General features: G+C 35.3%; 1 pseudogene; it reads left to right on the top strand.

The window, feature by feature from the left end:
- Positions 1-31386: 31386 nt before the first annotated feature.
- Positions 31387-34011, top strand: LOC126956150 (poly(rC)-binding protein 2-like; annotated as a pseudogene).
- Positions 34012-72089: the final 38078 nt, after the last annotated feature.

Here is a 72089-nt window from a genome sequence, read left to right on the forward strand (position 1 = left end):
GTGAACAAATAGCAAATAAAAGATCATCACTCTTTTACATAATCATTTTTTTCCTGAGACTGCACACACATTGTGGTCTGCCTTAACCACAGAAAATTGACATTTTCTATATCCTCAGGTCAGTGTGACATTAACTGGAGCATCACATTCTGCTAGTATCTCTTTCCCTTATTATTTTTATGCATCTTATGCTATTTTTAAAGTCATGCTGTTGAACATGTCATGACTGAATATGAGTGAATCAAAATATCAACCTTTTAATATGAATAAAAATGTCAAATTGGAGATCAGCTCGTGTTGGTTGAATCTCATAACAGAGAACACAGCCTATGTCCAGTTAATGCTAGAATATCCTATCAATCAGATTTCCTTATAAAAGTACAGGCATAGTGGTACTGATGAAGTCTAAATAAATTCAGGAAAACATAAATGTTTTCGGTTAATTTTGAGAAGGAAGTAAAGTTTCAAATGTATAAGATCCACTGTCAACTTAAATATGATATATGAAAAAAATCATAACTGTATCTTCCTAGGTAATTTATCTGTCAGATCTAGATTTTTAGCTTGTAGTTTGGATGGAACAAATCTAGGGGAAAGATAATATTCATTCTCACTTTTTTGTTATTGGGTTTTATATTTGCTGTCCTTATTGAGCAGTGTTCATAGCCAAGTTACTTAAATTTTCAGTAACCCATTCTAAAAAGTGACCACAGATGAAAGGAGACCTCTCGGCATCCATCTTTTATAAGTTTTAATCTGAAAAGTTGATGAGGAAAAGCACTGATAGCCAGATACCCCCAGAGTCCATGGTCCTTGACACAACATATTTAGAGCATCAAACTCAGGTGCATGCAAACCAGATTCTAATTATCTTGGTCTGCTAGACAAAAATATCCTTTTCTTCATTTTGGGCTAACCTTCATTTTACCATTCAACTGAAAATAATAATATTTAATGTGAGCTATATAAAGAATTATTTTGCCTTTACAGCATCCTGTGCTCTAAGCAATGTCAATTCATACTTTTTTTATTTGGGCGAGTCACTTTCTCTTTGAGCCTGTGGAAGAACACCAGCAGAGGGAAGGGTACTTAGTAGAGTCGCAGTATATAAATCGCTCTGCTGAGAGCATTACAAAGGCTCTGTTGTGCTATCACACAGCAGAGCCAATAATATACAATATGAAAAATCCCTGCCAAGTGCACAGAGAATACAGACAATGTTTGCCATTTCTCGGATCGGCTGTTTGTTATGTGTTGTAAGAGTTTACAGCGATAGAGTTAGAAAAGTCCCACACCCCAGTCTTTCTACTGTAATAATAACAACCCCAACAACATAAACACACACACATACATACACTCTTAAAGACATCAGAACATCAACAAAAAAACAGTGGGTGGTAGTGGGATTTAAACACAAACAATTCTATAGAAACAGAAATGGCATTTTCACAAAGCACCAAAGCCTTGTATAACCACTTCCTTAAAGATGTTCTCTATATTTTCTGAAAGCACATCAACTCAACCATTTATAAACAAATTAGGATGTCAGAATTTTTAAAGAAAAATCATATCTTGAGATACATGTCTAATTTAAAATACTAAAACAAAGCCATTCATTCTCCATGAAAAGTTAGTGTCGTCTTTTCTGAAGATAGACTCAAAAATCAGCATGACTGATTTTTGTTTTCAAAATATGACTCAAGGAAATAAGATACTATGAAGCAATATATCAGATTTTTTTCGACTTCATCTCCTATATTTGAAGATGTGTTTATATCTATATGGCAGACAAATACATGAATATGTTTTCTAAGCATTCTTGATTTTAACTGTTATGACCAAGCATTTTCTACATTTTAGTTCAAAAATTATTAAAAGGGATTATATTTTTATTATAACAGCCTAAAACAACAGTGCAATTATAGCTTTTAAAATTTCTCTTGCCTTCTTTCTCAAATCTCTGTTTTCCTTTCTATGAACCATCCCTCCTTTTTTTCACCACCAGTTTTCTTAGACACTTCTTCCTCTTGTGCTTCTTTCTGTTTTTCCAGTTATTTCAAATTTCATTTGTAATCCTGGTTGTGCTTCTATCTTTATTTTACATATTCCTACATCTGGGTTCCTCTCTTCTTTCTGATTTCTACTTCTGTTCTCTTCTTTTCTGTTTCTGTTTTCTCTTTTTTTCCTTTTCTTTCTGTTTTATGCTATAAATCCCCCTTTTTATTTATTTCTCTATCTCTTGGAAGCTGAATACAGCAGTAAAAAAAAAAAATTTTATGATGCCTGGTAAATTTTCTCAGATTGTAGAGAACGCAATGTTTAAGCTGTATCATTCCAATATATGTAAAGTTCTTTTAGTGGAATCTAATCATATTTTATAGCCCAGTTCAAAACTCACCTCTACTATGAATACTTTTTCTTCTTTCTTAGGAAAAAACATTTGTTCTCTTATTTGCCTCCAAATAACTGTGTATACATTCCTATTTTAGAACTTACCGTGTTATAGAAGGTTGTTCACATATTCACCTGGTCTAGTAAAGCATAAATAACCTGCCTGAAAGATATGCAGCTTATGTATCTTTTTAACCCCTTTACCCAAAATGATACCCTAAAGCCAGTATGTCTTCAAAAAACACAAGTTCAAAAACAAATGTACACAGATTGTGGTAAGTGCTGCTTGCTATTTACCAGAGACTTTGCTTAATCTATGAAATTTCAGATTCCTGACTTATAATTGTAAATAATTTCTTCATGGGGTGGTGAAACAATGCATTTAAAGCCCTTAGCACAGTGGCTAGCACATAGTAATTGCTTAATTCATGTTTGCTGTTAGCTCCTTTGGGAAGATGGACCTTTTCTGATCTCAACGGTTTTGAGGTACTTATAATTTATCTTAAAATTAAACTGTTGGAATTTCCCAAACACTTCTTTTTGCCAACATCATCCTGCAAATATGCTACTGGATGTCTCGTTAAATGATATATAGATTCCCTAAAGGTGAAGTTGAAGACTTGAAACTTTTCCGTAATGGGCATCACTAGGGAGTAGGAACTCCAGATGGTTCATGGCAGAGCCAGCTGTCCAGGGAGCATTGTTTGATGAGTGCTGTGGCCCACAGAGAACAGCAAAAAGGTAGGAGTCCATCTGAAAGTGTGTCTCAGTGAGCTAGGGTAAGCTTACATGCACATCAAATATAGGATTCACTATTTGATCCATTGATGGGTCATTTGTTATTATACCATTCAATATATTATTGTATGATTGTAAATTCTACTACATTAAAACACTAGCCAACTCTTGTTTGTTTGTTTTTTATATATCATGCTGTTCTTGAGAAACCTATTTTCTTTTTAATGCACTTAATGAAAATAAATCCCAATAAATCTGAATATAAATTATACCAAGAACATGAACTTGAGTCTTGGTGCTCTATCTGAAGTAAATATATCTATGCAACAAATGATTCTTTGCACATTGCTCCTGATAGTCCACTGTTTGTACTATGAATAGAAATGGGAGAAAATTTCAGGGGGTTTTCAGCTGGAAATTAGGACATTTTACTTTCATTTCTTGTCTCACATACTCAATTACCTTTTCAAAAATGTTCCTACATCCTCAGATTTCTGAAATTGCCTAAAAGAAAATAATTCAAGTTTATTTCTCCCTACAATTGCCCTAAACATATAAGCCTTTGTTTAGACAGTACCCAAATCTATTATTTTCCACTCATCTTTGTCTGTTTCTCTACTTTGTACTTGTATTATTATGCTTTTGCCCTGAAAGATACCACTCTGCACTTAAGTCAATTGAAACTCATCCTGATTTGTTTTATAAAACATATTTCCTATTTTCTCAATATTTTTATTTTCACTATTACTTTTCTCAACTAATCAGCCCTTATAATAGCTCGGATGTATGTATTTCTAGTATATGTGAAATAAATACTTGGCTCATTTTCTTTTCTCTGATTGTACCACTTTCAGAAATACAAAGCATTGCCCCTTATTTTCTTGTGGGTCTCTACATGGCCTTACTTCCTGGCCATCCTTCCCTCCCTAGCCAGCCTAAAACCCTTGGTCAATGACTTAAACCTCTCTCTTATGCTTATACTTCCTGTGCCCACATCCTACCAACACTTACACCTGATATGATTAAGCATCTACTGTCTTCATTTCTGCATGCTGAGCAGTGCTGGAGAAAAATCACAAAATAATGATTCTTGGTGCTTTTACAAATATATGGCTTCTGATTTTAACAGGGCCTTCCAGGTTGATTGGTAATTGTAATGTCATTTTTAAATACCTTTTTCATTTCTAGAGTATCTGCTCCAAAATTTGTTATTCCCTTGAAACCCAGTATTAAATGTTTACTCACTCCCAGTATATGTCTCTTGTTTTGTAGGGAAAACAAAGATCATCTAAAATTCATTTCCTCAACTTTCTGCCTCTTACCATTTTTTTTAAAAAATGATTTATCCTCAAACATTATACTTCATCCCATACTGATGCAAGGAAAAAAAGATGGCCCTATGCCTGTTCAGGAATAGAACTTTGCCTCCACACTAGATCAGTTGTTTTGCTCCGTGATCAAATTTTTACTGATTGATATCGTAAAAAATAAAATAGGACTTTTTCATCAAGCGTTCACTATCAAGAATTACCTTATTCTGAAAGATACCTTACTACTTTTATTGACATTGAATATCTTCTTTTATATATTAGAGAAAAGATGTCATGAAATTGATTTCTTTAATGTCTTTCCTTTGAAATTGATTCTTTCAATTATCTTCCATTTGAAAAAGTAAGAGAAAGAAGAAAACTAGACACATAAAAACATTTCCTGCTTGCCCACTGTCTACTTAAAAAAATTCTGTTACTTGTTAGAGTCACACTTCCTAAGGAATAATATACGTTCACTGTCTCAATTTGCAGTTTCAATTTACTTCTTAACCACTAACATTTGACTTCTGTTCACCAAAATTGCTTTTGTTAAGGTCAGTAATCACCTTCTAATCACCAAGACCAAGGGACACTTTTAAGTCTTCATTTTTCTTGATCCTAAAGATACCCTTGGCACTATTTACTATTCCCACATCTTTGAAAGATTTTTATCCCCTAATTTTGGTAATGCAACATTCTCTTGGTTCTTTTTGCACTTGAGATCTTCCTGATATACAAAGCTCTTAAGCTTCAGTGTTCTTCAATGTTCCCTTCTTCTTCAATTTCTAGTTTCCCATTATTCACTCTCTGTGTAATCTCATTCCTAACCCTGACAACTTCAGATACTGTGTATCTCCTGACACATCTATTTATACAACTACAAATCTCTGTTATTAACTTTCCACTACGTACTTTTACCCAGATATGCTGCTAACTTCCAGCTAAATGTGCTCAAGCTACAAATCCTCTTTTATTCTTATGTGTTTTCTCCCTTCATACATTATATCAAAATGATACTACCCTCAGACTAGTTGCCTAAGTCAGAAACCTGCTTCTCCCTTTCTTTCACTTTCCTGCAAGTCAGTTACCTAAAGTAATTTGCAAATTATTTCAGGCTTCTCCATCCAAACTAGCACCACTTTAATTAGTTTCCTCTTGATTTCTTGCCATGATGGAAGTAATATCATTCTAACTCCAATATATCTTTCAAAATGCACTTCGAGCGAACCTGCTAAAACTGTCATGGTTCCTAGAATCTACAGGATAAGTCCATTCTCTGAATCATGCTTTTCAAAGCTCCCTCCAGTCATATTTCCCAGCACTCTTCTATATCTTTCTGGCCTTGCCTTACTAGACTTTTTAGTCCTCCACTTGTGGTTTCATGCTTTCCTTTTCTTAGAATGCCTTTCTCTTTCTACCGAATTCTTCAACATTCAACTAATAGTTTTCTCTGAGAATATAGATACAACTGGAAGTTCTCTCTGGGGAGACTTCTTTAGTCTCTCTTCAAGTATGTGAAACCTAGCCTGTTAAAGGATTGCTTACTTACCTTTGTTCAGGACAAAGTTATGAGCTTCATGATTGAATATAAGAAGTTTGTTATTTTCATCTGGTCTGGAGCCTGGTTTAGAGCAACCACTTAATAGACGTGCACTGGTAAATAGCATTCTCCTTTCTCAGCATTGAGCTTAATTTCTCTTCTTGGTTTAAACAGAGTACTAGATTCCCCAGTTGATCCCTAAGAGTTTTGTAAGTCTTTTGGTCATGAACGTTATACCTAGGTTGCTAATGGCAATGTTGAGCTTTTCCCTTTAAAAACAATATTAGGCTTCACTCACAAAATCATTGGGGGCAAGCTGAAGCCTATTCACGGAAAAATAAATTAACAATGGAAACAGTGGTATATATTTGGCTGAAGCTGTTGAAAATGTATGACACTATTTAGAACAGTCCATTTATAAGCTGATGTTGGCAACACCCCAAATATCCATATTACTAATAATATGTTTGGTAGACAGTTGGTAACTGGTTTGCAAACTTAATTGGAAAAAGCTTTTTGAAATTAAGGGCTTTTCATGTCAAAGGAAGAACTTAATGAAACTAAATTATTTTCCTCAAATATTCTGTCTTCCTATTAAGAAAAGAGTGAGTGGCAATGAAAACCCAATTAATTCAAAAATAGTCTTTTTATTCTGAGATTTTAGAATTGTAACCACATTCTATTAGACTAGTTACAGATCTAAATTCATTTTCTCATGGAAGGGTCTAGGGAAAAAGTATAAAATACGCGACTTTTATCTTTAGTAGTGTCATAAGTCCCCATTGCAGTGTCCCTCCCCTCTCTCAAGATTCCCCTCCTCATAAAATGCCCCACGTCTTCAGGCACCCAGACTATATTTCTGAAGGTAGACTAAATGGTACAGGGACCAGAGTGATAAGAGTAATCAAAGGTTGAAGGGACATTTTTTTCATTAGAATTTCTATTTAAATATGGGACTCTAAGGCCAAAAACCTTTAGGATCCAAAGGAATTATACTCAGATATGTATTTTAGACTCTGACTAGAAACTGGTGGAAATGTTTTTGCTTGGGGGACCGGGGTGAGAAAAGAAAACTATTTAATTCTGCCTGAATTATAACATCCACTCATGAGACCAGACGTAGTGCCAATTTCCTGGAAAACATATCAGAGCTGCTCTAAAGATGGTCCTTTAGCTTACCTTTTAAAAATTACTTATGTATTGTTTTTCAAGATAGAGTAAATTAGTATTAAATGATGTGCTGCTGAGCACAAAAAAAAATAACATTGAGCAACTAAGAAACAAGCAAATAGAACTCATGAGGTGACAAGCAAGGGATCAGAGAACACATAACAAAAGTTTTAAAGATTTTTCAATAGAAAAAGGAAAAAAAAAGAAAGAAAGTTCTGAAGAATGGTTTGACTCCAAGAGATGTCAATTGGTGCTTACCTGAACACACACTTGGGTTGAGGGGTACAGCTGACAGGGGGGCATGAATAACTTTTGAACACATCAATACAAGTTACTTTAAGCCATAAGCCCCACTCATTGCTGCCTCAACTCACAAAATAAAAAATCAAAGATAACATTTAAAGTAAGATAAATGATAAAGAGGCAGTATTTTGAATCTATCATCGACTGTTTCCTACGCTTGTAAGCCACAGATTTTGGAGTGGGAGTACAATTATTAGATGATTTTTACGTTTCTCTTCATTGAGCTGAGGATCAATAGCATATGAACTGAAGGGAGAGTTTTGCCAGAGTTAGAGAGTTTTAATAAGTATCAACTTGCTAAGCCCTGGTGGAAATTTGAATTGCTATTTACAGATGTATAATGTAAAAAGAAAACAAATGCTATTCTTTAGAATTGTATTTGAATGTTGGACACTCATTAATACATTTTGGATTAATTCAAAATATTTAAATAATAGACCTTTATATTGTATTCTCATGAAGTAATTTTTAAGGCAGATCTATGTCCTGTTGTAACCCCTATCTTCAGCAAAATGTCTAGCATGTAGGGGACTCAATAAATATTTCTTACATAAATGGTGAAATCCATAAGTTGCATTGATTTACGCTGCTAATAATAATAAGGGTTAAATACTTACTGAGTGATTACTATATACTAGACATCAGAACTAGCACTTAGAACAGTGGTTTCCTTTGTAACATCTTTCTTACTCCTTCCGGCAACACCATGAGGTAATTGCAATCATGATTTCCAGATTAAAAATAAGGTAAATGAGATACTAACAGATGAAGTAATTTGTCCAACTAGTGAGTGACAAAGTCATACACAGGCAGACTGATTCAAAATTCCTGTGCTTAGTCACCATGTCACATACTTTCTGAATTTTCTAGTGTCTTTTTTTGACACTCTTATTCACTTTATAAGCTTTTGATGAGTGACTTTTAAATGATAAACGTTGTTATAAATACTGAGGTTATGAGAATTAACCAAACACAAAAGTCTGTGCTTTCATTAACCTTATTACATTGGAGAGAGAAATGGAGAAGAGACACAAAATAAATAAGTAGATTAAAAGAAGGTTAAAGCAGAATAAAGAGGACATAGTGTGACAATACAGTTTGCTATTTTAGATAAGGAGCCAAGTAAAGCCATTCAGTTAAGGTGGCATTTGATGAAAAACCTGAAGAAAGGAGGAAGCAATTTACACAAATATGTCAGGGGAAATTGTCATAGCCAGGGGACAGCAGCAAGTGCAAAAGCACTGGGGCAGAATAGCAGTTGGCATCTTCAGAGAAGACGCAAAAAGCAGTTGCCAAATCAATGAGAAAGAAGGCAAGAAGAAGAGACTGAGAACAAACCATGCCAGAAGGAGGCCGAAGACCTTTTGGAACATAAAACAAAGACTTTGGATTTTATTCTGAGTAGGTTAGGGAGCCATTGAGGGCTTTGAGGAAATGATTTTTAAAAACAAACACATAGAGACATAACTATTGATGTTATACAGACAATAGACCATTCATTACGGATTACATAGAAATATGAAAAAAATCTCCAGAAAGATTATAAAATTAAAAATTTTATTTATATAACTCTGTGTCTGTCAGGCCTAATATTCTAAGCCAAGATAAACACCATAGTATGATTCAATGTTTAAAATTGTACCAAGCAGGTAAAACTGAAAAATGAGGTTTAATAATATTAATAGATACAAAGTGGTAAACCAGTGAAGAACACCATGGAAAACAAAAACAAAAACCTCAGTAAGGTTGCTACCTTATTGCAATATATACAATATAGCACAAGGTGGATATGATTAAGGAAAGACATATTAGAAATTCTAAATTGCTGAAAATATTCTATTTCCTTGCAGATAATTGGTACATGAGTGTTCATTTCATCATTTTCTTATTTGAGTCTATGGTATACTTTTCACTATTATTTTTTTAAGAATGGCTGGTAGCAAGACGAGAACAGGGAAAGTATAAATAATCTTTAAAGAATCTTCTGAAGAAGAGAGAGTGTTAAGAAGAGAACATAAAGTCAAAACAATTTGTGTAAGATCAAAGAGACTGTTTTAATACCACTAAACAGTATTTAGAAGACAGAACATGATTACAGATCCAAGGACAGAGTAACAAACAGAAGCAGATGGAAGAAGGGCAGAAATCAAGATAAATTTGCATGTATTCTTTTTTCTTATCTATTAATTGACAAAATTTCTTTCACATAGATATGTGTGTTGAAATGCCTAAGGAGATAATCAAACCATTTTTGGAAGGAAAGTATAGACTAAACTCAAATGCTCAGGTACTTTGTGATATATTTTTTATTTCTCCTTTTTAAAATCTTTATTACAAACACTTTCAAAAATTACTAGAGTAGACAGAATAAATATAATGAACCTCCACATATTCATTATCCAGATTGAACAATTATAAACAAATGGCAATTTTATTTCATCTACACTCCCATTTACTTCTTCCTCTCCCGTGTTATTTTAAAGCAAATCCTGGATAGCATCTCGTTTAATCCATAAACATTTCCAAATGCATCTCAAAAACATACGTACCCTTTAAAAACGTATCTGCAATGCCATCACCACACCTTAATACATTAAAAGTATAGATCAGCTAAATCTTTGACATTGATAAGACCCCATCAGCTCTCAGCCACCAAATCTGCAGATTTTCCCAAATGTATCCTATTCTCTCCAACTTGACCTTTTTCAAAATGGACGAATGTGTACTTCCAGTTCTCCCATTTGTGTTCTGAGCCACAAGTTATTCAAGTTAACATGTATTCCAGGTAATCAGTAGTTCTAGACTCATTTATCTATTAGAACTTTATTACAGTAATAATAAAATAGAATTTAATAGAAAGGGTTAAAGAAAAATTGTAAAGAAAATAAATATTTAGAAATATCTAAGTCTTCTCTAAAAAATTTATAGTAGAGATGAAATTTTGAGTGTTCATTGTGTACTCAGTGCATGCAGAAAAAGAACTCAGTACATGCACAGAGAAGCATGTCAAAATCATTCAGTTTGTTCCCAGGGCTCTGACACCAGCTGACTTAGATTAAATAGCAGTGAGCTGGAAAAGCATTCTGGGTATTGGAATGCAAATGAATTCACCAAGCATTTCTTCCTATGGCTTTGGAATTCCCACAACCACAAATACATGAAACATATATTTTTTAATTGCATTTTAAGCAAGTAAATACAATGCTAAAACTGTCCTTTTCATGGACCAGAAATGATCCCAATGGACATAAAAATATTTTCTAAGAGGAACAAAAGTAATTTTTAAAAGATGGGTTTATTTTTAAAGTGTTTTTAAAGGTACATGGGAGCACACACATCAAGCATAATCATTCATCCACAATTGCAGCCTCAACACATTGTAATGGTTTTCTCTGAATTAAGCTATTTCTATTTAGGTATTGTTAAGGAAGACCATAATTGGCATGTGTACAAAGAAGCTGAAGATCAATGATTGTTTGGACAGTGAAAAAACATGTTCATAAAGCCTCTGGAACATCGGTTTGGCTTTTCAAATAAGTACTATCTCAGTCATTTAATTGTATGAGAAACTAACAGTGCTCAGAAGCAATAACTGATTTGGAAAAAAGAAGAAAGAGAAAAAATTCCAGCACAAAAATTTACATAGAGAATTTTACAATATATTTATATTTGACACCTTGACTGTCAACTCCTGTTACCCCAAAGAGAATGAATTATAGTAAAGTCATCTCAGTAAAGTTATGGCTCAGGTGAAATATTACAGCAGCAGTGCTTTAGTAATGTGACACAGCTTCTTGATTTTTCTTAGTATTTAACTCCACCTCCTTCACACTCTCCCCTGCCCTTAAATAAAGTAGTATTCATTCTAAAATTATAAACTGAAATGCAGAATGCAAGCCTTTCTTTTTCCTGTGTAAGCCAAGATCTCTTTGCAGTATACCCCTGCAGGGGACCTAACAGGGAATTTCCAAAAACATTAATGTATTCAGAAGAAATGTCAAAATAAAGAAAGCCTGTAAACATTGTCTGTGGGAAGCTTTTTTGTGCCCTTCCCGAATGCAAAATGAACTCTCATTTTCCCACAGAAGTAGGATCTGTTTCTGCCATCTAGTGACAATCAGGCCAATGGGTGCTTAGGAAAGAAACACATTTTCTAAATAGGTTTAACAAATCAATCCAAAACAACTAGGGTTTTATACATATACACAGTTACAAAGGCAGGCACACACACACACACACACACACACACACACACACACCCCTTTAGAAAGGAGTCTTTAACAGGGTACCCAGGGTGTAAGGGTGTCCAGATGTTCCTGGTTTATCTTTGAAATAAGAAAGTAAATAGATAACCATACTTATTACATGCACAATGCTTTTAACTTTGTCAAATCACTTTCCAATGCTAATTTTTTCATCACAGGAGTCCAAGAGGCAGTTTGAGCACTAATTGGGAGTGTGAGTTCTAGAATTCAAAGCTTACTTGTTTCCATATTTGAAATCTTGTTAATGACCCGTCCAAGTATGGGATTCAGCTCTCCTGATTACTAGACTTTTGTTAACTGGCTATATCTCATATATATCCATATATTACATAAGGTTGCATGACTGCATTATGATGAAAGCAAGAAGATGAAAATTTAGCTTTCTTTCCAAAGTTCTAATTATCGAACTTTACAAAAAATACGAATATCTGTAAGCAGACTGGCCATCAGAGAAATGCAAATCAAAACCACAATGAGATACCATCTCACACCAGTTAGAATGGCGATCATTAAAAAGTCAGGAAACAACAGGTGCTGGAGAGGATGTGGAGAAATAGGAACACTTTTACACTGTTGAACTGTAAACTAGTTCAACCATTATGGAAAACAGTATGGCAATTCCTCAAGGATCTAGAACTAGATGTACCATATGACCCAGCCATCCCATTACTGGGTATATACCCAAAGGATTATAAATTATGCTGCTATAAAGACACATGCACACGTATGTTTATTGCAGCACTATTCACAATAGCAAAGACTTGGAATCAACCCAAATGTCCATCAGTGACAGACTGGATTAAGAAAATGTGGCACATATACACCATGGAATACTATGCAGCCATAAAAAAGGATGAGTTTGTGTCCTTTGTAGGGACATGGATGCAGCTGGAAACCATCATTCTTAGCAAACTATCACAAGAACAGAAAACCAAACACCGCATGTTCTCACTCATAGGTGGGAACTGAACAATGAGATCACTTGGACTCAGGAAGGGGAACATCACACACGGGGCCTATCATGGGGAGGGGGTAGGGGGGAGGGATTGCACTGGGAGTTATACCTGATGTAAATGACGAGTTGATGGGTGCAGCACACCAACATGGCACAAGTATACATATGTAACAAACCTGCACGTTATGCACATGTACCCTACAACTTAAAGTATAATAATAATAAATAAATTAAAAAAAATAAAAAATAAAAAAAAAAGTAAAAGGAAACAGGAAAAAAAAAAAAAAAAGAATGATTTGATGGCGAAGACACCTGTAGTTATGGAAGCTGAGGCGAGAGGCTCATGATCTGGAGGACAACTTACTACCTTTTAGAGATTTTGGTTCCCCAGCCAACCTCAAAATTTGAGATTGAAGGATTGAGGAAAAAGGAAATAAAAGCAGTATGTTATTGCTTGCTTGTTTTCCTACAGTATTGCTCATTTTTCTCCTCACTTTTACCTAGCAAATAAAACATAACCTCTTTATTTAGGTCAAACTTTTCCAGGTCAAAGAAGATAGGAAAATTCTAGGAAGGGAGAGAGGGCTTTTTATAAGAATACGTAAATGGTAAATGTAAATTCCACCCACAAACACAGGAGAGCAGGCTGAATATTTAGGCATAGGTGCAGGCCAGTGGAAGGGCCCTGTGGAAATATTTTTCTTCTCTCTACAATTTATTTTTCTGATACAGGATCACACTCTGTTGCCCAGGCTGGAGTGCAGTGGTACGAACATGGCTCACTGCGGCCTCAACCTCCTGGACCCAAGTGATCCTCCTGCCTCAGCCTCCCCAGTAGTTGAAATCACAGGCACACACCATCACATCAAGCTAATTTTTAAATTTTACGTAGAGATGGGATCTCGCCATGTTGCCCAGGCTAGTCTCAAATTCCTAGGCTTATGTGATCCTCTTGCCTCGGCTTCCCAAAGTGCTGCAATTACAGGAATGAGCCACCATGCCCGGCCACCTCTCTCCACCTTTTATATTTACATATATCTGCTTCCAAGACAATGTTCTCCTGATTTGTATCCTACGTCTATGGCTGCTCATTTTCATATTCTTTACATAGTTTCTCTTATCTCCCCAACCCTTCCATGTTGGAATCCCAGAAATGCATTCTTTGAACCTTTTACTCTTTTCTATCTATCCTTACTCGTACAGGGATCTTGTCCAGCCTCATTGCCTTCAGTACTATCTTCAATACTATGCAGTAACAATTCACAAATTTGTACCTACAGCCAAAAAAATTTCCCTAAACTCTAGATTGGTATCTCTAACTATCTCATTGAGTTCCCCATCTGAAAATATAAATGGCACCTCAAAACTAATACAGTCAAAATTGAGTTTCTTAATATTTCCACCAAAACTTATGTTCCCCTTCCCATTTCCAATGGGAATTCCATCTTTCTGGTTGTCCAAACTGTTCATGTTGTTCATGATGATATGAATTAACCCTATCAGTGTAGCTGGGCCTAAGACTACAGCTGGATTTTCGAGTTAAAGTAGCCAATAACTTCGTGTCATTTGCCACACTAAAAAAGGTCTTTACAACTATCCCTCTATATGCTTAGCCAACGTCTCTTCATCATTTTGATTGCAGACGGGAAGTTTTATCCTTTGAAAAGCATTATTTGATCTCACAAGATTGGGTCAGGCATCCTTCTCACATGATGTCAGACATATACTTGCATACTGATGCTGTGTTGTAGTGCAGATAAATTGTTTAATTACTTAATTGCAAAATCTGAAAGCATAGGCTACATATGTGTTCTTAAGCATTGGCTATCTTGTGAAAAGTACATGTTAAAAATTCAATTAATTTTGTTTCATTTTTCAATAATTATGAATCTTAAATTCAACTTTTTAATCTAGCTATGTATTAATTTAAATGCCTAAGGTGGGCTGGGCACAGTGGCCTGTAATCCCAGCACTTTGGTAGGCCGAGGCAGGCTGATCACCTGAGGTCAGGAGTTCAAGACCAGCCTGGCCAACATGGCAAAACCCTGTCTCTACTAAAAATACAAAAATTAGCTAGGCATGGTGGCGGGCGGTTGTAATCCCAGCTATTTGGGAGGCTGAGGCAGAAGAATCGCTTGAACTGGGGAGGTGGAGGTTGCAGTGAGCTGAGATTGTGCCACTGCACATCAGCCTGGGAGACAGAGCAACATGTCGTGTAAAAAAAAAAAAAAAAAAAAAAAAAACCTAGGGTCACAAGTAACAAAAAATAACTCAAATGTTTTAAACAATAAAAAAATCATTTTATATAACAAGAAGTCTCTAGCAGCACTACAATTCCAGGATCAGTAAAATCAGAAGTTTAGCCATCTCATGTAATCCCAGCACTTTGGGAGGCCGAGGTGGGTGGATCACGAAGTCAGGAGTTAAAGACTAGCATGACCAACATAGTAAAACCCTGTCTCTGCTAAAAATACAAAAATTAGCCGGGCATGGTGGTGCATGTCTGTAATCTCAGCTACTCAGGAGGCTGAGGCAGGGGAATCACTTGAACCCGGGAGGCAGAAGTTGCAGTAAGCCAAAATGGCACCATTGCACTCCAGCCTGGGCGACAGAGTAAGACTCTGTCTCAAAAAAAAGTTTAGCCATCTCATCAAATATTTCAGTGTGTTAGATTTGTCCTCAAAATGATACACTCATAGTCATAAAGTGACTTCAGTAGATTGAGGCATCATATCCAAACATGACAACATTTACAGGAAGATAGACATTATCTCTTTCTTAAGTCTCTTTTTAAGACTGATGGAGCAAGGGAACGTTTTTCAGAAGTGCCCCCAGACTATCTTTCATATATCAATGGCCAGAATTGCCCATTCCTAAACTAATTCCTGGTGAGAAGGAATAGAAACACTTTGCCTTGGAGTAATCATTCAGAGTTACCATGTCATAACCTTTAAGTCTGATTTGTCTCAATCTGACCAAATGTGTAATAGTGAAATATCTTTCCAAGATCCATAGCTGGAAGTTAAATTACTGAGCTCATCAACTCCAACTCTCAGTGGCTTACATGAATTTATATAAGTAAGCAGCTCGGCCGGGCGCGGTGGCTCAAGCCTGTAATCCCAGCACTTTGGGAGGCCGAGACGGGCGGATCACGAGGTCAGGAGATCGAGACCTTCCTGGCTAACACGGTGAAACCCCGTCTCTACTAAAAAATACAAAAAACTAGCCGGGCGAGGTGGCGGGCGCCTGTAGTCCCAGCTACTCGGGAGGCTGAGGCAGGAGAATGGTCTAAACCCGGGAGGCGGAGCTTGCAGTGAGCTGAGATCCGGCCACTGCACCCCAGCCTGGGCGACAGAGCAAGACTCTGTCTCAAAAAAAAAAAAAAAAAAAAAGTAAGCAACTCAGTTTACTAAGGTGATAGCTCTCCTATCCCCATTGCTCCATGCTCTGAAATGTGAATGACTGATATACATGACTGACTCTGTTTCCAAGTATAACTGCTAGCATACTATTTTACATTTTTTTAAAATTTTACTTTAAATTCTGGGATACATGTGCAGAATGTGCAGGTTTGTTACACAGGTATCATGTGTCATAGTGGTTTGCTGTACCTATCAACCCCTCATCTAGGTTTTAAGCCTCTCTTGAATTAGGTATTTGTCCTAATGCTCTCCCTTCCCCTTACCTCCTAACCCCTGACAGACCCCCGTGTGTGATGTTCCCCTCCGTATGTCCATGTGTTCTCATTGTTCAACTTAGAACCTATCCAAATGTCCATCAATGATAGACTGGATAAAGAAAATGTGGCACATATATACCATGGAATACTATGCAGCCATAAAAAACAATGAGTTCATGTACTTTGACATGGATGAAGCTGGAAGCCATCATTCTCAGCAAACTAACACAGGAACAGAAAATACAAACACCACACGTTCTCACTCATAAGTGGGAGTTGAACTACTAGCATTTTTCTGGTCTGTTTCTACCTACAGAATTTCAGTGTTTGGGACTTCCATGCTGGAAAGCATGTGCCAATTCCTCTGCAATCTGCTCAGATCCCTCTTGATAGATGCTATCTTGGTATAGAAGCAGAGAGGTGGCAGATAGGAGAACAGTACTCTGCCTACCTTTCAGATTAACGCCTGCATGGTAGAAGATGACAACCAAGGGGCTCAAATAGAGAGAGGATTGTGTTTCAATAAATTTAAAATAAAATAGAGAATTAAATAGAACTCAGTAAATTGATTTACTTTGGCTGTATGAGGGAAATTATTAGCTTTTCTCCCATGATGGAATAAATATCATAAAGTCAATTAAACATCTAAGATTCCAAAGGAGGCATACTCATCTACAACATTTTTCAAGCCTCAATGGGCAAAGCTACTCAAATTGGGGGTAATGGACATTCCTGATATCAATAATGGCCTCCCTCTTTATATCCTAAAGCCATCTTTCTCTCTACTCTCAAGTTCACTTAAAATATTTCACAAGGATTTCCTATACAGATGACTAGCAGTTTTTGAACACACGCTATGTATAAAGTACTAGGTCACACAAGTTATGTTATTTAATTCACATAACCATGTGACATGGGCATGCATACTTTCATTTTACTGATGGAAACTGAGGCTGAGAAAAATGGAGTTTTTGTACAAGGTTACCAAGTAATTGGCTGAGCCAAGCTAGGAACCTATATCGATCAACCTTATACAAACTCTCATTGGGTAAAAAATGGAATTTTACGGAATTAAAAAAAAATTTATTTCATATGTAATTCCAAAATTGGGTCTCCTACTTACAGAATCTTTGCCAACTCCTAGTGTATAGGATCAAAGTGTTATAAAGACAGCTGAAGTGTGTTCAGTAACTGTTATCAGTCAGGCATAACAGTTTATGCTGTGGTAATAAACAACAACAGAAAGTTTCTTACTTGTTCCCTTGGAAATAATACCAAGCATCTGAGCTCACATGTCATTATTCGGAGTAATTCTGATGCCCTTGCCTACTTTAAGGGAATGAAAAGTCATAATCCTTTTCGCATGTCCACATGAAGCAGAGATCCAGAAGTATCGGTGAACATTAGGGATGTCTATGAATTAACCACTTGGATAATCTGTGCTTTTTATTTCTTTGAAGGTGGATTCACAGAGTTGAGGAGCAACCTCTGTCTAATAACATGGAAAACAGAAACTTATTTGGCCATCTTTGCATAGCTAGTTCCATCTTCCTACATCATATATTACATTTGTGGGTGCTGCATTTAAATAAGGTCTGAAATGGGTCTTTCTACATTTATACTCCAAATGAAATCTGTTGTCAAAAGTCAAAAATAGAAACCTTTGAGAAAAATAGATATACTTAGCCTAGAAAGAATAATTTTATCATAAAAGAACTTCCCAAATAAAAGAGGCAGATACATTTATTTATCTTTATTCCTCACTTTTCTTTAAAACACTTTATCTACTTAATCAAAAGAAATGTGCACATGCTGTATCATGCTAAATAATACAAACACATTAAAATGTTATTAGACAACACTTCCCCAGCTCTGCTACCTCTGAGTTATCCAATGTTAAAATTTTAGTGTGCATTATTTGAGATATGCCTCTATGCTTATAATAATATGGAGGGATTTTTTCTCTTAACAAAAATTGGTTCATGTGATACCCATTTTTCTACAACTGCTCTTTTCTATATCAAGTGCATATTTTCGGATCAGGATATATTTATTTAACTCATTCATACTAATAGCTACAAAATATTCCCAGTTAAAATTGTACCTTAACTTCTGCAACCATGTACCATTCATCTATTTGCAGATATCCAGATTATGTCCAGGTTTTTGCCATTATAACCAATGGTAAAATAAATCCCATTGTATATGTTTTATGTATTAGCACTTTTTTACAAAAATTCTTTAAAATGAAGAGGCTAAGTCAAAAGATACATGTATATGTTAAAATTAAATAATGTCATGTTATTTTCCAAGTGTTTACTATACTCACATACATCATTTATTGTTGATATGGTTTGGCTCTTTGTCTTTACTCAAATCTCAAGTGAAATTCTAATCCCCACACGTTGAAAGAGGGGCCTGGTGGGAGGTGATTGGATCATGTGGGAGGATTTCCCACGTGCTATTCTCATGATAGTGGGTGAGTTCTCATGAGATCTGATGGTTTAAAAGTGTGACAGTTCCCCCCTCGTGCTCTCTCTCTTTCTCCTTCCACTTTGTGAAGAAGGCTCTTGCTTCTCCTTCACCTTACACCATGATTGTAAGCTTCCTGAGGCCTCCTCAGCCATGTGGAACTGTGAAAAAATTAAACTTATTTTCTTTATAAATTACAGTCTCAGGTAATTATTCATAGCAGTGTGAAAATGAAAATGGGCTAATATGATTGTCTATCTCTATCTCAGAGGCATAAATGGTAGGTGTGTTTCTTTTCTATCTCTATAAAATTTATGGCACCTAAAGATTTGCTTGTAACTTTTATTTTTGTTCATTAAACATACATATAAGTTATCTCAAGAAGTAATTTAAGGAGGGAAAATGGAGAGAACAGATAATAAAGAGATAAGGGGTAACTAAATTTTTAGGCATTCTACTTCACTAACTAGAATATACATGAAATCTTGAAAATTTCTTTTTTACTTGACCAACTAAGTATAGTTCAAAGATCCCCACCTCATGACAAGGTACATGACCCAAGAGAATACTCATTATTTCTTCAGAGGTTGACACACATTCAAACAAAGGATACTTGTGGTAATCTATTCTGTCTACACGGACCCGATTAACCTAGAATAAGATAAAGTATCCTATTTTAAAAGAAATTCTGCATTTATAAATTGCAAAAAACATTTTATCTCCTAAAATATATATAATTGGATCTCAATATAATTTCAGAAGTAAAACAAAGAGAAAATCAAAATCAGAATTGTACGCCATGGAAGTTAGCATGCAGAATATCACGGCCAGAAGGATAAATAAAATTAAGGACATTTAAGAACTGACACCACAAAACATAATCAGAGGAAGGAAGTGTTTTCCCCCTTTATTTTTCTATGCCATCATCATCAATGGTCAATTACAACAATTCATTAGAGCACTACAGTAATGAGAGTTAATTGGTAGATTTCACTTTTGTGTGGCTAGTGAACTATGGTCTGTTATGTGATCACAGGCTTTGACCCAATCGCATGTATATCTCGTTATGTTTTCCAGGGTCTGAAGATGCTTGAGGACAATGAACAGGTAGAATAATTAAAATCCACCACCCAACGTGGAGAAATGATGTAATTATTATTAAAAAAGCATGTGTTACTAAGAAAAATTAAGCAGCAACATATTCTGATATGCTGAAGAATAGCAAGTTAAACATGATAAAATTCCTAGCTTAAATGATTAAAAGTACAAAATCAACCTTCTAAAGTTTTATGTCATTTTTACATACCATTGTATTTTAAAATCCAGCCAAACAAATTATCTTCAACATTATTATGAAACTACATATTGTATATTCCATTCCTAGTCTTAGACAGGACTTCCCAGAAACAGACTCTAACATAAGCTACATATGCAAGTGATTTATTAAGAAAGACTTCCTTCTAGGAGAAACCTAGAAGGGAGTCAGGGATGCAGAGTATAGAAACAAGAAACAGTTAAGTAATGGAAGATTTCATGCAAGCTCCCACAGAGGGTAACTTCAGACTGATCTTGCAAGGAAATTCTGGGATGTAAGTTTATCATAAGATTGTCCTCTCTGAATGTAAGAAAGCTGGGATTTCATGAGTCAGTCAATCATTGGCTTATGTGCTCCTAAGAAACTCCAGTAACTTGAGGGCAATCCTCTGAAGAGAATTGTAAGTGCATGCTGTTAGATGCGAAAACACATGAAAAGTGAGAAAATAGTGTGCAGGGATTGTAAATGGGATCTGCAGGGGTCTGAGTAGAACACTGGCAGTGCTTGCTGCAATCTCAAATATTTTTTAACATCACCCAGAAAATTTCAAAACCAAGCATTCCCTGTATCAGTCTCTTTAAATTGGGTTATGCTGTAGTTTAAAAAAAAAAAAAAAAAAATCCCTCAATGGCTTAAAATAAAGGAAGTTAATTTTTGTTCAGGATACAATTAGAGGTCAGCGGGGGTAGGGGCTGAGGAGCTCTGATCAATGAACTGATTCAAGGATCGAGGTTCTGACAGTGAGCCATCATCTTAAATGTTATCAACTACTGCCCCAGAGAGTATAACTCTAGAAGATTCTGCACTGGTAAGGCTCCAAATTGACACACGTTACTTTTGCTAGGAATTCATTGAGTCGAACTAGTTTCATGTCCCCCTTCCTGCAAGCACAGCAGGACCTGAAAGTGATGTAACAGCATGGGCCTGAACAGTGAAAAATTGGAAATACTGAACAAGTTAATAACTAACACAATACCTGATGAATTCAATATCCAAACCACCACTTTTGAATAAGTCAGTGTTATAAATAAGTAAAAATTTTACTTCAATTTTTAAGTTGAAACTAAATTTTTTAATTATATAATTAATTATAAAAATTAAAAATTTTCAAATTGAATTTATAAAGTCAAAAAACATACAGATGGCTCAAAAAGATCAAATAATTTCTGCATTATGTTTGGTGGAGTTGATTTCTGTTAACTTAAATCACAAATTGGTAAGTAGTAGACTGGAGATCATATTGAAATAGAGAATGTTAGATAATAAAATGTAAAATGTAGATATCTTTTTAAAAAACTTACGTTAAGAAGAATAGGAAGAAAATAGCAGAAGAGCTAGAAGAAAAGGTATATATTTTTCTAGAATAAAACCAAAATATCCCAAAATCCCCCCGTCAGCAATGGTGGACCAGGAAGAAGCACAACAGTAGAAGACAACTTGGTATTTTGCATGGATGAAAGTTCACCAAAACTACTACAGTATATGTTGTTATTATTAAGCATATACATACATATAGCTCAAATGATCAGCTATATGTATCATCATATATATGGTGGCCAGTTTGGAAATCTACAGCTCAACATTAACTTAATGCAATATAAAACGATATAAGAACAAATACTGGGGACTGGATTTCCAAGGCAATATTGAAGAAGATGGTACCATGTTGAATAGAGGAAAATGTATTATTTTGTAGAAGAGTTACATTTAGAGGTAGATAAATTATTCAATAAGAAACATGATTATGTGATGGTAAGATTAGACTAGAAATATTTAAGTATATTTAGAAATCAAGTGTTTGTTTAATCAACTGATTGTCAGTTAATGGACAAAATTTATTCGCCATCTACTATGTTAGGTAATATAATCTTAAATTTCCTATTACTTGATATCAGTCAAAATCTCTGTACAGAGAAAAAATATTTACAGAGAGTTATCAAAAATATGTAGTCCATTCATACTAGAATTTAGATCTATGGTGACATATGTTTTTTGAAGGAAAGTCTGTGTAATTGAAAAAAAACTAGCAAATTGCTTTTTATCCTCATTCAAAATAAAAATATGCCAATATTACATCTCATGGGAAAAATGCATATTCTTATATTTTAGATTATTTATTAAAATAGTGTTACTGAGAATATTAGCACTTAATAGTCTACCTTTATATGTAAGTTAATTATCTATATATGTAACTCTTCTACAAAGTAATACATTTTCCTGTATTCAACATGATACTCTCTTTTTCAATACTGCCTTGGAAATCCAATACTAAAATATTTATTGTGGCAGTATTGAGATAATTTACGAATTTCTCATCTTTTACATTGCATAGTGCATTAGACTTCATTCCTTGATCCAGCAAATATTTATTAAGTGCTTATTATTAACCAATGTGTATTAATTTATCTTGTTCCACCAAGGTTAGTATCATTATCCCTCTTTTATAGGTGAAGTTATTTGCCTATATTAAAACAGTTAATTTCAGAGTTTGTAGGAAAGCAACATGTATCAGCACCTATTGTGTGCCCTTGCATCTCACTAGCAACCCTGGAGTCACAGAGATGAGTAAATAATAATCTCCACTCTTCTCTACCTAAGCCTTTCTTATCCACGGTTGTAGGATTTTCTTAATAAAACCAGTGAGAGAATGGAGAATCTTGTACTTAGGAGCAATGATGCCATCAGTTTCCAAGAAGGATCAGACAAATGTAAGCTGAAATGAAGTTCTATTTTGAAGTAGCTGAAGTTGAAGCTTTGGGACCATTTGCAGAGATGTTGCTCCTCACTTCTTCTGCAGAATTTCAGAGATTCTGAAATCTCTCCTTGTACCAGCTGGACCATCAAAGGGTGCTATGACTGGATCACATATTATAAATACTACCTTCCCACAAAAATACCTTTTATTAGATTGTACCATGGCAAGATAGCATTTCCCAATATTTAGAATTTTGGGAAATATTTAGAAACTCCTTACTCTGTGATACATGTTTTCAATTTTTCTTTCTTCCAACATAAAAATGTATAAAAATTTGTTTCCTAACCTTGGTTTCATGAATAGTTAATATGCATCTTCGAAGCAACTCATTTCCTTATACCTTGGAGATATTGATTACATTTCCCACTTTTGACTGGTTTCTAAAAAGCTTAAAGTTGAATTTGTGGTCTACCTTTAGCACGTGTATAGAACTTCAGGGCAAATATTTTATGTACCAACCTCAAGCTGGCTGGATTTTACCTTTTTAATTTTTACTCTCCCTTTCCTTTGACTTTCTCACACATTTAAAATTCATTTTGTCTTGCATGCAGGTTTATAAGTTCTAATAAACTATTTTTGTTAAAACTCAAAATCATGGTAAATAAGTAACTTAAAACAACACTCTGGAATTTATTTTCAAGGAAACATTATTTAGAGCTAATAAAATTTTTTGTTGAAAAGGTTGGAAACAGCAGTAGCAATACAATTCTTGGATAAGTCATTGGAAATAAGATAATTTTGAGAAATGCTGTTGATAAGATAAGAAATATATAAGTGACAGTTTCAGAGATATAAATCATAGATATAGGCTGAAAAACAGCACAGACAGCATTTATGGTTTTACAAGCTGAGCTGTTGGTAGAACCAGTTTTCAACCTTTTCTTGCTCCCATGCTGGGGAACATGGCTATTGATTGTGTATGAAACAAGCACACTGGAAAACTTGAAAAGTAGAATATATCTATAATTATATAAGGTGCCAATGGAAGATACAGACACTCTGCACCTAATGACTATAGATTTATTTACAAGGAGAGACATAACCTGAAAGATCCTCCAAACACGTTTATCCCAAACCCTGTGAAATGAGGCTAAGAATCTAATAACAACAGCCAAACATAAAGGTCATGACTTTGGACTTAACTGTAAGTTCTTGAATGATTATATTTATATATTTATATTTATATATGTCATATAATATATGAATATATACTATGTTATAATATATACATATATGATATATATTAGATTTTTTATATTTATGTAAAATATAATCATTCAAGAAGGCTGACAATAATTAAGCCCATTGACTTTCATTTACTGCTGACGTGGTATGCTTCCATTAATCACTAAGTGGGTTGCAGAAATATCTCCCACACCTGTTGACTTTCATTCTAAAATCTAGAGGTCTCAATCACAAATAAACTATCTATGTATTTTAAAAATTCACTTGGAAAGGAGAGCTATTACTATTAACACATCAGAAATAATATTGTGTACCTGAACACACAGAGAAATTGCCTACTTTTGACCTAAGATGGTTGGCATGATGTTTAACCAGTGTAAAACATGAAGGATATAGACATTTACCCAGAATAGTTAACATGTTAAAGAAATTTGTTTTCCATTTTTATAAGGTATTAGTTCATAGCCGTAATAATCCCTTTGACAAGCAACCATGTCTGGGAATTATCATGGCATCTAATCCAGGTGCTGAGCTTCCTGGAGAGAATCCATCAGAGTCATTCTTATAAACCTCCTATAGCCAGGACAAGTAGGGAAGGGATGAAATGCCTGTGATTCGAAGTCCAATGGCCTGAGCTGAAATCCTTTTGTGGAGAAACAGGATTCTTAATAGGATTAATTTCGATAATGTATGTAATGAACATAGCAACTGAATAAAAGCATTTGATAATTTGCTTTTATTTATCGCTGTGAGAAATTTTAACCTTAATAATCTGCTTATATCTTGTCCATTAAAACTTAATTTAACTTAACTAACATAAAGTATCCCTTAACATGATTTATTAAAGATTTTTATCTTAGATCCTTTGTAGCTCACTTAGATTTAAAATAAAATAAGAATTAAGACCATGTCTTCATCAAATATTTTTAAGCAAGCATGTTCATAGATCAATTGTGAAATTAAAGACAAAAAAGATTAATAGCAAATAAACGTCTGACATCTTTTATAACTATTCTTTATTGAAAATTCTATCATTCAATTCATAAAAGGGGTTTTAGAAAACCACTTTCTCAAGTTAAACATGATCAGATGGGAGGTTTTACTTACATTAATAAATTGAATGAACAGTTTTAATTAAAAACGCATGCTATTTTCAAAATAATGCTGAAGAGTAGATTTCTCATCAATTGTAACTGCCAGATGGAAGATTTTTGTAAGCTGTTTTTAATATTTCACTTTCATGAACACATCACTTAAATATGCCTACTACCAATCTCAAGTACAAATGGTATTCAGAGCATTAAAGTAATGCAATAACTTAAGTACTTTTTTGTAATTTTTGTTTATAGACTTTAAATATAAAGCATGAAATTCAATAATTGAATTAGCACAGCTCTTTATCAAATTGCTCTAAGTAAATTTCCACTGTAAGCACATTGACGAAGAATTACAATGTACCTGGTTAATAAGTTAAAGTTGTGCTGAGATGATAATTTGACAAGTGTCATGAATGACCACAGTGAGAAAAAATAATGTGCATTTTCCATAAGATGTTTATTTATATTAAGTTTTATAAAATTAAGTTGTGCTGATATTTATAATTGAATATGTTAGCATTAGTATAATAGAGGGTGGGAGAGTATCACTTATTTGCAACATTTTATATCTGTCTAAAAATAACATTTTGCTTTTTACAAAAGAATTTTGACATTCATCATTTTATCTAATTCTCAAAATATCCTAGTGATGTAAGGAAGCTATTACTCCATTTAATAAGTGAGAAAACTGGGAAACAGAGATTTAAGGCTTTGCCCAAGACAAAACACTAATTAAGTAATCTAGGTCTAGAGTCTCTCATCATGGTGTTCAGTTTTCACCACTTATCCCACGTTTATGGAGAGTCAAAAGGGCTGAATTTCACTGATTCCCCAGTTAAATGTGAAAAGAATTAGAACCTAGAAGGAAAAAATGAGAAGAACTCATGTTTTACTTTCCTTAAAGTTCTTCACAAAGCCATAGCATGTGATTATTTTTGCTTCCTTCCTCATCAGGAGGAAAAATAAGCAGCAAGAACACTAGTTTCAAAGTGATCCATAAAATATCCGTAACAGGATCTTTAGGGGCCAGTATCATTTCACATCAGATTAATAATTAGATGCCTTGCTTATCTATAGCTCAGGACTGGGCTGCGTACCTTTTACTTTATTTTGGCTTCATTATTAGCTGTGCTTTCACTTTTGCAAAGAAAGTTGTTTTAAAATTTCTTAGTGAGATTCAAGCAAGGGTTTGAGAGTTTGCAGAATGAGTTATACAGCATTCCCTACCTATCCATGATTTTTCTTTCTGTGGTTTCAGTTACCCACAGTCAACCTCAGTCCAAAAATACTAAAGTATTTTAAAAGACAGAGAGAGAGACCACATTCACATAATTTTCAATGCAACAGATTGTTAAAATTGCTTTATTTTATTATGAGTTACTAATCTCTTACTGTGCCTAATTTATAAATTAAACTTTATCATAGGTACGTATATACAGGAAAAATTATGGTATATATAGGGTTTGGTACTAATCACAGTTTCAGGCATCCACTGAGGGTTTTGGAACATAACCTGTGCAGATAAGGAAGGACTCCTATACTACAGATTTTAGAGTTTAGCAGCCACAGTGAAGAACAGGATCAGGAGATCAGGGTATAATACGCAAACACAATTAGGAAAGAAGTCACTTAGAGATGGGAACATCTTCAAAAACATGGATATATGTCTAGAAGGAAGGTCTGAATCTATAAGTTCAGATCAAAAGCAAAAATATGGCATATGAATTTCTTTCTCTCTGCTCAGACCAAGGATAAATTTTAAAATTCTTGACGGCAATCCCAGAGAAGACCAGAGAGAACTAATGCAGTGAAACAGGCAGTCAATCAGCATCAACAATGTCAAACTTCAAATATCATTTCAATACTTCTAAGGCAAAGTTTCTATGCCAGACACTCTGCTGATCATTCTCATGTATGTTATTTTATCAATTTAATATCCTTATGGGGTAAATAACAATGTTTTCATTTTACAAATGAGGAAACCAAGATCCAATTACTTGAAATAATTTTTCCAGGTAATAAAAGGTATAAGCAGGATAATTCCAAGGTTTTTGAAAATCAGTGTATTTATGCTGAACTTCTGGATGTATCTCCACAGAACAGACTTTAATATGAGAGCCATGAGCACATTCTGCAAAAATGATGCAAACTCCTTTTTGAGAACATGGATGTAACCTGTGCCAAGGATTACAGTGTCCCAAGTGTATCTGGAAAGTATATCCGTTTCTCTCTGAAAAGATAGCTATGGTATCTCTCCCTCATTCCATTCATAACATAAAAAAACTAACTTGAAATTGATGGTCTTCATTCTGATTCAAAAGGACAACTTGATTACTGCCTGGTGACTTACGCTCCAGGACTATTACAATGTGAAATACTTTTTTGTCAAGTCTTTGCAAAGCATTCTCACAGTAAATATACTCAAAATTTTCATACTTTTTTTATAGTGAAGACACCTCCTATTGTGACTACTGCAATTAGTAGCTTGATCTCAGACTGGGCAAGTGTTTATAGGCAGTTGTTGTACCAGGATTCTGTGAAGAGAGAAATTAAGAAGAACTTTATTAATTGCCTCACCATTTTGTTCCCAGCTGTCTTTTACAGGCAATGACAGAAGAATAAGAAAGGTAATTTTCCTGGTGAAAGTCGGTAAATTGCCTTTTCATTGAGAGAAAAGTTAGGGATGAAATTATCAAAGAGTGCAGTGACTGTGAAAGGTCTCAGGCTAAGGCATAGCTTATATAAAGTTTGCTAAATTACCTTGCAAGGATAATGAGTCCACGCATTAGAAAGTAGTAGTTTCATTTGGGAAGCCCAGCTCCTGTGAGTCTGGAGGGCTGATTCCGTGAGTACCTTCACAGATGGTAATATAAATATCCTAAGGTTAAGGTTTGTCTTGGAAGCTAGAGTAGAATTGATTCTCAAGTTGATTACATTTTTCCAGAAAAAGCAAAAGCAAGATGGTGATGTTATGGGAAAACTTAGAAAAATTTGATGCAGAGGGCAAAAGAGTGACATCTGATTAAAATGAGTCTTCACTTCATTACTTAAGGAGATTAAAGTCAAAGTATACCACTACTGTGCAACATTCTCCTACAGCAAAAACTTCACATGGTTAGGATATCTGACACAAACTACTAACTGTTCACAAGCCCTCCTTTCTTCCTTCTGGGTATACCAGTAGACTATATTCCTCAGTCTCCCCTGCTGTTAGGTGGGGTTGTGTGATGCTTCGCAATAAGGCATATAAAAAATCCGCAGGCAATCCCCTATGCTGTCATTATTTTCCCTGGCCTGGCAGCCAGAGGCAGAGGATACACTGGAGGAATTCTGGATCCTAGGAATCCTAGAAATGGCAGAGTCACTAAGTCAAAGGAATTTGAGTTCCCTCAACCCATACTTAACTGAGACAGAAGCAAGAAATAGAGCTCTTAGTGATTTAAACCACCGTAATTTGGGATGCATTTGTTTTGCATATAGCAACCCCTGACCTGACCAATACAGCAAAAAAGTATTACTTTTATCACCCTACGACTGTAGTTTTCAATGCTCCCAACTTCCTTAATGTCCACATCTCTTATGTTTTAGGAAACAAACTTTGTATGCTTTCTCAGATTCTCTTGACCACCTTTTCTGCTCTCTCTTTTCTGGTCAAGTCTGCATTCATATTATGATCACTGGTTTACCTTTGGACTTCGATGAAATAGTCCATAATACAAGGGATCTCTCTGAATGGCACTGACAAGCCAGGTTATACAAGCCGTCAGTGTAGGGGTAAAACACTCTGCATTAGATTTGACCAATAGGTAACTTGAGATGGGAGAAAGCTGGGAACACACATTTCTCCTCCTTTCCCTCTCCTAGGAATGACTCATTTTTATCACACTTCCGAAGAAGTTCTATGTGTTGTGTGAACACATGCACTATGCATCTGGCAGTATCTCTTAGTGACTCATCATGCAATGGTGACCAGTGTTGTAACATAAGGCATTAAATTTCTCTTCAACTTCCTCGCTTTGCTTCTGTTTTTCATTTATACTTCAGTGGGCTTAAATCTTCTAAATAAAATAATAGCATCTTAATCCTTACCTCAGGCTCTGCTTTTTAAAGAATCGGGCTAAATCATCTTATTTGCATCATTATTAGTTCAGTATCTAGTCTCTTATGTTCTTGTCCTCCACCAGGCCCCTACCTGACAAATCCTTGTCCAAGATCCTATACAAAGTTTTAGACAACAGTAATTATAATCTCATGCACAATGGCACAAAAGCCCTAAATATGGGAATACTGAATTTCTGACATGAAAGTTTTATAGAGAATCCTAATGATCATCAGGATCACTGCAAAGAAGTGCAAGACCTGTTCTCTGTCTTTATAAAGCCCTGTTTAACAGGCTACAAATTAGTAAAAAAGATCACTGGACACAGTGAGACGTGTGTTATAACACAGGTTTATGTGTCAGATTTTATGGATGGCAAGCTGGATAGATTGTGATAGGAGTCTTTCCCATGTCTCTAAAATCACATTAATAGATAACTAAACAGAAATCCCAGGTAGATTTTTTTAAGGCAAATATCATAATTAGACATTTGAGCTACATGCATTATTTAATTACTGTTCTTATTGGTCTCTTTCCTATCTGTTTACTTTTACTAAGCATACAGTCCTCATCTGACTAGGCAAACCCTTTGAAGTTCAAACACTTACCATCATTTCTGCCTTAGGGAAGTTTTAAAATGAGTTATCTTTTCTTAGCATGTAGTTGAACACAAGAAAAAATTAAAAGAGCCTAGAATGAGGTATTAGCTCTATAATTTCATTATGTTGTTTAAATTCCCTAAAGATCAGAAATAACTATATTCAAAATTTAAAGGAGACATATTTCAAAGTCAAAAATTGTCCCTGTGGATTTTACTGGGAGCATTGGTTCTCTTTCACCAGTTCAGATGACTGAAAAGAAAATAATGCATCTGTGAGGTTTCTTCTTTATCAGGCCATCTTCTGATCATTTTACATATATTTTTCACTGAATTATTATCATTGTCTCATAATGTAGGTTGCATTATCCCTATTGTCTGGAGAGAAAACAGGCTCAAAAGATTAAACTTTGTGTAAAATCACATAACAAATCAGTCATTGGGACATACTTCAAACTCAGATTTTTATATCTAAGTTCACCTAGAACATTAAAAAATACATATATTAACAATTGTAGGCTAAAATACTTCTGAAAATCCAAAAGTACCTGCAGTAGTTTGTTAAAGTGTACTCTTGTAATAAATAGGGTAACACAAAATATACAAAATAATATTGTATTAAATTATACCCTTCTGATCATTCAACTTTTTGAAAACAAATGAAGTGAGGCATAGATTTCTCAGTAAAAAAAACTCTGGCATGCTTAATAAAGTAACCAATGTTATCTCAATGAACACAAAATATAAGAACATTCTTCTTTCAGTGGGCATTTGGCAACTTGTAAGGGAAATCAGGCAGCTGGGTCACTGTATAGTAAAGTATTTAAAATTCAAATATATTCGCTTCACATCATACCCTGAAACAAATTCCAGATGTGTTAAAAAGTAGATTTTACTGAAAATTAAGTCAAAGAAAAAAAATTATATTGAATATTTATCAAACCTCCAACAAAGAAATGATTTTCAGTTCTTTGAATATGTAAAAAATGCACAAAGGAAAATATCAGTAAATAGTACCTTAACATTTAAAATGTGAATATAAAAAAATTTAAAAGTTAAACTGAGAAATTTTCCAACAAATGTAGTATTGGTTTAATGACTTGATTTTATTTTTATGCATGTGAAAGATGCATGTGAAACATTCAAACTTCTGATAGAAAAGTCACTAATAATATGACAGATACATGGATAAGGGTTTAAACAGATAATTGACATTTAAAGGAAACAGAATTATCAAATACAGATTTGAGAATGTAAGAACTTTCTTGTAACCAGAAAATGTAGATTAAAGCAAGTACCATTTGACATATGGAACTACAAAAATAAATAAGTAAATAAATACCTAACATGCTGGTGAAAGTACAGTGAACTTACTATCCCATTCATTCTTGATGACAACATAAATGAGTATAATTCTTCTAGAAAGCAATTTGACAAATACCTTGTCAAAGGCAGTCCCAGTCCTTGGAATTTAGCCTAATGAAATCAGTCAAAATACTGAAAAAGTTACGTATATGAAGGTATAGCATTACACTACGAACAATTTGAAGCACCCCAATGTCTACTAGTGGGGGAAGGTTTTAGTATATTATCACTGGTCCACTAGATAAAATTTATGACTGTGTTTAGAATATTAATTGTAACTACTGTTAAAGAATAAAGACAGGCCAGGTGCGGTGGCTCACGCCTGTAATCCCAGCACTTTGGGAGGCCGAGGTGGACGGAACAACTGAGGTCAGGAGTCAAGACCCACCTGGCCAACATGGTGAAACCCTGTCTCTACTAAAAAAGATACAAAAATTAGCCGGGTGTGATGGGGAACTCCTGTAATCCCAGCTACTCGGGAGGCTGAGGCAGAAGAATTGCTTGAACCCGAGAGGCGGAATTTGCAGTGAGCAGAGATGGCACCACTGCACTCCAGCCTGGGTGACAGAACGAGACTCTGTCTCAAAAAGAAATAAAAAAGAATGAAGACAATTATAATACTTAAACTTAGTATTTATTGATGCAACAAATATGGATATGTTTGTTATAAGTATACATTTTAAATTGTTTCCAAATAACTGGAGTGGATAACATTAAAATCCTAATAACAGTTAAATTTTGAATTCACTTTTAACATTTGTCCTATTTTATTTTTAAAATATTTTCTGGGGCGGGCTTCTTTCTCTCTCTGTCTCTGTCTCTCTCTCTCTGTGTGTGTGTGTGTGTGTGTGTGTGTGTGTGTGTGTGTGTATACATATATATATATGTATTTTGTTTGTTTTGTTTTGTTTTTTGAGACAAAGTCTCACTCTATTACCCAGGTTGGAGTGCAGTGGTGCGACCTCGGCTCGCTGCAACCACTGCCTCTGGATTCAAGCAATTCTCCTGCCTCAGCCTCCTGAGTAGCTGGGATTACAGGCATGTGCCACCACACCCGGCTAATTTTTTTATTTTTAGTAGAGACAGGGTTTCGCTATGTTGGCCAGGCTGGTCTTGAACTCCTGGCCTCAAGTGATTCACCCACCTCGGCCTCCCAAAGTGCTGGGATTACAAGGGTAAGCCACCATGCCCAGCCTACATGTATATATTTTTAAAGAGGTTACATATCAAGACTGTGTTCGAACTGATATGCCAAATGTTGGGATAAGAAATAGCATGATCAAGATGAATAGGTGACAAACAATAAAAGTCAAAACATAAACACTAGGCAGGACATGGTGGTTCATACCTATAATCCCAGCACTTTGTGAGGCCAAGGCAGATGGATCTCCTGAGGTCAGGAGTTCAAGACTAGCCTGGCTAACATCGTGAAACCCCATCTCTACTAAAAACACAAAATTAGGGCTGGGCGCGGTGGGTCACGTCTGTAATCCCAGCACTTTGAGAGGCCGAGGCAGACAGATCACTTGAGTCCAGGAGTTCGAGACCAGCCTGGCCAACATGGTGGAAACCCATCTCTACTAAAACTACAAAAAATAGCCGGGCATGGTGGCACACGCCTTTCTAATCCCAGCTACTCAGGAGGCTGAGGCAGTAGAATCATTTGAACCTGGAGGCAGAGGTTGCAGTGAGCTGAGATCATGCTACTGCACTCCAACCTGGACAATGGAGTGAGACATTGTCTCAAAAAAAAAAAAAAAAGATAGCTGGGCACGGTGGTGGTTTATCAGGTAAACACAGCATTGTGATGCATGCAGTCACAGTTAAGTAATATCTAATAATATAGATAATTTATGTTAAATTCACTTATACCATCTAGTGTCATATAGGGTAATGCCCCCAACTTTGCAAATGGATGTTTTTCAATAAAGAAATTAGAAAATTGTCCTGAGAGAGTTATCACTTTGGCTGGACTCACTAATGCCATCTTCAAAGGCTTCCTATGATAATTGACAAACTGGAAGAGGATATCAGCAGCTGTATAACCAATAGCACAGGTGCCAGTAGACCCTTGGTCATCCTAATCAGTGTGACCCTCTTATTGGAAAAGGTGGTTGCAAAATCAAGGAAATATGAGAGAGTGTAGAGGCTCAGGTGCAGCTGACAGAGGATATGCTCCCAACTCAACTGAGTGGGCCATCACTATTGCTAACATTCTGCAATCCATAATTGAGTGTGTCAAACAGACTTGCATAGTCATGCTGGAGTCTCTCCCAGTACCCCAGGAAGGGCATGACTATCCCTTACCAGCCCAAGCCATTATTGAGTTCTCTGGTCATCTTTGCAGGTGGTAAGGACAGGTATATCACAAGCAGCAACAGCGCAAGCTTTCCCCACACTACCCTGTCCATGTGCTTCAATGCTTATCTGGAGGGATCACCTCTAGAGTTGACTAAGCTGCACCAGTGGGCAATGCAACAGGCTTATTTTCCCATGATTCATGGCGACACTGGATTCAGTGCAGGTTTGAATGCATCTGCTCCAACTACTTCTCATGAACTCACCATTCCAAATCATTTGATTGGCTGAATAATTTCAGACATCAAGGCACCCAAATCAAGGAGATCCCTCCGAAATGTGGGGTGCAGATCAAAATTTTGAACCCAGTGGAAGGATCTACTGATAGCAGGAGATCTGCTGCCAGCATTAGTCTAGTTCAATATCTAATAAATGTCAGGCTTTCCTCTGAGACAGGTGGCATGCGGAGCAGCTAAAATAATGTAGATTCATCCATAATATCTTTCTGCTGTTCACCACCATTCATGATCCATCTGTTCTGAACACTCAGTGATTCCAGTTTTTAATAGTTTGTAAATTTTCTATTTCTACACTTTATTATCCACTCATGATTTTTAATTAAAGCCTTTTAATTCCTTTAAAAAATAGAAAATTAATTTAGCGAGAGAGAGAGAGGATAGATATAGACAGACAGAACAACAGACAGAAAAATAAATGTCTCCTGTGCCTCAGCATTTTGTATACAGAGTTCCACCCCTCTACATGATAATAACAATGTTTCTTGGCACTAAGTTACTGGAAACAGCTCTCCAACAATAAATCTGCACATCACCTGGTTCTCAGTATGCACGCAGCATGTGCAAGTCGAATTGATTTGAACCTGTTGATATGAGTTGATAAACCTCATAAACACAAGAGCTATAAAAATGACTGATACTGACTTTTGAAAAGTTCACTTTTCTTTACATACTAACCAAATATTTTCTATACTCAAATGATATCTTTGAAACCTGGGAGTCATCTGAGGTAGTACGGAGCTTTGCTCTTCCCTCTCACTTCCCTCCTCCTATTGCCATTAGGACAATACACTAATCACCACCATTTACTGAACCTTGTGCTTCCTATTCGCCAAGCACTTGGCATCTGCTATTTTATTTATCTCTTCACGACAAGCTCGTGAGGTCTAGACAATGATTCCTGGAGGGCTATGCATGACTCTTGAAAACACACTAGCAGCAGTCCTTCCTTCTATTTGCTCATAGGACTCATTGGGCCACCACTCAGAAACACACTATGGAAGAAAAAAATTAAGGATTTATGGTCTGTACTGTGATCTTCTCACACAGGTGATCTCAGAAAAGGTGCAAAACCAGACATAAGGAGTAAATTGTTGCAGCAGAAAGGAAATAAGCCTAAAAGTTATCTATTCCTACTTCTATTGTTTAGTTTGGGTGATCTTAGTTAAAGTCATTTAAACTCTTCAACTCTTCAAGTCTCAGGGACCTCATATTCATACACCAAAATGACCACCATTTTAATCAAAGCTTTTTTTTTATAACTGTAACAGAAGTCATATCAGACATTCTTAAGCAAAAGTAAATTTGCCAGAATTATACAGGGATGTTGTTAGGAGCATAGCTGCATTTTTTCAGGATTTTGAATCCAAAACTGGAATGTTATCAGGAACCTAAATAGTTCCTTTTGGGGGGCAGAACTCCAACACCCGCCAGAAGGCATAGATTTAACCCCTAATTTCACCACTTAATTGTCTCATCCCTTAAACACTTCGGAATTTTATAGTAGGGCTTACCACAGTGAATGGCCCTAAGCAGGCACTCAATAAATGGAGGCTCCTTTATCGTTATTCTGTCATCAAGAAAAATTTGATAATAAACAATGATATACTTAGCCCCACAGAGTGGTAAGATCATCTTTCATAAATCATTAGGTATGCGGAAGCAGTATAGAGAAATTAAGGTTTTAGGCTGTAGAGTCAGTGTGCTTGTATTACAATTCCAAACCTACTACCTATTAGTTGTGTGACCTTAAGAAAGTAAATACTGATTATGATAATAAGAGCATCTGTTTAAGTGGTGAAGATTAAATGAGGTAACATATAACATTTAGTTTGGATCCTGATGGTTACTGAATTTTCAATAAGTATTAGCTACAAAGTTACTATTTTTAAAAAAATCTATAAAAATAACAAATTTTAAATAAACCAGAGAAATGGAAAACTTGAAGGAATCAAAAAGCTATTTTAGAACTACCACAACACAGTGGTGCATAAGGGGAAAACACAGTCTACCTTGGCCCCCACTTGACTCTTGCTGTCTTGAGTCTTCCCTTTTCTTCCTTTGAAAGTCATCAGGAATAAAGAAATGACTAAGGTGACATAATTTAGATGGCTTCCTGTACATTCTAGTGCAGCATCAGCACCACTTGGGAACTTATTAGAAATGCAAATTCTCAGGCTGTTTCTTAGACTTACTGTACCAGAAGCTCTTTGGAGGGGTAGGGGTGCAGCCCACTGTGTTTCAACAGGCCCTCCTGGTGACTCTCAGAACCACAGAACAGAAGACTCTGGCTATGAATTAGAATCACCTATTGAGCTTTAAAAAATATTGATGTGCCTACCAGGGCCCTATCCTAAAACAATTGAATTAAAAATCACTGAGGATAGGGCCAGGACATTAATATAAGTATTTTTAAAATATGACAAAAGTTTCCCTCTATAGCCAGAAAAAGAATCATTGCAATTATTCTTTCCACACAACCATAATGCAAGTGGTTCAGCCGTCACCACCCAGGTTGTCTCTGAAGAGCATTCAGAATTGGTTCTAAGCTCCTCCAGTCCTCACATTATGGATGCTTTAATACTTTAAGATCCCTCTTTCCCTACCTCAGGTTAACACTCCTTCATGTACATCTAATCCCATAAGGAAACCACTTCTTAGATCCTTTATTCTTACTGATAAAAATCTCAGTCAACCCGGAAGAATATTTTTAAGTGAAATTTTATACGTTAGACAAATGAAATTTCAAACATTAGCCAAATGAAGTATGGGGCAGGGAAGTGGGGAGTCCTTGTCACTATTTCTTTATAAATTACCCAGCCTCTTTCCTCGGCTACAATGAATTACAAAGCATTGATTATTACATTGTATTGAGTGGCATACCTTAATGAATACTAACTCGTTTCAGTGCTTTTTGACAACCTACCGAATTAACTTAACTGACTGTATTATTATGAGATCAGCTACTCAGCAGCAGCAAAGGTGCTAATTGGTGCATTTAGTAGCAGTGAAAACCTAACCTACAAAGATATTTGGAGGTAGAAAAATGGGAGCGCATTGATAATATAAACTAGAATGATTAGATTTCTGTCTATTACGTAGTGCGACAAAAATAAAGCCATTTTAATAGAATCATGTCAAAGGACCTATGTCTCCTGCTTTGAAAACAAATGTGTTGGCTTCCTGTCAACATTTTCAGGGCTTAGCAGCAGGAGGTCATTACCCTTGGACAATGCTCAGTTACACAGACATTATCTCCAATTAACAGGTTTTAACTATAACAATTTCTCTTTTATTGAAAAAGGTTTTTTTTTTTAAATAAAAAACTACAAAAGTGAATCCATAATCTTGTCTCCTTGACTGGGATTAGGATGATTACATGTACCCTTAGACACATACACACACATGCACACATCTGAGTCAATAGAGTAGTTTTAATGTCCTTGAACTCTTTTTAAAGCATGGTAGACAAATATTCCAATCTTTACATAAACAATTTGCAAAGACAGCTTTTTCATCAAAAAATAGTAAAATAAACCTCTCCCCATGTTGATGAAGCCAAGACATTTTGAGTGTTTCAAATTTCTAAAATAAAGTAAGTACAAATGAAACATTTATCAATTATAATGCATTATGTTTTCTGTCTCATTTCAGAAGGTATTATGGTAATAATTCTGGATGATGGCCAGAAGCTCAGAGGAGAATTTTTAACACCCTCTCAATAGACACATTTATAGCTTTTAACTATGCAGAATACTGGTCTTATCAGTGCATAGCAGGGAAATGATTAAAATATTTCAGGCGAACTCAAACTTGGTTGTCCTTAGGTGGAAACGAAGCATCATTCTGGGCTGAAACCTCCAATTATATAAGATAGGAAGTCACAGAAAGACATCAGATTCATACACTGTCAGTCTACACGACAGATGGTAGTGTCTGGCAATGCCTTTTTTATAACAGAAAATATTATTATAAAAATATCCACAGAAGACATTTTTAGTTCCTTGACTTAATATGTGGAAAAATTAGAGATTTTTATAGAAATTAGAGGTTTAATACTCAATAGTATGAAACAGTAGTTTTCTTTGAAATCTATGCATTAACTATTCTGTCATTTCTTAGAGAACTTTTTATAGTTGGAAGTCATCTGTTATTTTAATCTCTCTCTTTCTCTCTCTTTCTCACCCATCTATTTAAATTCAACCTAAATCTATATGTTTTTATACAACAGTTAAATCACACTATCGAGTGTTGTGATGTGCTGTAAATCACATTTTAGCCTTCCCCTCTGTTATTACAAAAGAACTGCCTTTATCTCAAAGGGGGTATTTCCTTATAGATGAAGTTTTTTGAAGGTAGAATTCTCCTGAGAGCCACACGTTTGAGTGGCATGTTCTTAAGCATATTGCATTATGTGTCAGTATAATTAGCATATTCTTCTGGATTGTAAAAAGTAACAATAGCTGACAGCTGAATATGTAGGGAAATGGTCTGTAAAACTATCTAAGAACTAGGGAATCTAGTCCTTGTGTGGAACAAGCAGGTGTAGCACAGTTTTTGTGATCCTGTTTTGAAAATGAATGGAGGAGGTTTAGACTCCCAGGTGGTTAGACCATTCCTGTCTCATACTCAGACACCATGTTCAGTGTTTATAGTGTGGGGTGCAAAGCAAGCCCAGAGGGTGGCTGAAAAAGAGAGAACAGAAATGGAAATATCACTGCCTGGTTTTGGCAAAGTACATAAGATGTATCAATATAGCAATGGAAACATCCCCAAGATTTCAAAGAATCTTACTAACGGGAAAAGGTCACTGTGTTCTCAGAAATGTTATATATTACAGCAGTGCTTATTCTCGAACTACCAGAGAACTGTAATTCTGGTTCTACCTCATCAAAATGAGCCTGGAAAGGTGGGCAGTTAGGTCTGTTGCATAGCTAGGACAAAGATGCAGAATGTGCAAAACTCATCGTTAGGTAGAAATAAGCAGCAAAAGCAAAATAGCCACAGCAAAAAAAAAGAAAAAAGAAAAAAAAAAGCTATTTTGGAGAATTTTATGAGGCAGAGAATGCCCTCTTAATTATACATACTGGAAAGACTTTTCAAGGAATCGAAGGGGTATTAGGACAGCCCACAGGACAGCACGTTTTCTTCCTTCCCTGGAGCGTACTTGTTTTTGTGATCTACTTGCTGAATTTCAAACTAAAATGATAGGAATGACCATGTCTCAGGTCATTCTCACAGCTAGCTTTTCTTCTCCTAAACTTTATTTTGTGGATAAAAATTGTTGAAAGATTACAGGTTTTTATTTTCAAGTGAAATTTGGAATTAAAAAATAGTAGACAAAAGCCCTGAAATTTTGAAAATAGAAGAGGAAGGCCTAAGCAGATTTACTACTGAATTAATTACTGACTTCACATATATGTGAGTATATTTATGTGTGTGTGCGTGTGCTTCACTTTCATCATCTTTCTATCTGCGACCCTAGCATAGGAAAAGAACACTGCAGCTTGATTTTAAAGGCTCCTACTACTGTCACTGTAACTTTAACTTTCGGACATGTGATTCTTTGCAATATGTCCCACCCCCATTCTCCAGACTTCCGTGTGTAAACCTACCAAACCCTATAGTTTAAAGAAGCCACAGGAAAGGGCTCAGACAGTATCATATTTACTGTTTAATTTTCCTTTAAATGTATAAACCAATGTAACAGCATCACATGGACTAGAAAATATACAGTCTTTTACTTTGAACCAAAAGCGCACACCCCAGTATCAGCTGTAACTTGATTTCATTCACCTCTCTACTGTCTCAACAACTATTTACTGTGGCAGAATCCCTCTCACAGTAACAATAACTCATTTAAATGTATATGCCACAACCTTTTGCCTTTGGAGACAAAGAAGTATAATACAAAAAGTTTCTGTGAAGTCTAGAGCCTCAAATGTCCCATATTTATTTCTAAATTCCTCCATTAGAAACATATCATGTTCTATCGGAGGTTCTCTTTTATAGTACAGCCACTTCTAGGACGTCTAGCTTTTTAAGTCAATACACTTTAGAGAGAAAGTCTTAAGCATTCTTGAATTATAAAAGAAGAGGGTCTTCTGGCCGAAGAGTAGGTTGTGGCACCACAAGCACAAACATCTTGAATATGCTGACTGGGACCAGTTTATATGGGTGGTTACCCATGGTAGGCAGTTTCCAGTGTAACAGACCTCTGGGGCCTTGTTCCTTTTCCTGAAATAACAGAAGGTTTTTCTCAAGGACTGTCCTAGCAAATGCCAGTTATGCTGTAGGATTGTTTAACTCTGGATTGATGATTCATTAACATTAATACATCATTTATTTCTTACTTCAACTAATATTTATTAAGGTCCCCAATATGTAGGAGTAACATAATAGGAATAACAATAGTAATAGACAATAGGAATAACATAGTAATCATCCACAAGAAGAAAAGTGAAGTATAGATTAAATTGGATCTGTATAGGTAATAATTCATTTCAAAGCAGGGTTATTTGTGATGTAATGAGTTTCATATTACACTGGATGATTTCTGAAAATCAGAGACTACTTGGCTAACTCCAGATAACTAGACAACTATCCCTTTCCTGGAGATAGTCAAAAAGAGCACCGGAAGGACTTCATTTTTCCAAATGCTTGGGTTGAATAAGGATGTCCAGATCGTCTATCACAGACTGGTCTCAGTGTGGACTGGACCTAAACCTGAAGCAGTCAATCAGTTGTTTACTAAGAATCTCATGTTCAACATGCTTTGTGCTTGGGACACAAAGAAATGTGAAATTCATTCCCAAGTTGAAATATGGACTATAAGCAGAGAAATACACACAATTAAGTAAATGGCATGTGAGTTCTTGAATTCAGGTCAAATACAAGAGAGTACTGGAAGAGGCAATGGAAATTTAAACAGTCTTAGTGAAGCATTCATTCAATTTCTGATACTATGAATCTCTGTGTTACAACCCACGTGAATTCCCATTCATTTTCACACCAAATTTATAAAACTTAGCATCACATGTTAAAACTCAGAATTCGTGGTTGGTTCATCAAAGCAAGTCCTATTTAAATATCTCTTTATACTCAGAATATAACACAATGCATTGACTCATAAAGCATAACAAAATAAACACTTTTTAAAAAGTGTTTAAGAACATTTGGAGGACATATAATAATCTTATTTTATTTTGGTTGTGTTGGTAATATATAATTTTTCTGAGTTATTCAGTTATAGAAAGATGATAATTAACTAAAACAAACCTTATTCACCAATATATAAAAACTGGCAGTATAGTTACACTCCAATTTGTTAAAGAAATTTTGCAGAGCAGAAATGTAAATATTATATTTGCTCATTGAAAGTCATGTTAAAGTAACTTTGTTTATGAAAGCATTGAAGAGAGAGTGAAATGTAAACTTTTTTCCTAATAAACTCTCAGAGCTCAATCTTGTATATATAATATTAATGATTTAGAGTTAGAATAAATTTTAGCTATTTGTTGGAAAAGGAAATGTATTATGATTGAACACATGTACCCTTTCAAAACCTGTCTGGAAACATAAGCCTATGGTTGTATTTTTAATTTAACCTTTATGCAGTTATCCTTTTCGTAAGTATTAAAGTTTACAATTTAAATTTAAATTATTCACATATTTTAGAAATGTAATTAATGGAAAGTAATGACAGATAGATGATGTGGTTAAATATATACACATAATATGTATGCATGTGCGTACAAAGAGAGAGAGTTGGGCTGGGCTCCCACCACTTTGAGAGGCCAAGGCAGGTGAATCATCTGAGGTCAGGAGTTCAAGACCAGCCTGGCCAACAAGGTGAAATGCCATCTCTACCAAAAATACAAAAATTAGCCAGGTGTGGTGGCATGCACCTGTAATTTCAGCTACTTGGGAGGCTGAGGCAGGAGAATCACTTGAACCCAGAAGGCAGAGGTTGCAGTGAGCTGATATCATACCACTGTACTCCAGCCTGAGCAACAGAGTGAGACCCTGTCTCAAAAAAAGAAAGAAAGAAAAAAGAAAAAAAAGAAAAAGACAGAGGGGGATTTTTATAAGTTCACTGTAATTACACATGTAAAAAGAAATGGGAAATGCCACAATGTAATATCCTCTTTCTACATGCAAACATTCAAACTATGCCAAATTCTACTTTTTTTTTTTTACCAAATTCTTAAGATCCATCTGTTTCTTGATGAAATATACATTTTATTCCAGTTTCGATCATATCAACTACCTCATTTCTCAGAACATAGACTCTGTGAATGCAAGGATATATTAAACATGTGGACAGTCAAGGTAAAATGTGAAATCGATGAAACTGGCCTTTCTACTTTCCCTCTCCCTACCTTTATCTGCCCGATTGGTGCCTGCACCTACTCCCCTGATGAGCAGTGCTTCCAAGCCTTCTTATGGCTTCCTAGAAAACCCACTAGTCCCCTTTCTAAGCCAAGATATGGAACCAATCAACGGGTTTATCACTGGATGGATGAATGAGGAAAATATGATGTACATAAACAATACAGTACTCTTCAGCCTTAAACAAACAAACAAACAAACAAGGAAATCCTGTCATTTGTGACAACATGGTTGAACCTGGAGGACATTACGTTCAGTGAAATAAGCAAGGCACGGAACAAATACTGCATAATCTCACTGATACGTGGAATCTATAAATGTTTAACTCTTAGAAGCAGAGAATAGAACTGTGCTTACCAAGAACCGCAGCTCCGGGGTGGGGAGAAATGTTGGATAAATGATACATATTTTTAGTTAGATGGGAGGAAAAAATTCAAAAGATCTTTTGGATCTATTGTACAATATGGTGGCTGTAGTTAACAACATAGTGTATTCTTTAAAATTGGTGAGAGTAGATTTTAAGTGATGTGTATGTACATGATAATGGGAGGTAATGCATATGTTAATTAATACGATTTAGCCATTCCCCAGTATACATATTTCATAACATCATGTTGTCCATTATAAATAAATACAATTTTATTTGTCAACTAAAATTTAATTAATACAAAAGAATTTACTTCCGTTTATTATATAAACTACAGTGAAATGTTCATAGCTAAAAGGATGTAATCAACTCTCAGAGGTATTTATATTTTAAATGTTTACTATTTCTCAATAAACAAAGTACTAATCTACCACTGATTTGGCACTGGCTGTGTAGCATTGGCTGAGGCTGAATGAGACACAAAAGATATATAACAGATTGTCCCTGCTCTTGAGGAGTTTGACACTGTTTGGATTGGAGGAGATATTGCTAATATGAAACATTCTGAGCAAAAGTGCCAGTCTTTGATTCTAAATAATTGGAATTCTCAGTTGTAAGCATTTGGAGTGAGTTGGAGTAGGTAGAAAAGTCTTCAGGAAGGACACAGGTTATTATCAGAACCTTAAGTAATACCGGAGATTTGAATAGGCAGAGCCAATGACTGAGTCATTTCCAAAACTGGAAAGAGCACGAGCAAAGGCGTAGAGACAGGCAACAAAAGAGCTGTGCAAGAGACATTCTGGAGACTAATCGAATATGACATCTGCTAGTCACTCAGATCAGCATACCCGACCTAGGGATAAGAGGAAGGACAGCTGTATCTGTCAGGACAGTGAAACTTAGTGCAGTGAGAATAAACTCAGGCAGCTTGGGTAGCATGTTAGTTTTCTATTCCTGCTTACATTTCTGGAGGTTATAGGGAAGAATGCTATTCCTTACCTTTTCCAGCTTCTCCAGGCTGCCCACATTCTTTGTCCTCCAAAGATGTCCCTCTGTTAATCCCTGGAACATATGAATTCTGTCACCTTACATGGCAAAGGGGACTTTGCTGATGAGATTAAATTAAGGATCTTGATACTGGGAGGTTACCCTGAATTAGCCAGATGGGCGTCTTCAGTGTTTAAGATTAACACAAACTATAGCAAACATCTTATAAAAATAAAAGTTTCTAGAATAAGGAAATCTTTCAAAAAATCATTCAGCAAATGAAACTACTTGATACTGGTTTGCTTGTGTGTTTGTTTGTTTGCTTTTTGCTTTTTTTTATTATGTAGAAAATGAAACACAGAGAAATTAAGTTACTCAATTTCTTAGTTAGGGAGTGACAAAACTAGGATTTCGACTTCAGTTCTCCTGGCTCTTCATCACTAAACCAGCAAAGTGCATTTGTGTTCTTAGAATTTGATAGTGTTTGCATGTTCTCACTCATAAGTGGGAGCTGAACAATGAGAATACATGGACACAGGGAGGGGAACATCACTCACTGTGGCCTGTCGGGGAATGGGGGGCAAGGGGAGGGAGAGCATTAGAACGAATACCTAATGCATGTGAGGCTTAAAACCTAGATGATGGGTTGATAGGTGCAGCAAACCACCATGGCACAAGTATACCTGTGTAACAAGCCTGCACATTCTGCACATGCATCCTGGAACTTAAAGTAAAATTTAAAAAATAATAATTTGATAGTGTTCTTCCACCCTAGGAAAATTTCTACCTGACTGTCTAGTATATTTTGTTTCCAAACCATGCAAAAAAGAACGGATGGGAAAATGAGTAGAGGCTGACACAAAGTGTTTTACTACCTTGAGGCTTTTTTATGAATAAAAACTCATAAAAGAATCCACACTGACCAAGTCATATTTGTCTTTTATTATAAATAAATGTGTGAAAGTCACTCTTTCTTAGAAGTCTACTCCAATGTCATCTTTGGAAAGTCTACTGTCTCAGCCACAGAGCTGTTCCACTCAGTTCTCCTATCAAAAGGCAACTTGCTACAGAAGAGCAATCAGCCAACAACTTTTGGTTGTACCATCTTTGGAATCTGCCCTGGTATGTAATATAAGAACACATATTTTCCATGGGCTGCTCTCACCAATGATGGCAGAGTACTCTTCTAGGGCCTGGCTGTTTTTGTCTATCATGGAATCCTCTAGGGCAATCAATGAGTTGACTGAAACTTTGTCAGGGCAACACTGTACTCTGAGGTCCCTTCTATCCAATTCTCCTTCCTTTCCCTGCTCCTTTTCTAAGTGTTAAACCTGCATCATCGTTTGATGTCTTTTCATCATCTTTCCCCTCTCCTCTTTATCTCAAATGCATATTACTTCCAATACAGTTTTTGCACTTGTAACCTGCTTGCCACCTGCTTCCAGAGCACCTGAACCGACACTCATAACTTCAGTTCATTTCCTTACCAAAATAAGCTGAGACAACTTTTAAAGTAACAGGGCTACTACGTCTCCTGCACAAATCAATTGCTGGTGACCAGGATCCTTTCTATTCTGCAGGTGGCCACCTGGAATGTGTAGTCAATGTTGTTGCATTATGGTATTATAGGAGAGCAATGCTGGTGGCAACAAGATGGAAAACTATCTATAAATACTTCCAGTCTCCTTGCCAGAAAAGCTGGTGTGTTCTGTTGTTTCATCCATACCTGTAAAGAACAACCTGTCCCCTTATTTCCATCTGCCACTTGTAAGAAAATCAAACCTGCATTTCCTCACTGAGCACACATTCCAGCTTTTGCTTATATTTACATACCTGGTGTCCCTTTCCATTTATTAATTTGCTAATAAATTATGAGCCACCAGGGGAGATTTCATATCTAATGCTACATTTGAGATCATTCCTGGATTTTCATTTATCCTCCAAAAAAATTATAATGGTATTTTCAAGAATAATCATGTACATAACCACGTGACTGTATTTTACCTGAACCACTTCCTAGTTCTATTATAAACTTTTGTTTTTCTTTTGCTTTTCAACATGGCATATGTGCTTATTTTTTCTACTCTAGTAAAGCAGCTTGACAGTTGGTAGCTGTCTGGCTGTTTATTCAACATATGTACCACTTAATGCACAGGTCTCAGTGATACAGTCCCCACAGTCGATCCAACTGGGATAAAAGTCAACAAATAGAGCTTTGCAGGGAGTACATTTACTTGGGAAGAGATAAATATTTGAAAGGTGTTTAGCAGCTAAGATTTAAGCCTAATGTCATAAGAATTTACAGGGTCAGCCTCTCCCCCAGCACAGAAAACTCTCTTGATTTCACATAGGCACTCCATATGTTAGGAAATCACCTTTTTAATTAGATCTCTGTAGCCTCATTCTAAGTTACCACTGTCACAAGCCTTGGATAAGATCCTATTCTCAGGAAACCTTTCAGCAAACAGTTAGCTGTAGGTTCTTACAAGAAGATATTGAGACAGATTCTCCCAGATTGCGAGTGATTTTAAATTAGCTGCTCTGGTAAGAGGTGGGTGTGGTGTTATTTCAACATCCTCATATGTTACCTGAGACTTTTCCCCAGGGAGAGCAAAATGTGTTCAGCAGTTTGCATTTTTCAAAGTGGAATTGGTCTGGGAGTTGTGTGGTCTCTTCTGGTCTACCTGGACCAGAGAGCAAGACAAAACCCAGAAATTCCCGACTCACTGTGGCTCTCCAGACTGTTGAAGTTTGATCGACCTGACAAGCAAAGCTATTGAAATTTTAGAAATTATCTTCAAGAAAGAAGGATAAAGTGAATGAAATAGTTATATCTGACAAAAAGTTGTATACCAAATTCATTAAACAGACTGTCAGATACCATCCTCCCCAAGCCTTAAAGAAAAACATTGTCAATACTTTCACTTATTTAGTGAAATATATATATACATACATATTTATATATGTAATTACATATATAAATATGTATTTGAGGTTGGGTTAAAAAATGGCTTTCCAGAGTGACAAAGATAAACATCAGCACAGCCCAGATTCAAGTCTCATTGTGTGTGAAACCAAAGTCCTGTTATTAGCCAGTGTGATCCACTATCTACCAGCAATACAGCCTATAATGAAGGTTTAGGAAACGTGTTATGCCTTAAGACTTTTGTAGAAGTTATATGGGGCAACACTTATTGGCATGAGGATCTTTTGACTTTGAAGTTAATCTAGACTCCAGAGATAAATTAAATTCTAAAGCACCAATTCTCAAATGTAGTGCGTCAGACAAAAAAAAAAAAAAAATGTTATTATCATTTGCAGACTCCTGTGGTTCTCCCATTCTGGACAGTGCTGCTGCCACTGGGGCCCAACCAAGCATTCCCTCTGTCAGCGTCACCTCTCTCCCTTGGCAGTTGCCACACAGCTAGGCAGACAAGCTGCATTCCTGGAGTTTTTATCCTTTCCCTCTGCTTCTGGATTTTAATGGAATGTCTCATCACAGGACATGAGATCTGACACACCATCTTCTGCATCAAAGATGTTGGCATGCAAAGAGACAGAATGATATAACTTGGAATTGATGGAGTGCTAACTCCCTGTGGGGAAAGCTTTGACCAGCAGGAAAGAGAGGAAAAGGGAACCCAAGAAGATAAAGGTCTTCTTTTTTCCTCACCCTCCAACTTAATAATTTCAGACAGTATGTCCAGGAATATACTGTGTGCTGAGCTGTTACACCTGCCTAGTAACATCATGGCCTATTGGGAAGCAGTAGCCAGACATAAAAACACAGCATTCCATTTATTTATTTTCCACATCTGTTCCTTGCCTGCTTGCCCTTATTCCTCACTCTCCCTGCACACTGACATTAGGTGCATTGGCTCCATGTTCTAGAGAGCTTGGCAAGCAAAGCCATTTGGTGAGAATTACCACGTGGGATTGTTAAAAATGCAAATTCCCTAATGTTGACTTCCTCCACCTTAAACATGAAAACTTTTCTGGGTCATTATTTAATTCTGGATGCTATCCTTGAGTCATATTAATCTATGCATTTAAAAGGGAATCTATGACATAAGTCAATTTGTGCAAATAATATCATTTTGCTTCTCTCTTTCTTGCTAAGAAAACTACAATTGTGTTACAGTCAGCGATAAGCTTAGAGCTGGGCAATGGATGATGATTGGTCTATCTCAACTACAACACTTTCGCCAAATTTTCCAGCCTCCCTTGAAGCAAGAGATGCCACCTGCACCAGTTCTGACTTAGATGGTTCCGGAAAAGTTTTGTTTTACATAATAGACGGGCCTGGCTTAGTATCTAACTCTTCCTGAACTCTTCTCTCCAGAATGCAGACATGATGTCTGAAGGTGCAATCGCCAGTTATTCACCAGCTTCAACAACTTCACCATCTAGTCACCATAAAGTGACAAGTAAGGAGAGGAAAGTCAACATGACCAGGATGAAAGAGCAGAAAAATAGAAGTGTTGGTCCCCAATGCTATTGTTGCTGTATATAATATCCCAAGAGTGCTTTTTTCTGGACTTCCCACATATGGAAAAACAAACAAAAACTGTTTAAGCCATTGTAGTTAGATTTCCTGTCATTTGTAGGCAAATACATTATTAGCTGACATAGATGCTTAGTTTTGTGTATTGCTTTGACAACCTCTTGAAACCCACGATTCCCATGTGGAACTCACTTAACGATGACATTGAATCCAATTATATCAAAATAGAGGAACTAAAATGAAAACTCAACTAAAATAGCAGAGCAGAGTGGAATGCACAGCAAGTTGATATATCACACAGCCCATATATTGTAAACACTTACAACAAGCACAGGATAAATATTATCTTCATTTTGCAAATAAGGATTGACATATAAGAAAGGGCTGAATATTTTCCCCTGGTATTACAGTTAGTAAACAATTGAGATAATATTTAAACAGGAGTGTTGTGATATTTTAAAATGTGTATTTTTACCCATATACAGTTTTACTCTGGAATGTATATTTGGAACAGTGATTGAATTTTTAATAAAGGTTTTACCTTAAACACTATAATGAGATTAAGTAAGTGTTAGAAGCAAAGACTTTCTAAATTCCTTCTCAGAGTCATTAATATTCCAATTTATAGTGTGAATCTCTATAAAAAATAATTTCCCTCTTATTTCAACAGGTACAATTTTCCTCCAAAGTATACACATCAATATCTTATTAAACACTAGTCCAAAGAACAAAGTTTGGAAAAGCTGTGCCAGCAAATTTCCATGTATTTACTCAATATTTGTGTAACATGCTGGAGTACATAATTTATGACAGTAGCTCATATGCACACACACATACATAGATATGTATCTGTCTCTTTATATAGATATATTATATACCCATCCAAAAATCTTTAGGTATGATGCTATTAAGTCATATGTCTTTTCTATAAAATATCCTATGTACCTCACTTTATCAATGCACTGATTTTTTTATTTCCCTTATTAGAAGGGAAATAATTCTAATTCAAAATACTGATTTTTTTATTTCCCTTATTAGAATATTCCAAGAAGTAAACAAATATAGGAAGGACTTACTAACTTGTTCTAGTTCACGTAATGACTCTATAGTTGAACTAATTACTGAAATTTCTGCTTCCAGTTTATTTTATAGTCACTGGACAATCCTCTGTAGAATATTCAAGCTGATTCCTGGAGTCTGAAAAGTGAAGGGGTAGAAAAGAAAGCAGATGATGTTTAATTTTAAAGTACAAATCATTTTCCTTTTCTAGTTGAAGTAAAAGAAGAAACAAAAAAAAAGTCATGTAAAGTCACAATTTAAAAGAAATTATCTCTATTTAAGACTATAAATTACCAGCATTTCAATTAATGTCGATACTGTTTTGCAAGTTTACTGCAACAGTCATATGATCATAGTGATAATGGAGTTCTTATTTTAATTGTGAGTTTTGCTTCTTCAAAAAAAAAAAATGTAGACTTATCATGCTCTAATAGATAGTAAAAAAGAAGAGTTCAAACTGTGGCTAGTACAATGACTTTCCCCAAAACAGATCTTTTCCTTTTAAGCCCCAGATCAATAAATGACCCTTTTGATCAAAGAACGAACTAAAATCTCCTCTATATTTTGCTTGTTACTTTCATTTTTTTCCCCCAAGAAAAGATGAAGCCACTTAAGTGGCAGACCACAAAAGCACTGTGATACTTTCATCCTAGTAAAGAGTTCAAAAAGTAAATAAAACTTTTTGGAACTTATACTTAAGAACAAAGCTAGCACCCAGTAGTTCAATATCCCTTTGGGGTTAGGGGTTTATTCAGAGCATCAAGAATCAGTATTTCCATCTAGACATACAAGTGATCTAAATAGTGTTCATAGAACTTTAAAAGCCTTTTGAAATAAAAAGTAGAGCAAACTACAAAAGTATAAATTCCAAGTTTTCCTACATCGCTCCTACTTTGTAGAACATTTGGTCAGGATGGGGGGTGTGAGGGCATCACATATCAATCAGCTATGAAAGAATGCACTGGTCCACGTGGGCATGGCACAGGAATAGACTAATGAGAGCCAAGCAGCGTGCCTCTCCTCTTCAATTAGCTTTCTGTCGATTTTCACAGGAGTCCACTGGGTGAAGAACCTCTGTGGGTATTTTGCCACCACTAGCAGATCTTTATCTTCTTTTAATCTGTTGAAATAAAGACTCAGAAACAGAGTGCAAATGCCGAAACGTGAAAAGAAATGAGACTGAGGTATATGGGAGAAATGATGCACATGTTGGCAGCCAAACCGGATATTTTGGTATTAACTGAAGATCTGCGAGCCAGGGGAAACTATCTGCAAAGTTGATATTTCTTTCTTCTTTTTAGGAGGTGATTTAGATTATTGGTTCATAATTGGATGAGGAGGTTCAACTGTTAATTTTATGATACCAAGAAACACTATTTAGAATGTATTTTAAATGTTAAGGAGAAAGTACAAAATCTCCCTGTACCTTCACCTTCTAGCATATTGACAGAAATAAAGCAGCACCCATTCAATTCGTATATCTGTATTGTTACATAGGCAACGATGCTGAAAATACGCTCAAGTTCAATGTCCAGATTTTGATTACCTTTTATTTATCTCCTCTTGGCTCTAAGTAGATTCAATACCTGTTTTGTTCCCACCATCACAGTTAAATTCACCCACACAAATAAGTACTGAAATCTAGCTGGAAAGAAAAACAAAAATGCTTAGATATTTATACGGAAAATGTGCCGTGAGGAAAAAGCCACTATAATGTCAGAACTGAAAAATGGCAGTTTTGTATTTGAGCATTTCTTACTGGAAATGTTAATTGCAAAATGTGCCAACTAAGATTTGCTATGTCGTTACCAGCACTAGTATATCTTATTTGCCCTTTGTCTTGCTCTACATTCATGCTCTGATCTGAATGAGTGATGTTCTTCTTGAATAACCACTCTGTCCAAATTCTATTTCCCTTACCTTCCTTGCTTTACTAGTTCTCGGGTTTCAGTCTCTATTGTTTTCCTTGTCTGGAACTCCTTCTGGAATTCCGGCTTTATAAAATGCTATAGTGAAGGGTTGCAGGATTTTTTCCCCTCCACTTGTATACTGCCAAGGGACTCTTTTTGAAGACCTTATTTTCACCATCAAGAACTAGGGAGGCAGACCCAGTGGCCTTAAGGGATTTAATTAGAGTTCACCAAGTTAGAATCTCCAAGCTCTCAAAGACCTAATTTAAATACAAGTTCACTCACTTTTTCAACTATTTCTTAGGTCCTTATTAAAATTTCAGGTTATTAAAGGGAACATCCTGCATTTTGCAAACACAGAAAATAAACCTGGGTTATGCAGAATCTCAAACATCTTCCAGGTGCAAACACAAAATCCTGCCAATTGGTAGGAAAACAATAATGAATTAGCTTATAAATTATTGAAACAACCACTGTGGAATTTTTGTCAATCATGATAAGTTACTTTATATTGGTAGCATCAGTTTTATAGGAGATAGTTAAACATTAGTAGTAGATTAGTGAGAGATAATATATAACTTAACAGATGTGTGGTCAGTTGTCCTAATATCCTCTAGAAAAAAAGTTATTATTATGACTACTCTTACCCCTAGGTGGTGTCATTTTTGTTTTGTTAAACTGTCAGTCAGAAAACTAGTTAAAAGCTAACGATGAATCATATCAATTTATAAAACCTTTCTTGTCAATCAGTGCTCTGTTACACATGGATATGATAAAAGAGTCACTTATAACATGATTTCTGATTGACAACAATTTTACGAGAAAAAAATGCTTGCCTTTTTTTTTTTCCCTTTACTTTCTACATTAAGTGTTGTCTTAATTAGACTTTCTAAACAGAGAGTGGCTTAAGACATAAAGAGACTACACTATGATGGCAAATATTAAACTAACCACTAAAATCCACATAGCTTTGACATAAAGAAAAACAGGGCCATAGGTAAGGGCTCCCTAAACGAAGTGTCACATAAACAGGAGAAAGACACAAAAAGAAAAACAAACAGGTCACTTCCACAGCATTTAATTGTTAAAGCCTCCTTATATAGATCACTCAAACCAAACAGAAAAAAAAAAAAAATCCATAGACCCGAGAGATAGACATAAAATGAAAGCTTTGCCACTTTAATTTGATTTGGGGAAACTATTTACAAAACACTTCACCATTGCTTTGTTGCTGTTTTATTGTTGTGGTTCTTCTGTTTTGTTTTTTAAATTTCCACCAGAAAGAATACTTCTTAGAGAAATAATTTGAAGAACTCTATTATAGCTATACTTTTCTAGTATTTCTCAGCTCACATCCCTGTAATATTATCAGATAATTAGCACATGACCATACTCAAAGTTAACTCTCACTATCATTTTAATAACTGGTTTGAAGATCTGGGTCTATACAGACAGCTACTGGTAAGACATAGGAAGAATTTAGGTCATCTGTACACATTGGGTTTTATATTGTCTATACGCTTTTAGTAGGCGTAAAATCTTAGGTACTTCTCCAGCTAGTATTTTATTCATTTCATTCTTAGGAAAAATATAGCAGTAAAGACACAAATATGAAATCTTTATGCCAATTTACACTACAAGTCAAGTCATATTTTAAGCCTGATTATTTTTTGGCATTACTGCACAGAAAAATAGTAAAGTTATCATCTTATAAAAGCACATTAATTCTCAGTTACAACGTTACAAGAATAGTTTATTGGTATAAATTCTCATTCCCAAGATAAGATATTTTTCATAATTTAAAATTTTAAAGTTACGGTTTATAATGATAACCCAGGAAAAGGAAAATCTGTTTCTTCAGGAGATGTGTTAAATTTTTTTGCCACTTGCATTCCACCAAAAGATCATGCTTAAATTCTTCCATTAAATGTAAAATATTTTTCAGGTTTGCCTTGTTATTTAATTAAATTTAAAATCAGTTTTCAAAGACAACCACCCCATTCCCCCAACCCTCCAAAAAAACTTGTCATTTCATGACAAACATAGATTTCCTGAGAGATGGAAAACATTCACTGTGAAAATTACTATATTTATCCTTGAGACATATTTGGTAAAATTCACTAATTTGCCCAGTGCATAATTTCAGTATGTTCATAGAAAAACAAACTGTCTTACCGATGACTTTAAAACAGAATCCCTCTGCTCTTAGAATTCGATGGAAACAAGTGCTATGTAAATACTAATGATTGAGTATGATCTTCCCAGGCAGCAGGAAGAAAAATGCTCATTTTGGCAATACACGTACAGGCATGCACACACACACTTACATGAGCAATTCTTTAGGAAAGGTCTTTATAACATAGTCATAAAAGTAATCAAAACAAAAATTTACAGGTAAATTTTTAAGTCAGAGATCAAGACTGAGTATCAAAAAGTCCACAAGGTACTATTGCTCCTTCTCTTAATGACGTAAGTCAGATGTTCTTTGGCTCCCAAATGGTTTCTGAAGATTCTGGTTGCACTTAATTTGTTTTACTTTGATGTTACAACTTTTCTCCAATAAGGTGCTAAAAACCAAGAGAAACCTGTCTTTGGATCCCTCTGAGATCGATTTTTAGTTAATATAAACTAATTTATGAAAAGGAAATGGACTTCCCAAATTTGAAGGTGAATGTACTTTTAGCTTAGAGTAGTAATCCCAGTCTCCTCTCCAGGAAGGGTTCATACATCTCAAATTAATGACCAATTGCTACTGTTTACTAAAAAGTAAGAGCCATTGGACATTCTATTTGCTTTAAAATACACCTACAACTAGATTTCTAAATTTTATTTTGACTACAAACATGGGTTGGTGTTATGTATTTCTTTATATTATTGTGTAATAGGTTTGATAAACAAAATTATTATTAAAACACAAATACATTAAATATTTATAATTTAACTATTTCTTGTACTTACAATTCCAGTATCTAAAGAGGCAGAAAGAGTAGCCAAATTGAGTGATTTCATGAGCACAACAGACCATAACAAGCCATAATATGTAGTTTAACTCCTTGTATGCCAAAATGGAAGTCAGCAAACTAAGGATAGCCATAACTTAACTCAGGAATATTTTCAGGGAATACCTGACTTTGTAAATAAAATCCCATCTTACATATTTGCCTCTTTTGACTGGGGCATTTGAATTTACAATATTCTTACTATATCTATGACCAATTGGGAAAATAATTTTTTAAGGAACCAATCTACAAAGTGGGGGACATGAGATTGAATAAAATTATAAAACTGAAAGGGGGTGTTGTTGAATCAAGAAAGGACTAAAGTTTTATTATGTTTTTAAGATTCTGTCACAATGCTCTGTTAATCTAAAAGATGTAGGGAGAACACAAGAAAAGTTCAAAGTCCAGGGTTAAAATCACATGAGAGTTTCAAATAGAATGTAAGGTAAAAGTTTAAAATATTATATGCACCATCCAAGAAACTGCTAGTTATGGTAGATGAAACATTTTGAGCATTACCATAAAGGAAATAACACTTAAAATACATTTCAAATCTATCACTTTTCTCTTTCTATCCTAATCCTTGTTCTTTTTCATTGAATTGTGGGTTATCACAACACGCACCTACATAAATGCACTTAATTTTAGAAAAAAAATCGAGAAGCTTAAAAATAGCCAGAAATAGCCCCTCCACTAGTCTCCAGGTTCCTTCATTGCTTCTTCCTCAAATACATCTATTTATCATTGACCATCAATCTGTGAGACATATGAGTGAATATGCTCATTTTTAATTTTCTGTCTTACTGTTAGGTTAACAAGTGCTGATCAGTATGGCCATTTGCGTGATATTGATTCTTCTTGTCCATGAGCATGGATCAGTTTTCCATTTTTTTGCATCCTCTCTAATCCCCGTCGAGCTACCATTGACTTTCTTCACAGAATTAGAAAAAACTACTTTAAATTTCTTATGGAACCAAAAAAGAGCCCGTGTACCCAAGACAATCCTAAGCAAAAAGAACAAAGCTGGAGGCATCACACTGCCTCACTTCAAACTATACTATAAGGCTTCAGTAACCAAAACAGCATGGTACTGGTACCAAAACAGATATATAGACCAATGGAACAGAACAGAGGCCTCAGAAATAGCATCACACATCTACAACCATCTGATCTTTGACAAACCTGACAAAAACAAGCAATGGGAAAAGAATTCCCTATTTAATAAATGGTGTTGGGAAAACTGCCTAGCCATATGCAGAAAACTAAAACTGGACCTCTTCCTTACACCTTATACAAAAATTAACTCAAGATGGAGTAAAGACTTAAATGTAAGACCTAAAACCATAAAAACCCTAGAACAAAACCTAGGCAATACCATTCAAGACATAGGCATGGGCAAAGACTTCATAACTAAAACACCAAAAGCAATGGCAACGAAAGCCAATATTGACAAATGGGATACAATTAAACTAAAGAGCTTCTGCACAGCGAAAGAAACTATCATCAGAGTGAACAGGAAACCTAAGAATGGGAGAAAATTTTTGCAATCTATCCATATGACAAAGGGCTAATATCCATAATCTACAGAGGACTTAAACAAATTTACAAGAAAAAAACAACCCCATCAAAAACTGGGCAAAGGATATGAACAGACACTTCTCAAAAGAAGACATTTATGCAGCCAACAAACATATGAAAAAAAGCTCATCATCACTCTTCATTAGAGAAATGCAAATCAAAACCATAATGAGATAACATCTCACACCAGTTAGAATGGCGATCATTAAAAAGTCAGGAAACAACAGATGCTGGAGAGGATGTGGAGAAATAGGAATGCTTTTACACTGTTGGAGGGCATGTAAATTAGTTCAATCATTTTGAAAGACAGTAGTGATTCCTCAAGAATCTAGAGTCAGAAATACCATTTGACCCAGCAATCCCATTACTGGGAATATACCCAAAGGATTATAAATCATTCTACTGTAAAGACACATGCACACATATGTTTATTGCAGCACTGTTCACAATAGCAAAGAGTTAGAACCAACCCAAATGCCCATCAATGATAGACTGGATAAAGAAAATGTAGCGTATATACACCATGGAATACTACGCAGCCATAAAACGGATGAATTCATGTCCTTTGCAGGGACATGAATGAAGATGGAAATCATCATTCTCAGCAAACTAACATGGGAACAGAAAACCAAGCACCACATGTTCTCACTCGTAATTGAGAGTTGAACAATAAGAATACATGGACACGGGGAGGGGAACATCTCACACCGGGGCCTGCTGGTGGGTGAGGGGATAGGGGAGAGATAGCATTAGGAGAAATACCTAGTGTAGATGACGGGTTGATGGGTGCAGTAAACCACCATGGCACATGTATACCTATGTTACAAACCTGCACGTTCTGCACATGTATCCCAGAAGCTAAAGTACAATTTTTTAAAAAGTGATGATTTAGGTCTAATCAGTTTGACTCTGTGCTTTAACCCCAGAGGAACACCCAATATAGTATAATAGAAAGCTAGGTAAAGATATAACATCTATAAAACGTAATTTATATAAAAACTTAAACTTTCTATGTAATAAAGGTAAGAAACTTGAGTTAAGGGTGAAAGAACTGCTAACTCAACAATTTTCTAGTAGTTTACTTGTGCCAGTGCTATTGGTATTGCTTCTGATGTGAACTCTCTCTATGGGACTAGTTTACTAGTACTCTTTGGAAAATAAGATTAAATAAAACCAGAAAGGGTAATCTATAAATCTTCTTCATAGGATGCTCCTAAACTATAACAAGTAACAAGGCATGGAAAGTAAGCAAACTACTGAGGGTACCATAAGATGATGGGGAACACCGTTCCTGTCCCACAATGCTTTGCATATGTTATGTAATGTGTGACTCTCTGTTTAAGAGTGGGTGCCAGTGTTGATTCTCATGTTAAATACAAATAAAACTAGCCTGTACACAAATTACATTTTATAGATACTATATCTTTATCTAGCATTTCAATATACTATATTTAGGTACTCTTCTGGGATTAATGAATCCCCCTCTCCAGGATGGAGTTAATAGTTATTTAATACTACCAGATCCATTTTCACAAAACCCTACTAAAGATGTATCAGCCCTCTCAAACATTTGCGTCATGATTCATTATGGATTTCCCAAACAAACTCATTTTGTTCGGTCTAGCTCTCAGAGCTTTAATGTCATCTGCCTTCATTTTATCTTGGTGTCTCAGTCCCTATGACTTCTCCACACTCAAGCCTTGTTTCTTTGTCCTCCTTCTCCACCACACAGTGGAAATTTTTTCTAAAACTATCTTCTTCTTTTCCTATATTCCTGTCCCAATTCTACATCTTAAAGTTCCCTCTAATTACTTCAGTCTATACCTCTTCTTTTGTAAAATGGCATTGTTTATTGTGCCATATAAATGATCCATTCATCTGAAAAAAACACTCTTTAGCCTTCTCCAGCCCCCTTCTCAATCCATTTCCATCTTTAATATCTTTCATTTGCATAACAATTCAGTGCTTGCCCTTAAGATAAAGTGAAAAATCCTTAATGTGGTTTTACTAGGTATGTGGCTAAGCTGTGAGTAACAAAACTCAACGTGAGTGATTTCAATTACACAGAAAATAATGTCTTCCTAATGTAAAAGTCTGGAAGTCAGCTTTGGACTGAATGGAAGCATTGCTTCCAATATCAAACAATCCAGCATCCTTCTATGTTGCTGCTTTGTCATTCCTCAGGTTTTGCCCTTGCTCTGCCATCTAAGATGGCTGCCCACCCAACCACATTCCAAACAGCAGGATGGAGAAGAAGAGAGAGGTGGCAAAATGGCCTCGCCCTTTAGGAACACATTTCAGAATTAATGCACCTCACTTCATCATACCAATTTGCCCTGAATTAAATAAAAACGCCATACTTAGCCAGTAGGGAGGCTGAAAATTTTTAACACTTATTTCAGGTGGTAATATCCCCAGCTAAAAATTGGGAATTTGTTACAAAAAGAAGGGTAAATAGATATTGAGTAGATCCAAGCACTGTTATATAAGGATTGCAAGGCTATCATCAAATTTATGCCTACCTCTCTAGTATTTTCATTCTCTTTACTCTCTCTACCCTAGCAATCATAATTTTTTTCAATTTCTCAGTCTTCTCCTTTTGCCTGAATCACACTATCTTTCTGACTTCAGGTGGTTAACATCGACTCATTTTCACTCCTCATCTGAAGGTCACTTCTTCAGGGAAAACTGCATCCAATTGAGGCTCCTTATTGTAACTCTTTTGATGCATTCCTTATATTTCTATTTGTGTTTAGTTATTACACTTTATTAAGCAGTCCAATTCATGAAGACAGGTCAGTGTGAAAGAAGTTCAAAGTGCCTTGGAAGTACATAGAAATGAGAAAGGATTTTCATGGAGAAAATATCATATCATAGAGAAATTAATATCATAAAGTCAGAACAGACTTCGGTTTGAAAGTTCATTTTGGAAGTTGAACTTTGATCTGTGCAGGTGAAGATGATGGAAAAAGAACTAATGCAGCTCATTTATAGGATAAGCTGGACTTCACTGGAGAGAAGAAAAAAGCAAGTTTATTTTTTTTTCTAACTGTAAGTACTACAGATTCACTATGAGGATTCATTTTTCACCATCCCTGAAATAAAAAGACAGGTCCCATAGATTTTTCCAGTTACCTTTAAATAATTGAAATGTCTGACCATTCTCCTGACCCCATAACTTTAGGTCAGCCCAATATATTTTAATAACATCAAACTACTAGCCAATTTAAACTACTTCCAGGGCCTGGGAAACATAACATAGGTAAGGGAAATTAAGAAGAAAAACTTAGTCTGATATGGGTGGTAGGATTATACTGTGGTACCCTCTGAATGGCTGTTTAGTCATTACTGTTTTCTCTCTCATTGGGTGATCTTGTGGATTCCATAGAGATGCTTCTGATGAGGCTCTCCCACTGTAGCTCCCACAGTGCTGGCACTGGCTGGCCATTTGCAACACCTCCTCTGTTGAGATAGTTGCACACTTCAGTGTGGTTCTCTTGAGTGGAATTTTTTTTAAAAGGCTACACAAGGTTGGATACTTTGTGCAGGGCTCACATCTGTTCCTTAAGAAACACCCACTTAACTTCCTCTAAACTCTGAAACTGAAGCTCACACACATGTGATTACTTCTCTGTATTAAGTCTTTGGGAAGAGGCACCTGCAGCCAGATTCTCTTGTCTTTTTAGGTATGAATGAGGATGAGTCATGAGATCCTTCAAATTCTAGTGAAATTTTGTTGAACTTCCTGAGCCATTCTTTTGAAGTTTCTTTCACTTGATCTGAGGTGAGAAGAAAATACCTGTCTTTACCTCCTTACCTCCATACCTAAAAAGAAAATCGAATTTGGCTGAAGGTGCCTCTCCCTGAAGACTTAACACAGAGAAGTAATTGCATTTGCATGAGCTTCAGTTTCTGAGTTTGGAGGAAGTGAAGTGGGTGTGTCTTGGGAAGCAGATCTGGACCCCACAAAGGTATCCAACCTTGTATTGGCCTTATAAAAATCCACTTGAGAGGACAGCATAGAAATTCTGTGCTCCATAAAATGAATGGGGAATCCAGAGCACACTTGAAAAATATCTGGAAGAAATCTCTCCCCACCTTAGTATTCAACATTCTTCTGTTACAGCTTACATGTGAGAGATGAGGCAGTTCTAGAACTAGCTTACTGTCTCTTAGCATGTGCTGCAAGGATAACAAAACATCTTACTTTAGGATAAGAGAATATCTAATTCTTTTTGCAATTATGGCCTTTGTGGCCTGAAATAAAACTAAAAGAGAGGTACTCATTTAACACTATATTTTAAAGGGGAAAAAGCAAGGTTAGTGTATTTTTCAGAATTAGGGAATCTCTGGTTCATTCCTGTTGGTAGGTAACTTAATAACCCATACATACAAACAAAGAGACAAACAATAAACTGAGTGATTCAGCTAAAAAGGGAGGTTTGGGACTTGAAGATCATTCTTAAGAGTTGAAACTTGGTCCCGGAAGCCAAAGATGACCACCATAGCATTTCACTGTGAGATCATTTTTTAAAACACACTATATCATCCATCACACTTTTGTAATCACTTCAAACCTTGAGAATGATAAAATTTGCTGCAGGGACATTTCTATTAGTGACTCTATTATAATGTGATAGAATCGGATGGTCCCACTGGATTTACATAAGTCTGCATCTGATTCAAAAATTATAGAATTCCAGAGTAAAGAAATCATAATTCTGTACAACTTCTATTCATAATACAATAAAAAATACATTTTGTGAAGTTCCCATGCCACACAAAAATAAGAATGCAGTCAATAAGGACAGTATAGTGTCCTTTAATATAATTTTTTAATTGATGTCATGTAATCTAGATGAAAGAAAGCGCAATATGAAAAAAATCCATAAAATAGATTAATATTAATGGTTTCCTATGAACATCCTTTTGAAGGAACTAACCCTATCATTCAATTCTAAGTCTTAATAAAGCAGAAAGGGAGTTGGGAAGTCATATGACTTGGTTCTACAAGAACCAGTTAGTAAATCTGAGTAAGACTGGCATAGATATGATAATCAAATCCAGATCTATTAATGATACTGCCATGAAAAGCATATAAATATAAAAATAAAAGGACAAGAATAGAGCCCTGAGGGACAACACATTTTACAGTAACTGTTTCTGATGAACTGGTACCCAATACACTATGCTGTATCTGCTGACAAAGATAATTACATTTCAAACCAATTTAATGCTGTCTCAGAAATTCCAACTCACGTTTCTGGAAGATCTAACAATATATCACTGTCTATTGTGTCAAAGGTGAGTGATAGATCTAACTTTGAGAGTAGGCAACTGTTTTTTCCCAGCAACTCTCATATATTACTGAACATAAACAGGTAACTTAGTGGGAATCCCAAAATCCATGTTGGAATTTTATCAAATATTAATCATAGATAATTGAGTATTCAGGCAAAATAGCAAACATATTTCCATTATTCCTTTTTTTTCCTAAAAGAAATAAGAGCTAGAAAACCTGTGTCAAAATCTAACAGGTACCTAATTAATAATCTTAAACATTTGTTGAATAAATTTTTATTCATACATGTATACCATTTCAACAGTCAATGAACTAGAGAAGTAAAAGACATATAGAATATTAGTAGGTTATAATATTCTCCTTATTAAAAATTACATTCTGCCCTCGTTTTTCAAGTATGAATAGGGTCAAATAAACCCTCAAAGCAGATAAAAAGCAAGACAATATAACTGAATAACAAAGTTTCCCCAAAAATACAGAAAATTGTTTGTGTATTTCTTTAAGGACTTGTTTTGAGTTAACATTTTTAAGAATAAGAAAGTTAAGATTTATATATGTAATGAATATAAGTCCATACATTCAGATGTGTGAATAAAAATCATTTTCACGCAATCAGCAACCATCTCATTGAAATATGAAAACGTCAGTTCTACTCATTCTATTGTACTTCCCTTGGCAGGAATGCCATGGTTATCAATCAATGCCAACTGCCACAAAAACATCTGCTTTCCTAATCGTAGTAGTACTTTCAATTTTCCATTTCTGCTGTCTCTAAGCCCTTCTTTGTGCCTAGTAGCCACTTCTCCATCTTACTGAAACAAGTTCCCTGAACCAAATTCCCAGCTATTTTCTGCCCTGACCCTACCCACAGCAGAGGTATGACTATTACAAAGTTGTTATCAACATTCATGTACATAACTTTGTGTGAATGTAAGTCTTCTTTAGTCTCAGGAACATGGGTAAAAGTGGCATTGCTGACTCATGTGGTAGGTATATGTTTAACTGATTAAAAATTGCCAATCTATTTCCAGACTGTATCACTTTGCATTCTCACCAGCAATGTATGAAAATTATGGTTGTTCCACATCTTTACCACACTTGATACTGTATTTTTTATTTTAGTCACTCTAGTAGGTGTTTAGTAGTTATTTCATTAGAATTTTTCTAATGGATAATAGTGTTGAATATAGTTTATGTAATTATTTTTCACACTTACAACTCTTTGATGAAGTGTCCAAGTTTTTGTCTATTTATTTATTTATTTATTTATTTATTTATTTAGAGACAGAGTCTTGCTCTGTCACCCCAGCTGTAGAACAGTGGTATGATCTCAGTTCACTGCAACCTCTGCCACTCGGGTCCAAGCGATTCTCCCATCTCAGCTTCCCTAGTAGCTGGGACTACAGGTGTGCACCACCACACCTGGCTAATTTTTTTACACTTTATTAGAGATGGGATTTCACCATGTTGCCCAGGCTGGTCTTGAACTCCTGAGCTCAGGCAATCTGCCCACCTCAGCCTCCCAAAGTGCTGGAATTACAGATGTGAGCCACCACACTCTGCCCTTAATTGGGTTATTTTCTTATTATTGAGGTTTAGGAATTCCTCATATTTGTCAGAGACATGACTTGCAAATACTCAATCTGTAGCTTGTCTTTTTATTTTCTTGATAGTGTCTTTGGTTAAAAAAAAAAAAGTTTTTAGTTTAAAATAAGTCAATTTTCCAAAAATTTTTCTCATGAATCATACCTTTCGTGTCATTTCTAAAATTTCTTGGCCTAACCTCAGAGGAGGAAGATTGACTCCTATGTTTTCTATTAAAGCTTTTATAGATTCGTGTTTTAAATATAGATCTGTGATCCATTTTGTATTAACTCTTGTGTAAGGAATAAAGTTTAGGTCTAAGTTTATGTGTTTTCAAATGGATGACCCATTGTTCCAACAGTATTTATTTAAAAGGCTCATCTTTCTCCATTTAAGATGCTTTTGCATCTTTAACATTAATCAAATGGCCATATTTTATAGGTGAGTTTTTAAATTCTCTATATAGTTCCCTTGATTCTTGTGTCTATCTCTTTGCCGTTACTACAGTCTTTATTACTGTCCGTGATGGATATCGATCAATTATTTTTTGATCAAGTAAGTTCACTTAACATGTTATATTTGGTCAATTGGTGCTATCAAACCCCTTAGTGAAAAGAATCTTTTATTTGGTTGAGATGGGGGAAAATGGCTAGTGTGGTAAAGAATGTACATATGGGACCTGGCCTCCAAGATTAGGGCAAAGAGTCCATCTAGGAGAAGTTGGTGGATACTAAAGACCAATATTGCTCACCTGAAAATGAATGTTAGTCATATTTTGTAGAGTTTGAATCTATTTATATGCAGTATAATTCTTATGAAATACTGAAGGACACCCCATGCAGATATCTGTAACTACTTTTTATGTAATTCTCTATTTACTGAAACTTCTAGCTGTCTCAGTTTCCCTGAATTCCAGTTTCCAGCTCCAACTCAGCACGGCCAACAGACTCTATTTAGGTTTCCCTCACTGTGCTCATAATCTAGAGCTCCCACTGGGCAGAAAACTTGGGTGACATTGGGGCTTACCATCTTTGTTTTGCTTTTCTCAAAGGTAAGAGTCCATTGTCATTGTCACACGAAACAGTCACTCCATGTGTTTTTTTACTTGCTCGTTGTTTACAGTAGAAGATTAAGTCTAATACTTAAATCATTATCATAGCTGGAAGCAGTATTCCATTTTGAAAAAATGTTTAACTTCTTTGAATAATATTGAGTTGGGCCTGTGTATATATTTATGTGAATAACAAATAAAACCATATTAATATTTGCATACAGATATTTGTGTGAACATGATTTTACCATGTGATTGCTAGGTGTAGTAAGGGTATGGTAACTTTCTAGGGAACACTCGTAAAGTGATTGTACCATTTGCATTTTTACCATCAATGGACGAGTTTTCCATTTGCTGCTCCCGTCTTCATGGTTTGTTGGTTTTTGTCTTTACTTATTATTTCTGTTCTATGAGATTTGACTTTAGTTTGTGTTTCCCTAGCAACTAATGATGTTAAACATATTTTGTGTGCTTATTTTCTGTCTGTATGTCTTCTTTGGTAATGGGTCTGTTCAAATCATTAGAACATATTTTTAACTGGGATGTTTGCTTTCTTATGGTTTTTTATTTCATTGTATTTTTAAATTTAAACTTTTATTTTAGATACAGGAGGTACATGTGCAGGTTTCTTAGATAAGTATATTGTGTGATGCTGAAGTTTGGGGTATGAATCACATCACACAAGTAGTGACCATAATACCCATATGTAGTTTTTGATCCTTATCCTCCTTCCACCATCCACCCTCAAGTAGGCTGTTCTTCTTTCTGTGTTCAATGTTCAGCTACCACTTATAAGTGAGAATGTGCAATATTTAGTTTTCTGTTCCTATGTTAATTTGCTTAGGATTATGGATTATGGCCTTTATCTGCATCCATTTTGCTGCAAAGGACATGATTTCATTATTTTTTATGGCTGCATAGTAGTCCATAGCATATATGGACCACATTTCCTTTAATCAGTCCACCATGGATGGGCACCTAGGTTGATTTCATGTCTTTTCTATTGTGAATAGTGTGGTGATGAATATACGAGTGCATGTGTCTTTTTGGTAGAATGAATTATTTTCATCTAGGTATATACCCTATAATGGGATTGAATGATAGCTCTGTTTTAAGTTCTTTGAGAAATCACCAAACTGCTTTCCACAGTGGTTGAACTAACTTACATTCCCACCAGTAGTGTATAAGCATTCCTTTTTCCCCACAGCCTCACCGGCATCTGTTGTTTTTTGACTTTTTATTAATAGCCATTCTGACTGCATAAGATGGTATCTCATTGTGGTTTTGGTGTGCATTTTTCTGATGATCAATGATGTGAAGCATTTTTTCATGTTTGTTGGCTGCTTGTACGTCTTCTTTTGAAAAGTATCTGTTTATATTCTTTGCCCATTTCTTAACAGGATTATTTGGGTTTTGCTTGTTAATTTGTTTAAATTTCTTATAGATTCTGGATATTAGATGGATGCATAGTTTGAAAATATTTTATTCCATTCTGTAGGCTGTCTGATTACTCTGTTGATAGTTTCTTTTGCTGTGCAGAATCTCTTTAGTTTAATTACGTCCCCACTTGTCAATTTTGGTTTTGTTGCAATTGCTTCTGGAAACTTAGCCATAAATTCTTTGCCAAGGCTAATGTCAAGAACAGTATTTCCTAGGTTTTCTTCTAGGATTTTTATAGTTTGAGGTTTTTACATTATTGAGTTTTGAAATTCCTTTATATATTCCTAATTAAAATTCTATACCTGATTCAAATATTTACAAGTATTTTCAGCTAGTCTGTGGTTTGCCCTTTCCTTCTCTTAACAATGTGTCTTTGAAAGACATGTATTTTACTTTGATAAAGTTCAAGTTCTTAATTTTTAGTGAATTGTGCTTTTTTAAAATTTTACCAAAGAAATCTTTACCAAAGGCAAATCACAAAGATTTGTTTCACAAAGTTTGTTTCATAATTTTTTCTAGTTGTATGTATTACATTTAGTGACATAATCCATTTTGAGTTAATTTTTCTTCTATATCAAAGTTTTTGTTTTGTTTTTTGTTTTTTATTTGCATATAGTGATCCGGTTGTTCCAGCACCATTTGTTGAAAAGGTAATTCTTTCTCCTTTGAATTGCCTTCATATCTTTGTCAAAAATCAACTAATTTTATTTGTGTGAGGCTATTTCTGAATTCTATATTCTGTCTTATCGGTCTGTTTGTAATTTCATCAAAGCTGCATTGACAAATTATTGTAGTTTCATAGTAAGTCTTGAAATAAGTTAGTGTGAGCTCTAAACTTTGTTTTTCATTGTTGTTTTTTGCTATTCTAGTTTTTTTTTTTTTTTTTTGCCTTTCCAAATAAATTTTAGAATTAACTTGATAATGTCTAAAAAATATTACGCAGATGTTTTTGGAAGTTCTTTGAATTTATAGATTATTTAGGAGAAAAGTGAAATCTAAACAATGTTGAATCTTCCACTTCAAAAACACATCACTCTCCATTTACTTGCATCATCTTTGACTTTTTTCATCTGTATTTTGTAATTCTCGGCATAAAGGCCTGGAACATGTTTTATTAGATTTACATAATTTTGTGTGCAGTTGTAAGTAATACATATTTTTATTTCAATCTACAATTCTTTAATGCTGGGATATAGAAATTCAATTGATTTTTGTATATTGACCTAGCAACCGGAAACATTATTAAAGTCACTTATTAGTTTGGTAACTCTTCTGTAGATTCTTTGGAGTTTTCCATGTAGGCAATTATGTTGCCTGTGAATGGAGGTAGTTTCATTTCTTCTTTCCAACTTGTATCCTTTTAATTTTTTTAACCTTATTGAACTGCCTAAAATCTCCCATAATATGTTGAATATGAGTTGTGAGAGCAATATCTTTTTAGACCCAATCTTAGGTGGAAAAAATTGTCTTTTACTAGTAAGTACAATGCTAGCTGAAGGGTTTTGTGTAGATGTCCTTTATCAACACGAGGATGCTCCCTTCTGCTCCTAGTTTGCAATGCCTTTTTTTTTTTTTTTTTTTTTTTTTTTTTTTTTTTGAAACAGTCTTGCTCTGTCGCCCAGGCTGGAATGCAGCAGCGCGATCTCGGCTCACTACAACCTCCACTTCCCTGGTTCAAGCAGTTCCCCTGCCTCAATCTCCCAAGTAGCTGTGATTACAGGCACATGCCACCACATCTGGCTTTTTTTTTTTTTTTTTTTTTTTGTATTTTTAGTAGAGACAGGGTTTCACCATGTTGGCCAGACTGGTCTCGAACTCCTGACTTCAGCCAATATGCCCACCTTAGGCTCCCAAAGTGCTGGGATTATAGGCATGAGCTACTGCGCCCAGTCTGAAATGTATTTTTAATTATGGATTGGTGTTGAATTTGGTCAAACATTTTTCCTGCATCTATGAAGACTGGAGTATGCAGGTAAATGTTTAACAACTGACAGTTATTCTGGAAGACAGAAAGCTATAAACAGCGCTGCTATTAACATTCATATATAAGTAGTGTTTTAAGTATCTGTCTTCAATTCACTACAGTTTTCTTTGAATTAGTGTTAATACGGTGTGGTTTCTTAATGCTTTTGCATTCAACCTATTTACATTTTTATATGTTTGTAGGCATCACAAAGCTGTGTCTTGCTTTTTATTAATCTATCTGGAAAAAAATCAGAAAAGAAAATTTAATTGAGGCACTTAAACCATTTGCATTTAAGATTTTACTGGTACTTTTAGTTTGAATCTACCAAATAGCTATTTGTGTGCTATGATTATCACCTTTTCCTTGTACTCCTCCTCTCCTGCCTCCTTTTGGATTAATGTCATATGTTGTATGATTCCACTTTATGTTCTTTGTTGACATATTAGCTATACTATTTGTATGGGCTCCTTCAGAGTTGATAAAATACATCTTTAGCTATCACAATCTACCTTCAAGTCGTACCATCAAGTAGTCCTAACTTACAGCCCAAAAACCTTAACACAGTATACTGCAACTACCATACCTCCCTGTTGGGCTTGGTTTTATTGCCGTATATTTGTTTCCATCTATTTACAAACTCCACAATATTTTTCATTATTCACTATTTTTCTTGTGAACTGTCAATTATCCTCTAAAGTAATTTTAAACAATAAATAATGATATTTACCCATACAATTATCATTCCTAATGACCTTCCCCTTTACGTAGATTTGTATTTCCATCTGGTATTATTTTTTTGTCTGCATGAAGGACTTCTTTTAACATTTCTTCATTCAAAATGAAGGCAAAACAAAGACTCTTTAAAATATACAACAACTCAAAACCTGCTATCCATCCAATAAAAGTATAAGGCAAGCCACATATGTAATTGTTAATCCATAATACCTACATTAAAATGGTAAAAAGAGGCAAAATTAATTTCAGTAATGTATCTTGTTTAATGTAATATAATCAAAATATTATTATTTCAATACATAATTATTAAAAATAACAACAGGCTGGGCTCAGCGCCCCTCCTGTAATCCCAGCCCTTTGAAAGACCAAGGTGGGAGGAATACTTGAGGCCAGGAGTTCAAGACTAGCCTGGGCAACATAGCAAGATGCCATCTCAAAATTAAAAAAAAAAAAAAAAGAAATTGCTGGAAATGGTGGCATGTGCCTGTAGTCCCAGCTACTAAAGAAGACTGAGGTGGTAGGATCACTTGAGCACAGGAGATTAAGGCTGCAGTGAGTTATGATTACACCACTACACTCCAGCCTGAATGATATAACAAGAACTTGTTTCTACAAATAAATAAATAATGTATTAATAATAAGAATAATAAATTATACAATGTTTTTGTACTACTTCTTCAATATCTGATGAGACATTATACTCACAGCATATCTTAATTTGGACTGTTTACATTTTAAATTCTCAAAAGTCCCATACAGGTAATGGCAACTGTTTCAGGACATCAAGAGTATAAACTATTATCATTAGCTAAAACAACTATAGTCATTTTTGTTGGCTGAAAACAGAAACCATAGGCAAAGTAAAAAGTAACCAATAGATATTTTGTAGGCAACAACAAAGTCTATTACATGAACCTCATATGTCCTCTTTTCATGAATTCTTAGTTCTCATAATTATAATAATTATCTCATCTTGAATTAAATTAAATTAACTAAATTTAATTTAATTGGATTTATGATGCCCAAGATTTTGATTTTAGGACTATGAGAGATAGAATCAGCTGGCCAGGCTTGAAGCAATAGAGATTACGACCTCTTTTCTTAGTTTATAATATAAAAAAAAAAAAACTGAACCAATTATCCAGGTACTATATGTAGCTGGTACCTGGGGCAAACCTCTCATGAAATGTTTGGGGACAACTGAATCTGTGTGGCTTTAACACAGATCGTCTCCTCATGATCTTTTTCTTGATGACATCCAATTCCCTATGAATCCTTTCTCCAAGGTCTTCCAAGCAACTAAGTGCAGGTTGAGCACCCCAACCCTAAAATTTGAAAACCAAAATGCTCCAAAATCTGAAACTTTTTGAGCACCAACAAAGCACCACACATGGAAAATTCCACACATAAGTATGTAACACAAACTTTGCTTAATGCACAACATTTAAAACATATTGCCCAAGTTGGGAGGATTGCTTAAGGCCAGGAGTTCAAGACCAGCCTGGGCAACATAACAAGACCCCACCTCTACAAAAAATAAAGTTAGCTGGGTGTGGTGCCACATGCCTGTAGTCCTAGTTGCTCAGGAGGCTGAGGCAGAAGGATGGCTTAAACCCAGGAGTTCAAGGTTGCAGTGAGCTATGATTGTGCCACTACACTCCAGCCTGGACAGAAAGACAACCCTGTCTGGAAAAAAAAAAAAAAGAAAACAAAAATATATTGTATAAAATCACTTTCAGTCTATATGTATAAGGTGTATATGAAACATGAATGAATTTTGGGTTTAGATATGTGTCTTATCCCCAAAATATTTTATTTCATAGATATAAATATTATAAAATCTGAAAAAATTTGAAGTCTGAAACAATTCTGGTGTCAAGCATTTCAGATAAGGGATACTAGACCTGTATAAATTATTTGGATTCCTCAAGTCCTTTGGTTAGCCCTTGTACTAACCAAATACACTAATATTGGGAGAGTTTTAACATTAAATTTTGAGTGGAGGGTTTGGTCTTGTTTGCACCTTTTTCCAAAATGTGTTTTGCCTTTTTCATGTTCTTGTTTCCTTTTTATATCCTAGTCCAACATTTATAAAAAAATGGTCTCTATATGTGACCATTGGTCTAGTGGCAGGATGAAGATAAAATATTTGCCTGTCTTACAGACCTCCTGCCAACCTGAAACAATGTTTCCACTCTGAAACCTGCTGCCTTGGAAAGAATGAAAGACTGAAACTTTAATATTCCCGGGAGTCTAGTAGATTCTCCAATAAAATATTTCCCCTCACAGCCAGAACTATCAAGGCTGTATATTTAAATATCTAAATAGTTATATCAATGTTGTTCAACAAGATAACCCATAGACAGAGACTCAGCAGATATTTAGGTAAGAAAACTTGAGAACTGATACAGAAGCAGAGGAAATGGCACATAGAAAGTTATTCTCTAACATTCTTCCTCTTCTAATTCTATTTTTAGAAAAAAATAACTGTCATGTATCTTTTTCTAAAAGTACATGAAGAAATAATTCATACACAAATTTCTGTGCTCAATTACTTCTTCTTATACTGCCATATTTGGAAGATTGTATGACTGATTTGGCCACTGAAAACATACTGACTTGTATCTAAATCCTAATTCCAGCATATACTAGTTCTGTGGATTGGGAACATGTCTTTATCTCTTTACACATTTTTTCATATGTGTAACATATATAATAGATTATAAATAATGTGGATATAATATGGGAATAATAGCATTAAATTATATCTCATTCATAAAGTAGGCAGTACAGTGCCTGATACAGAGAGCTCAATAAATGTCATCTCTGGTTCTGGTCTGGTTTGGTTGACCATTTGGTCTCTTGACAAGGGGTCATTTTTCTTCAATTGCTTTTGTGTGCGTGTCTTGTATTTTTATTGTAATGTTAGAAATTGTTGTAGAAGAGCAGTAGAGACTAAAGTAAATAGAACTTATGGCCAAAAAAAAGACATGAGACTTTTCTTTGATTAGGCTATCAGTGTCAGCGGTCTAGTCAATGTAGTCAGCAGTTGAACTAGGTTTGGGATTTGTTACTGGCATAATTTTTCTTGTTATTGGTAGAGTATAGCAGTGATTTCAAATTTTTCCAGTGGTGGGCTGCTGCTTTCTTGAACTTATTGGGTGGTCTGGGGTGCCAGAGGATTATTCTCAGCATTCTTGCTTCACCTTAAGCTTTCAGAAGATAAGTCATTCCTGTACTATAGAGGTGGTCTTTTCTTACATTCTTCCACATTTTTTTCCCTCAGTGTCACACTGCTGTTGCTTGATAATTGGGACAAGTATAATGGTGAAGCCAGGGATTTTCTTCGTTTTTCTGCTCATACCTCAGTTTTAGGCAAATCCTGGGTGCTAAAACTGCTTTTGTTTCTACCTCTGCCTCAGGAAAAGTGGATGTTTTCCTGCACCCTGGGTGTCAGAGGGTCTCCTGACTCCTCCCCAGTGGCTTAGACTTATGACTGCTCCTTTAAATGACAGAAGCTTACAGGAAGTGTGTGGAGTTGGTGTGTCCGAGCACCACCAAATAGTCCTTTCTCAAGTATTTTGCCTTACTCCCATTTTTCTCATTGACACCCAATGGAATACTATGAAAAAGATCTGGAGAAATGTATGTGGACTACCCATCTGCCTGAGGCTCCCAGGGATTCTAAACTGTTATGTTAGCCCACATTCAGTTCTTAAGAATTTGTTAAAATTTTTCTTGTTTTCTTCTTACTCACTTCTATGTTGGCTTCTCCTTTCATTCATTCTCTGCCAAATATGAAACAGTTTGTGTGAACCTTCTCTGTTGGAGAGTCTTGTCACCCTTTGGAAATCAGCTCATTTGATTGCTTTATAATCTCAGCTCTTTAATGCCTTACACAAATTATGATTTTTATATATTATGTTGATTTGTTTTTGTTTTGTTGTTATCTTGTGGCTTACTACATCTTAATGGAAACACCTAATTTGAAGCATTTCTGATCTGTGATGGAAATGACTAAGTAGATTATTTGTAGAGATATACATGTTATATGATGCTTTATACATGTAAGATGCTCAATAAATATTTAAAATCAAACTCAATTGTATAGGGGACTTCAATTCAGAAGGTGAACTTTTGTAATTCCAATTAGACTTTTATTCTATAATTCAAAAACTTAAATTGAATTAAACTATTTATAGTAACCTTACATGATTAATAAAAGTTTATTTTACATACCCATATATGCAAAGTAGAATATCTAAATAAGTTTTTAGTGGAGAAAATATAAAGTAAGCCTTTAGTATCAGTATTTTGATTCAATTGCAGAACTTAAAAAAAACTCTAGGTCTATATATGAAAGAGTAAATACTTTTCGCAAAAGC

Source organism: Macaca thibetana, chromosome 6, assembly GCF_024542745.1.
Source record: "Macaca thibetana thibetana isolate TM-01 chromosome 6, ASM2454274v1, whole genome shotgun sequence".
Classification (NCBI taxonomy): Eukaryota; Metazoa; Chordata; class Mammalia; order Primates; family Cercopithecidae; genus Macaca; species Macaca thibetana.